Genomic DNA, 72,089 nt, shown 5'->3' with positions numbered 1-72,089 from the left:
CCATTTCTTTCAAAGTGGAGGAATTTTGTATAGAAGGACTCCTGACCTGGGATTACTGCGGTGTGTCGATGCTAAGGAAGCATCCAGATTGCTCGAAGAAATACATGCTGGAACCTGCGAACCCCACATGAATGATTTTGTTTTGGCCAAGAAGATACTAAGAGCAGGATATTTCTGGATGACTATGGAAACAGACTGTATCAAGTACGTTCAAAAGTGTCACCAATGCCAGATACATGCTGACATGATACGAGTACCACCCAATGAGCTTAATGCAACAAGTTCACCCTGGCCTTTCTCTGCTTGGGGTATAGATGTCATCGGACCAGTCGAACCCGCTGCTTCAAATGGACATAGGTTCATTCTGGTGGCCATAGACTACTTCACAAAATGGGTTGAAGCCGCATCTTATAAAGCGGTAACTAAGAAGGTTGTAACAGACTTTTTTTGGGACCGCATCGTTTGTCGATTTGGGGTACCGGAGTGAATTATTACTTACAATGCCGACAATCTCAACAGTGATTTGATGAAAGCCATGTGTGAGACATTCAAGATCAAACACCGGAACTCTACAACATACAGACCGCAAATGAACAGAGCCATAGAAGCCGCCAACAAGAACATCAAGAAGATATTGAGGAAAATGGTAGACAATTACAAACAATGGCACGAGAAGCTACCATTTGTTTTACTTAGGTATCGTACCACAGTTCGTACATCAACTGGGGCAACTCCGTATCTACTGGTTTACGGTACTAAAGCCGTTATTCCCGCCGAAGTGGAAATTCCTTCTTTAAAAATCATACAAGAAGCTGAGCTCAGCGATGCAGAATGGGTACGAAGCTGGCATGACCAACTAGCTCTCATTGATGGGAAAAGAATGAACACAATATGTCATGGTCAACTCCACCAGAATAGAATGGCAAGAGCTTTCAATAAAAAGGTCAGGAAGAGGCAATTCACGCCAGGGCAGTTAGTGCTAAAGCGAATCTTCCCACATCAAAATGAGGCAAAAGGGAAATTCTCATCCAACTGGCAAGGCCCTTACATGGTTCACCGGGTATTGACAGGAGAAGCACTTATACTTGCAAAGATGGATGGAGAGATTTGGCCAAAACCTATCAATTCAGACGCAAATAAGAGATACTATATTTAAGATTATGTTTGCACTCTTTCCATTTGAGGTAACTGAACTACGCTTGACTTGATTCCCGTTTAAGAGAGGATACGTAGGCAACCATGTGGGTTTGGTCATAAAATCTTCATTTCCCCAATAGTTAGAAACTGGGGCAAGATCTCGAGTTTGCCCGATCTCATCACGTTTGGAACCTCCAAGGAATGTGTTGCCGGAAGTAGGCATTTAAACTAGGACAGAATTTTGAGGAGGACCCTTAAAATTCTAAAGCAAGGAGGTTACAACATCTCAAAATGTGTCACAGTCACCAGTTCATCTAAATATTTTAAACAACTACATTTTTTAAAATAATTTGTCAAATACATGCATGTTTTTCGAAAATTTGTTTCTATGGAAGCCAGATGTTACCCAAGGTAACTCAAGCAGGGCCTCAAGGCAAAAGGCAAAGCAAGGAAATCGAGAGAATGAACCAACCATTCCCCCGCAAAACTCACGATTTTTCTTTAGATGCAGTACAATGAACATAACAGGAACGCCCACAAATATATACATACAATAAGATCACTATCTTCACAAACAACAAGAATTGCCAAATGCAAACACTTCAAGCTAAGAAATGTTTTATCCTCTCACACTTAGTCATTGCTTTCTCTCGCATATGCCTAAGCGTTGCTCTCATCATTGCATAAGGTTAAGCACTTCCTTCCTTTGCATGAGATTAAACACTGTCTTCATTCCTTGTATGTAGCTAAGCATTGCCTCCATTATTGCATAAGGCTAAGCATTGCCTTTCTTTGCATGAGACTAAACATTATCTCAATTCCTTGAATGAGGCTAAGCATTGCCTCCACATTGCATAAGGCTAAGCACTGCCTTTCTTTGCATGAGACTAAACACTGTCTCCATTCCTTGCATGAGGCTAAGCATTGCCTCCACATTGCATAAGGCTAAGCACTGCCTTTCTTTGCATGAGACTAAACACTATCTCCATTCCTTGCATGAGGCTAAGCATTTCCTCCACATGGCATAAAGCTAAGCACTGTCTTTCTTTGCATGAGACTAAACACTGTCTCCATTCCTTGCATGAGATTAAGCATTGCCTCTATATTGCATAAGTCTAAGCATTGCCTTTCCTTGCCAGACTAAGCATTGTCTCTTTTCTTCGCATAAGGGTTAAACACTGCCCTCATCTCATACAAGACTAAGCCTTGTCTTGTCTCATCCTCGCATATGACTAAGCATCACCTATTTTCTATATCAAACAATTGATATCGCCACATCTTTGCATTTCATGGGCAGAAACATCGTCGCATTGTCTGAAGGCATCATAGTCCAAAGGCACCATCCTCATAGTCTAAAGACACCATTTCATGGCCTAAGGATCTCTCAAAACTGCACATCATTATTCAAAGGCGTCATAGTCCAGAGGCATCATCCTCATAGCCCAAGGACACCGTTTCATGGCCTACGAATACCTTATTATATGCTTCATGGCCTAGGACGTCATGGTCTAAGGACATCATCCTCATGGTCCGAAGACAACCCTCATGGTTCGAAGGGAATTTGAATCATGTTTAAATTTTCGCAATAACATATATATATATATATATATATATATATATATATATATATTCTCGTGCATCATGTTTTACGTTTTGTAGGTAACTGTTCTGCAAACGAGAGCAATTTTTGCTCCGGTTTCCGTTCACATCCCTGACTATCTCAAATGTAACCGATGATCAACAATTGATTACCCTTTGTTCTATAACCGTTCAAATATTTGCCAGATACATTTGTAACGTCCAATTTCGCATTCATGACCCCCACCTAAAATACCCGTTACCTACGACACTATCCTACCCAAAAGAACATTCCCGAAACATACGACCACTCTTATAACAATTTCATCGGTTTCGTTCGCCGTTGGATCCAGACCTACACACGACTTGATTTCCATAACCTCAGGGATATGTAGGCAACTCAAGAACCAGGGTTCGGCCCCCATTGTTTTCAAAATACATCATTCCTCACTCAATTCGGACAAAATTTGTCATCATTTTCTTTACGCGATATCTCTTTTCCGGGTAAAGAGGGGCAGTTGTTGATACTCAATTTTGCCCTCATAATTTTTAAATAGTATATATACTTTCAAAATATCATTTTGCATCATTATTTAGTTTACAAGATTTATACAAGTATTTTTATAATTTTTCATAACTTTTAGAGCTTTAAAATTAATTTTCTTGCATTTAAATTACTTGAATATTTATTAATTACCCCTTTAAAAAATTGTGATGATTTAATCACCCAAAGTTATTATTTGCATCAACATATATGTTTCAGAATATTTTACTTCATTTTATGTAAGTATATTTGAATTTTTAAGCTATTTACATAATTTTACAATAATAGCATATATTCATGCATAATTATATTTTTATTACATTATTTGTTAAAAATAGCATTTTTTAATATATTTTTTAATGTTAAGCTATTATTTTCAATCATTTTACTGCGTAAGTAATATTTTTATTACTTATAAATTACTTTTTATAAATTATTTTAAATAACTTTTGCATATTTAATTTATAGCCCCAACATAAGGCTAATCTCAGACCAAATCTGGCCCAAATCATTAGCCCAACACCAAGATCCCAAGCCAAAGAACCCTCTAATTTGACCCAGTCGGTACCCATTTGAACGACCCACCCCGCTCCCCTTCCTATCTTGGCCGTTGATCCCAAATGATCAATGGCCCCTAATAAACTTACCCTTTTCCACATATCCCTCCCCTCTAACTCTAATCTCATTTTCATCACCCAGCCGCCCCTGCACTCTCTCATCTCCACTCTCATGTTAAACCCTAGCCGACCATGGAGATCTCTGCTTATCCCTTCCTTATACGCGTCCATACACGTGTTTACTTACGTGTTCTTGTTACTATTACTTGTTTTATGGTAACTTTCGTTACCATTTAACTTATGGAAAGCCAGATCCGGCTTTGATTCTATGATTCTGGATGCTATTGTGGCTCTATGCACTAGAGAAAAGAAAATCTCTCTTGTATATGATATATCCCTGTTGATTCCGCCATTATTGGGCTTGTGAATGATTTGCCTTAAGTTCGAATCAAACTAGGGTTTGGATTCCGATTTTTCTTTTACTAGTCCTATTACAGATTGCATGCAATATTTTCTTTCCTGATTTATGTTTAATTGATTATTTTTCTTGTTTGTTCATCCTAATTTATCACTATATAAATCCCTTCCCTAATCCCTTTTAACGGACCTCATTACTGCTATTACTCTCATTATTCTCTTCTTTCACTCGTTCCTTACTTTGTGCGAACCCGCAGAAGCGGTGCGTTGATCGCAGAAGCGGGCTGGAGCAGTGTGGGAAGAGGTCGCAAGTGCGAGGGAAGTTCCGCATCTGCGATCTGGAGGCAGCACAGAAGTAGAAGGGACCTGGCATGGGGGCTCCGCAGAAGCGACCTTCGTCTCGCAGAAGCGGATTTAGGACTGCAGAAACGGAAGTTCCACAGGTGTGGAAGAGTTGACCACATGAGCAAGCCGCAGATGCGGGTATGTTGACGCTTCTGCGACGTGCAGATGCGGCTAAGTATCCGCAAAAGCGGAAGTGCTGGGCAGAACACTTAAATACAAGGGTTCGCGATTTTGCCTCATTTTAAACATTTTGAGCTCGGGTTTTGGCGATTTTTGAGAGCAGTTTTGAGGGATTTCTTGAGGTAACTCTCTTGTACTCATTTTTGATCAATAATCTTGTTTCCCTATTAATTTTCCCACCTAGATTGTGTGTGTTTAAGGTAGAAATTGGTAGTTTGAGGCTAGAGATTTAGAGAGTTTAATTTGGGGATTTGAGTGGCGACTTGGTGTCGGATTTTGGTAGTTTTGGTATGTGTGAACTCGATATCGAATGGGTGTTCGTAATTTATGACTTTTACCCGATTCCGAGACATGGGCCCTGGTCGACTTTTTGGGGCGATTTTTTGATTCTTTGCTAAAGTCATAGATTTATGATTTAAATTAGTTTTTTGCAGTTGTATTCATGTTATGTAATTTATTTTGGCTAGATTTGCGCCATTCGGAGTCGAAAAATCGAGGAAAAGACATCCTTATCGATTGATTGAGCGAGATTTGAGGTAAGTGACTTGTCTAACCTTGTGGAGGGGAAACCCCCTTAAGATTTGGTACTGTTATAATAATTTGTTATATGTGAGCACCGTGTACGCGAGATGACGAGTGCGTACACGGGCTAATTGTGAAAATTCGGGTTTTTGATGAGTAGATTTCTTTTAAATTCCTTAACTGAGTTGCCTTAGCATGTGTAACTGTCATGTTTAGCCTAGTATCAAATGTCTACGTGTCTTAACCTTACTTGAAATTTGTGCAACATGCTTAGTTGAATTACCTATTTTCTTGATTATTGTATTCGGTCTTTAACTGTAGGATTCCTTGCCGTAAATTCGTGGTTCCATAATTTAAGAGTTGCATATTTACTTTGGGACTACGAGGCGATACCTCGGGAGATCCCCATGTCTTGCATATTTACTTTGGGACTACGAGGCGGTACCTCGGGAGATTCCCCTTCTCTTGTATATTTATTTTGGGACTACGAGGCGGTACCTCGGGAGATCCCCCTATCTTGCATATTTACTTTTGGGACTACGAGGCGGTACCTCGGGAGATCCCCCTGTTGAGCATTTATGTTTGGGTTACGAGACGATACCTCGGGAGCGCCCCTGTGTTTACCTCTATTTGTTGTGCTGTTATTTACTGAAACTTCTCGTTGTTAAAATCTCAGTCATTTCAAAATGCTGTTATTTTCTGAAACTTCTCGTTGTTAAAATCTCAGTCATTTCAAAATATTATTATATCTTCTGCCTTGCTTATCTTTTAAACCAGTAGGGCCCTGACCTGACCTCGTCACTACTCTACTGAGGTTAGGCTTGGCACTTATTGGGTACCGTTGTGGTGTACTCATACTACACTTCTGCACATCCTTTTCTGCAAATTCAGGTTCTTCCTACTAGACCAGATACTAGTGAGTTGGACCGCACGTAGAGACTTCAAGGTATATATGCCAGCGTCCGCACACCTCGGAGTCCCCCTCTATCCTTATTTTGTTATTTTCCTTATTCTCTTTAGACTTTGATTTATAGAGACACTTAGCATTTTCTCTTAGAAACTTGTGACTTATTTCTATCGGGTTTTGGGAGTTGTAATTATTAAATCGCAGCTTTTATTTATATATCATGTGTTAAGATTGAAGTTCAGTTTATTATTCAGTTATTCCGCAAATTGTTAGTCTTACCTAGTCTTAGAGACTAGGTATCTTTGCGACATCATACGAAGGAAAATTGGGGTCATGACAGTCGCCAAGGTACAAGCTGGAATATTGCAACAGGACATGCCATTCATGTGGCATGACCATTGGATTTCTCCACACACTTCCCTTCGCCAACTCATTCAAGGGCCTTTACCACACCATAAAACTTTTTCACCACTCACCCACATTATCAGAAACAATACATGGGATCGATCTTCTTTATCCTTCATCTTACCCCCACATGTAATCAACCTTATCACTAACACACCACTTCATGACTCCCCTCAAACTGTCGAGCAACCATTTTGGACTCATACTCCAACTGGATTCTTCTCAACCTCCTCTGCCTACCATCAAATCTTAAAAAAACACTTCTCCATCATTTAACCAATCCAAATATTCCTGGTTATGGAAACTGACCACCTTACCAAAAATTCAATACTTCCTATGGCTCATAGTTCATGCCAAACTACCCACACCCTCCATGCTCGCCAATAGGAATATACCTTTAGATACTACCTGTAAAATATGTCACCAACAATTTGAAGATATCCCGCATATCTTCCTCTTCTGTACAAATGCTAATGACAGCATTTAAATATACCAATCACCTCCCAAGATTTTTAACATGGTTGCACCTTCAGTGCATTTCCACTAAATTAATTCACCTCACCACTCACATCTCTCTACCCTCCTCCATACTCATACCTGTCATTCTATGGCAACTATGGCGAACACGAAATTGCAATGTCTACGACAACACTAACCTCCCAGTCCACATCTTCTCCCTCATCTCTATAGCAACCCAAATATACTACCTTAAATACATCCCCGCTATCAAAAGTGCTAAAAGTATTCAACGCATCGCTTGGGCACCCCCACCACCACAGAACTAAAAGCTCAATCTTGATGGTGCGTCCGATCCAACGACTAACACAGGCAGAGCTGGGGGGGGGGGGGGGGGGGTCTTTCGAGATCACACGATCATCTAGATCACTGGGTTTAGTAAACATCTCCACACCACTGATGTACTTCAAGCGGAGCTCCTTTCCCTCTACCATGGACTCACCATTGCACTCATTCAAAATTTACATCCCTTACTCGTCGAAACGGACTCACATGTGATAGGGACACTTCCAAACACTCACATTTACTTAATGCATGCAAGTCGATGCTACATGAGCTCCAGGTCCAACAGCTTGTCCACACGTATCAGGAGGGTAACGGCATGGCAGATGCTTTAGCAAAATACGGTAAATTCATTATTTAGGCTAATTTGTTTTTATTTGGCTAAAAATAATAAAATTTCAGCCAAGTATTTTATGAATTTTGCCCCAAAAGAAGAAGTACACTTAACAGAAATAATTATGTCACCTAAAAAATAAATACACAGTTGAAACTCTAATATTTTAGATAAAGATTTTTTTGGCTAGAATTAATGAAGCTCTAGCCATTTTTTCGTTTACACACAATGTATTCAAAGAAGAAAATAAAAAGTACACGATTGAAATTTTGGCTAAATTTTTTTATTTGGTTAAAGATATTGGAGCTCCAAATAGTTTTTTAATTATTTGGCCAACAAAAGAAGAAACAACTTGTTGGAACAAAAGATATTATATTTATAAAAATAAAATAAAAAATAATACAGTGTTAAAACTCCATTATTTGGCTACGACTTTATAATTTGGTTAAAAATATAGAGTACTAACAAATATTTTTTGCTTATTTGGCTGAAAAAGAAGAAACACAACGTTCAATCAAATAGTCATTGCATTTAGAGAGGGAAAAAAATAACATTGGAATAAAATATATAGTGTATTAAAAATAAGCAAGAAAAATACACAATTTAAATAAATATATTATTGTATAAAATTATGTGGCAATTATCGATTAGAAACTACCTACTTGAAAGTTGATTTTAATTTTTTTTTCACTCTCACACGAAAATAACTGCTATGTTAGCATCCACGAGAGGTTAAAGCTATCAAACTATTAAGTTCATAAGGTAATTAGAACGAAAACTATATAATGAATAGACGATCCCAAGTTTAGAAAAGGTCTCAACATGTATTAATATGCCTTAATTCATTTATGCGTTACTACAAAGTAAATTCAAATTCAGCTACCAGATAATTTATGCTGCCTAAATATAAACTTAATCCAAACGACCTTAAAAGAATGTTCTAAATATTGGGAAAATTGAGTCGAGTGGCGGCCAAGATTGTCGCAAGGTGGCAAATTCAGGCCTGATAAGTTTACCCATGTGAATAGCTATTGTGGCTTAAGGTGAAGGAATTCCTCTTTCGTCTCGTGTGTGGAAGGATATTTTTATTATTAGTAGCCGGCCAGATTTACCGTTTACTTTTTTTTTAGTCGGTATATATAGATTATATATTGTTATACACATATTATACATGAATTTTATATATACTAGTTTATATGTACGTGCTTTGCACGTAAATCTTCAGTCAATTATTTACATAGAGGAGCAAAAAATTAAACTTAAGGAAAATTATATACGAGAAATAAGTTTGTTTGAAGATATGATCTTTTTTTAATAAGTTTGAAGTATCTTCAGTCCATTATTTATTTTTTAAAATAAATTTTATTTTCTACTATATTTTTCAATTTTTAATCAAATTTTTTGAACCAAGGAAGCAATTTTTGAAGTTATGGTCGTAAGTCATTTAAACAATTCACCTCAATTTATACAATAAAAATTGAGTAATTACATATACGTATTATAACCTCTAGAATTGTCACGACCCCAAATTTCCTTCGTAGAAGGTCGTGATGGCACCTAATCTCTAAGATTAGGTAAGCCTATCAATGCAGAATAAAAATTTAAATCTGAATAAATAATTAAATAAACTACAATTCAAACAATTTCAACTCCCAAAATTCGGTAGAAATATGTCACAAGCTTCTAAGAATTTATTCTCTATGTCTCTATACATCAGAGTCTAAAGCAAATAAGGAAGACAACATAGTAAGATAGAAGGGGACTCCGGAGTCTGCAGACGCTGGTAGATATACCTCGAAGTCTCCTCGTACAGCTAGTTTACCGATGCATGGTCTGATAAGATATACCTGGATCTGCACAAAAAGATATGCAAAAGCGTAGTATGAGTACACCACAGCGGTACCCAGTAAGTGCTAAGCCTAACCTCGGTAGAGTAGTGACGAGGTCAGGTCAGGCCCTACTAAAGAATAAATAATGGCATGGTAAAATGTTTAAACAATATTATAAGATAAAATGACAATGAAAATGAATCAAGTAGTATGTCACATTTAATTACATCAAATATTGGCAAATAAATACCTCGTGGAAACAAAACAAAATTCTTTTCAACTTTAAGAAAATCACAACAATAATCAAAGGCAACTGCGGCCATAAATTAATATCATCAAGGGCACTCCCGAGGTACCGCCTCGTAGTCCCAAATCATAAACAAATTCACAATACCTCATTTTCTTATCTCACCGCGGGAGCCTTCACAATTTATTTTAAAGAAAATATTTTTTTCGAAATAGCATACCGTGTTTTAGCCATCCTTATCACACCGCATGACTTCTAGTAGTTCCCTCTACTAGCCACGTGTATCAAGCCACCCTTATCTCACCGCATGCGTATCAATATCACAATTTACACCTCAAGTGCTCAAATAATGTAACTTGCCAAAATAATTCAACAACAATATTTTTTCACAATAAAGAGCTCATGGCTCATGCCAAAATAAATCATCAATAATATTTTTTCACAATAAAGAGCTCACGGCTCATGCCAAAATAAATCATCAATAATATTTTTCCACAATAAAGAGCTCACAACTCATGTCAAAATAATTCAACAATAATATTTTTCCACAATATAGAGCTTACTGCTCCATCACAATGAGTACGAAAAACTTACAAAAATTTTGAGGAATAAATAATTCAGAAAAATAATATTTCAAAATCTTTAATACGTTGCTTCAATATCAAGTTTAAAAATACCAAATACTTCATATTAATAATATTTAATTTAAAGAAAGTCAACCTTCAAATAATACATAGAATAAAAAAAACCAAGTTCCAACTAAACAGATAAAAATATTAGCAGGAAAAAGGTCAAGCAAATTTAAAATATAAACATTAAATCAATAATGAAGAACATAACAAAATGAAACAATTTAATTAATGCGCAACAGTGATCTACACAATTTAAAATATAATCTTTCACATTTAGCCCGTGCACACACTCGTCACCTCGTATACACGACTTTTCACACATTACAATTATCAATCCTATGAAAAAATTTCCCCACATAACGTTAGACAAGTCACTTACCTCGACTTGCTCCAATTTAACCAGGTATTATATTTTTTCCTCGATTTTTCCTACTCCGATCGACTCGTATCTAGTCATAATTAATTCGATATAGTCAACAAAAATTATAGTAATCAATTTCATAAGAAAATATTATATTTTTTCAATAAAATTCGAAATTAGCTCAAAATTTGCTAGTGGAGCCCATATCTCGGAATCCGACGAAACTTACAAAATCCGATGACCCATTCAATTACGAGTCCACCTATACTAATTTTATCAAATTCCGATAACAATTCGACCTCCAAATCTTAAATTTTCGTTTTTGGAAGATTTTGCAAAAATCTTAATTTTTCTTTCATAAATTCACGGATTCATGATGTAAATGAGTATGGAATTATGAAATATAAATAATATAGGATAAATAACACTTACCCCAATGTTCCCGTGAAAATAGCCCAAACATCACCCAAGAACCGTGCTCCAAAAATCCAAAACGAAATGAAGGAAATGACAATTTTTGGTCCTTAAGTTTCTGCCCATCCGTCACTAAAAGTCTATTTTTCACATAAAAACTTTTCGTAAAATTTACGGACTGCGCACACAAGTCGATAAATGATAAATAGTACTTTTCGAGGTCTTAAAATACAAAATTAATTATTAAATTTAAAGATGACATTTTGGGTCATCACATTCTCCACCTCTAAAACAAACGTTCGTCCTCGAACGGAGTTAGAAAAAGTACCTGAGCTGGTGAATAAGTGTGGATAACAGCTGCGCATATCATGATCGGTCACCCAAGTCACCTCTTCGACCGGATGACCCCTCCACTGAACCTTCATGGAAGCAATGTTCTTTGACCTCAGCTTTCGAACCTGCCTATCCAAAATAGCCATTGGTTTCTCAACATAAGATAGATCCTTATCCAACTGAACCGAACTGAAGTCTAACACATGAGACAGATCACCGTGATATTTTCAAAGCATGGAAACATGGAATACCGAATGAACCGTAGAGAGACTAGGTGGTAGTGCAAGTTTGTAAGCCACCTCTCCAACTCTCTCAAAAATCTCAAAAGGCCCAATATACCTAGGGCTCAACTTGCCCTTCTTCCCGAACCTCATCACACCCTTCATAGGCGAAATTCGGAGCAATACCCGCTCACCAACCATGAATGCAACATCACGAACCTTCCGATTCGCATAACTCTTCTGTCTAGATTGGGCTGTACGAATTCAATCCTGAATTAACTTAACCTTTTCTAAGGCATCCTGAACCAAGTCTGTACCCAATAGCCTAACCTTGCCCGGTTCGAACCAACCCACTGGGGACCGGCACCGCCTACCATACAAGGCCTCATATGGAGCCATCTGAATGCTTGACTGGCAACTGTTGTTGTAAGCAAACTCCGCAAGTGGTAAGAACTGATCCCAAGCACCCCCAAAATCTATCACACACGCACGAAGCATATCCTCCAGTATCTGAATAGTGCATTCGGACTACCCGTCCGTCTGAGGGTGAAATATTGTACTCAACTCGACACGAGTACCCAACTCTCGATGTACGGCCCCCCAAAATCATGACGTAAACTGTGTACCCGGTCAGAGATGATAGATACCTGTACACCGTAAAGTCTGACAATATCGCGAATATATACCTGAGCCGGCTGCTCTGAAGAGTAAGTAGTAATCACAGGAATGAAATGATCTGACTTGGTCAATCTATCCACAATCACCCAAACTGCATCGAACTTCCTCCGAGTCCGTGGGAGCCCAGCAATGAAATCCATAGTGCCATTCTGGAATTTCCAACTTCTGAAGCAATCCACCCGGTCGTTGATGCTCATATTTCACCTGCTGACAATTTAGGCACCGAGCTACATATTCCACTATGCCTTTCTTCATCCGCCTCCACCAATAGTGATGTCTCAAGTCTTGATATATCTTTGCAGCACCCGGATGAATGAAGTACCGTGAACTGTGAGCCTCCTAGAAAATCAAGTTCGCAAACCATCTATATTTGGCACACATAGCCTGCCCTGCATCCGTAATACATCTCCATCTCCAATAGTCTCTTCCTTGGCATTATCGTTCTGAACTGTATCCTTAAGGACAAGCATATGGGGGTCATCATACTGACGTTCCCTGATACGGTCATAAACAGAAGACTGATAAATCACACAAGCCAAAACTCGGTTCGACTCGGAAATATCCAGTCTAACAAACTGGTTGGCCAAGGCCTGAACATCCAAGGCTAAAAGCCTCTCTGCTACCGGTAAATATGCCAAGTTTTCCAAACTCTCTGCCTTACGACTCAAGGCATCGTCCACTACATTGGCCTTCCCAGGATGATAGAGAATAGTGATATCATAATCTTTAAGCAACTCCAACCATCTCCGCTGCCACAAATTAAGATCCTTATATTCAAACAGATGTTGTAGACTTCAGTGATCGGTGTAGACTTCGCAATGGACACTTACAAATAATGCCGCCAAATCTTTAAGGCGTGAAGAATAGCTGCTAACTCAAGGTTGTGTACAGGATAATTCTTCTCATGCACCTTTAACTGTCTGGACATATAGGCAATCACCCTACCGTCTTGAATCAATACTACGCCGAGGTCAATACACGAATCACAATACACAATATAAGACCATGAACCTGAAGATAATACCAATATTGGGGTTGTAGTCAAAGTTGTCGTGAGCTTTTGGAAGTTCTCCTCACATTCCTCGGCCCATATGAACGGAGCACCCTGCTGGGTCAATCTGGTCTTAATAGTTGTTCATAATCAATTACAAAATCGTCAATTAACTTCATGTTAACAAAAATCTCATTTTAAACCTTCACAATACTAATAACGAGATACGAGGCATGAAGACCTCATAATTATTTACCCGAATTAATGAGTCACATTTAACGTCACCTGGGCGGGAACCTACCTCGTAGGTTAAAACTCAATAAATACAACACAAAATTGGCAAGTATGCACAGAGAATTTCATATAGAATTTTCAAATAAGCCTAACAGGCATGACTCACTATTAGTACTATAGTACAAATTAAAATTCACAAGGGAGAACTTAAACACAAAAATTTTCCTCACAAGGATCTCGTCCTTATATAACTTTCACCGCAGCTCGTAGCCCGGTTTAAACATATCAGTTTATATTAAAATGCGAGGATCTCGTCCTCGGTTCTAAATCACAAGTAATATGCACATCGTGCCAATCGAAACTTTTCATTTGCTCCTTCTAAATAATTTCTGTTAAAAAAAAAACCACAACACATAATGAACCCTACACCGGTAGGGCATATAATTCATAATTTGTAATTAATTATCCGTAAATTACATCAAAACGTACCGAAATGAGTAACAGAAAACCACATTTAGCCTCACAAGTCTTATTAATGACCAACATGGAATGATAGGCATAGTTATCTCCATGGAATCTCCCAACAGGAGTAAACACATAAGTAGATTATAGAATTATGAAACTCACTCATAAGTGGAGCACAATAGGAGGACTCATCTCGATACTCAGAACCGAATCAAGTTAAGGAAATTATTCCTTTATATTATATCAAGATCGTACCTGTAACGACACCAACTGATGTAGCGACCTCCGCCATACCATAAAACAAATATATCAATGACTCGGTCTCCACCACTAGGACGCCTTCTACCCGTCTATCCTCCACCCCTAACTGGTCGTGTGGGTGGTGTAATAACTGCAATGGGGCACGTATCCTGAGTGCTTTGATGAAATAAGTCTCTCCCAAGTTTGGGACAATTTTCTCATGATGTGCCTAGTATCACCGTATTCATAACAACCCCTTTGCGGGTTAGACTGCTCATATTGAGTCTGTGTGAGATAACTGGAATAACCATTATAGGAACTCATATCGGTGGTGAATTAAAAGAACTTACTGGAGCACCCCGAGTAATTCGATGTGCGGACTGGGTTGGTCGACTTCCCGAGCCCCTTCCATAATGATTTATACTTGCAGAGTAGAATCCACTGAATCCCTCAAAACCTTGAGACGTCTTGGTCTCCTTAGTTTCCTTTTTTTCCTCACCTCGAACACATTCTAATATCTTGGCAATTTGTACAACTAGCAGAAATGAAGTATCAGCTTGTAGCTCCCAAGTCGTACAAAATTTTATGATCATAATTGAGTCCTTTAATGAGTCTGTGGACTCGCCCTCTGGCTGTAAGAAGCAAAATAGGAGTATGACGGGCTAACTTATTGAACTTGATGGCATATTCTGATACCGTCAGTGGGGACCTTACGCAACCGTTCAAACCCTATGCGCCACGCATTACGGAGAGTGTGGGAAACAAACTCTTTCAAAAGCGTTTCTAAGAATTGAGTCAAGTAGGCGGTGTTGTGTTGGATGATTTGCCCTCTTCATAGGCTTTCCACGAACACCGGTGGAGAATTATCTCTCCCAAGGCGAATTTCTTCTTTTGTTATGCTGACTCAACACTGTTGAGCTGACCCATTTCTTAACATACTCTTTGATTCTTCTTTGGGGTAACCCTTACCCCTATTTATACATAACGATCACAAAATTAGAGCTCCATACAGACAAATCTTGTCACGAACCATATAGTCCAGACTCTCGTCAACAAGTGTACTTCCTCTGAAGCACCCCAAAATCTGCAACAGTGACGTCCACGCTGAGTAGACCTTCTACAAATTTAGAGTTGTTTCTATAACTCCTTTGGTATTGAAGTATAGGATTATTAAGGAGGCGAACATACCATAAGTCCCAACCTTATCCTCTACAAAATCTCAGGTCTTAAACATGTGTAAATTTTAGGGAACCTTTCAGTACCACATATATACATTTGAGGCAAAAACTGATATAACACATGACCCCACAATCCACCCATTGATAGTGGACTCCCCCACTCGGCGCGAAGTCATAGGTCACAACGTCTGATGATCCACAATAATAACCTTCACATCTTGTATAAATTAACCAGACGCCAATGTCCGTTTCACCCCTACATGATTTACTAGGTGATCTCTCAATACGCCCGCAGCTTCAGTCGGAACCACACTTTGAGGCAATGTTTGAGCATCTCTGGCTCCCTCATAGTCCATCTACGGTATCACGAACCGTCGACGCACAACTGATACCGAGTGCGCAATTTCATACACGAGTGGATACAAAGGACTAAATCAATGTCGCACGATAAAGAGTCAAAGAAGTGAATATTTCCTAACAATTCCATAGCCTCTCGAAGCTAAGTACAGGCGTCTCCGTACTGATCCGCAAGAATCTACTAAACCTGCTTGTGACTCATGATACCTATGAACCTAGAACTCTGATACCAACTTGTCACGACCCCAAATTCCTTCCGTAGGAGGTCGTGATGGTACCTAGTCTCTAAGACTAGGTAAGCCTATCAATGTAGAATAAAAATTTAAATCTGAATAAATAATTAAATAAACTACAATTCAAACAATTTCATCTCCCAAAACCCGGTAGAAATAAGTCACAAGCTTCTAAGAATTTATTCTATATGTCTCTATACATCATTGTCTAAAGCAAATAAGGAAGACAACATAGTAAGATAGAAGGGGACTCCGGAGTCTGCGGACTCTGGCAGATATACCTCGAAGTCTCCTCGTACAGCTAGTTTACCGATGTGTGGTCTGATAAGATGTACCTGGATCTGCACAAAAAGATGTGCAGAAGCGTAGTATGAGTACACCACAGCGGTACCCAGTAAGTGCCAAGTCTAACCTCGGTAGAGTAGTGACGAGGTCAGGTCAGGCCCTACTGAAGAATAAATAATGGCATGATAAAATATTTAAACAATATTATAAGACAAAATGACAATGAAAATGAATCAAGTAGTATGTCACATTTAATTACATCAAATATTGGCAAATAAATACCTCGTGGAAACAAAAAAGAATTCTTTTCAACTTTAAAAAAATCACAACAATAATCAAAGGCAACTGCGGCCATAAATCAATATCAACAAAGGCACTCCCGAGGTACCGCCTCGTAGTCCCAGATCATAAATAAATTCACAATATCTCATTTCCTTATCTCACTGCGGGAGCTTTCACAATTTATTTTAAAGAAAATATTTTTTTCGAAATAGCATCCCGCATTTTAGCCATCCTTATCACACCGCATGACTTCTAGTAGTTTCCCCTACTAGCCACGCGTATTAAGCCACCTTTATCTCACCGCATGCGTTTCAATACCCAGACCTTATATCACTGCATGCGTATCAATATCACATTTTGCACCTCAAGTGCTCAAATAATGTAACTTGCCAAAATAATTCAACAACAATATTTTTTCACAATAAAGAGCTCACGGCTCATGCCAAAATAAATTATCAATAATATTTTTCTACAAAAAAGAGCTCACGGCTCATGTCAAAATAATTCAACAATAATATTTTTCCACAATAAAGAGTTCACTGCTCCATCACAATGAGTACGAAAATCTTACAAAAATATTCAAGAGTAAATAATTCAGAAAAATAATATTTCAAAATCTTTAATACGTTGCTTCAATATCAAGTTTAAAAATGTCAAATACTTCATATTAATAATATTTAATTTAAAGAAAATCAACCTTCAAATAATGCACAAAATAAAAGAAACCAAATTCCAACTAAACAGATAAAACAATTAGCAGGAAAAAGGTCAAGTAAATTTAAAATATAAATATTAAATCAATAATAAAGAATATAACAAAATAAAATAATTTAATTAATGTGCAACAGTGATCTACACAATTTAAAATATAATCTTTCACATTTAGCCTGTGTACACACTCGTCACCTCGTGTACACGACTTTCCACACATTGCAATTATCAATCCTATAGAAAATTTCCCTCACATAAGGTTAGACAAGTCACTTACCTCGACTTGCTCAAATTTAACCAAGTATTATGCTTTTTCCTCGATTTTTCCGACTCTGATTGACTCGTATCTAGTCATAATTAATTCGATACAATCAACAAAAATTATAGTAATCAATTTCATAAAAACATATTATATTTTTTTAATAAAATCTGAAATTAGCTCAAAATTTGCCAGTGGGACCCATACGTCGGAATCCAGCAAAACTTATAAAATCCGATAACCCATTCAATTACGAGTCCACTCATACCAATTTTATCAAATTCCGATAACAACTCGACCTCCAAATCTTAAATTTTTATTTTTGGAAAATTTTGCAAAAATCTTGAATTTTATTCCATAAATTCACGGATTCATGATATAAATGAGTATGGAATCATGAAATATAAATAATATAGGATAAGGAATACTTACCCCAATGTTTTTTCGTGAAAATCGCCCAAGAACCGTGCTCCAAAAATCCAAAACGAAATGAAGAAAATAACCATTTTTGGTCCTTAAGTTTCTGCCCCATCCGTCACTAAAAGTCCATTTTTCACATAAAAATTTTTTGAAAAATTTACAGACTGCGCACGTAAGTCGAGGAATGATAAATAGTATTTTTCGAGGTCTTAGAATACAAAATTAATTATTAAATTTAAAGATGACATTTTGGATCATCACAAGAATTTTCATAGAGCAATTTAAAAACAATAAGATTAAGATAAACTCAATCGTAATAAATAACATCACATTATCAATAAAACTCAAAAATATTAGAAGAGAAAAAAATAATAATAATAATATTCTATGTATAAAAGCCTATCAATATTTTTGCAACGATTCAAAAGAATTAAAAATTAAACACAAAATTTACACTTCATAGACAAATTAAAAAGCTATACTTTTGTTATATTAATATGTCTATGTGTTATCATTTGACAAATAATTATCTCTTATAGAACTCTGTACGTAAAACATACACAACCCAACATTCATTCAATAAAGAAGGAAGTACTTAGAAGTAAAAACATCATCAAAGGTGCTTATTTAAATAATTCTTTGTCCTTAGCATGACACCTATATTGGTTTCTTCTACAAATCTAGGTCCTTTTTTTTCCTTCTGAATTTCTTGTTTACTTTTAAATATAACAAATCTGTTTTTCTTACCATTTTGGACTGTATTCGATGTTGATCTCTATGTCTTGCTTGAAGAGACTCGAGCACTATGATTTATCCAGGAATATAATTTTTTTTACCATTATGCTCGTCTAGACCTATGAATCATGCGGTCACTATCTTTTCCATGCTAACCCCATAATTAATAGGAGTACTTTGATTTTCTTTAACTATGATAGGAGCACTAGATAAGACTTCTACTCATAAGAATAGGAGCCCGGAACTAAAATATTGTAAATTTTGACTCAAGAAACAAAAATAGGTGAAAAAAAGTGTTGAAAATCATATTATGTATAACATATCTAAAATATGCATTATACCTTAACGGCCAATTACCCCGTCAAAATATAGCGCATGCAATATATGCACTATACTCAATATTTGTAGCCATAATGATTGACGGCATAACGCATATAATCCGCATCAATTATATGCGCTATGTATATCGAGGCTAAACTTAAGGGTTGTTTTTTGTTGAACATTGAAACTATCATTTTGTGTTTGATCTCTAATGCAGTAATAGTCGAATTGAGTGACTTGAAAACCTTTTTGTATTGAGCAATTAAAAATGATGACTTTTCCAAATAACAAATGATGACCTTCGTATTAGCCTAACTTTTTATACCATAGACAAGTATGTTCCGAAGAAGATAAAGCAGACTATGGCATTGAAAACTACATACCTACCTCAATCAATTTATACTTAAATAGAGAGTAAAATAAGTCAAAAATTCACAAATACATGAATATACAAAAATTCACAGAGTTACATGGGCTAATTTTCAAGTTAAATTATTAATTAACTAGAAAAGAAAACTCATAGACCACGTTTTATGTGATTTTCTTGAAATAAAGAACATACTAGAGAAGATAAAGTAGACTATGACATTGAAAACTACATACCTACCTCAATCAATTTACATTTAAATATGTGTACTAATTCCTAATACAAATTCTGTCAGAGAGTAAAATAAGTCAAAAATTCACAAATACATGAATATATCACAAATACATGAATATACAAAAATTCACAGAGTTACATGGGATAATTTCCAAGTTAAATTGTTAATTATACTGAAAATATAACTCATAAACCATGTTTTATGTGATTTTCTTGAAAGAAAGAACATACGAGAGGATTGAGATGAGTATGCATAGCGCATATAATTGATGCGCTATGCAGTCAATTATTATGGCTGCAAATATAGAGTATAGCGCATGTTTTAGATGCGTTATATATAATATGGTCTTAAACACGTTTTTCACCTATTTTTATCTCTTGAGTTAAAATTTACAATATTTTTCCGAACTCTAAGAATAGAGGTAAGAGTTGTTAAAATCGCTTTTGTACTTAGTAGAGTTGGTATGCTTTTAGAATTTCCAATTATAGGTAAGACATGATATCCCAAATAGCTAAATTATTGGAATTCGATAAAGATTAGAAATCCATGTAATTAAATTTATTTAGGTAAAGTTTTACATATTATAATTTTATCCAACAAGAAATTATTTTGTGAAGAAATAATTTATCTTTTGAAGGATATAAAACTTAATTAAATTTTGAGGATATTTTTGCCGATCAAGCGTTTTTAATGTTGTGCTTTTATAATAACAAGAAAAATTGTACATTAAAATGCTAAATTTTTAACCCAATTATGTAGAACATAAATAAAGTATACAAAAAATTACCACATAATTATTATTAAAATTTAACAGTCGAAGAAAGAAAAGTGGAGAAATAAGAGTGGAAACAATTGCAACTTGAATTGGGAACGATTTCAAATTCATAGGAGATTGACCAAAATTCAAGTAGGAAGAAGTTTAGTTGAATTCAGAGTTGAAAATATTTGGTAAATTTAAATTTACAATTCTATCCAATATGGATCATCTCTTAGAATGAATTTAGCCTTGTAAGGGCATAATAGACGATCAATATTTTAGGGATATTTTATCATTCAACATTTAGCGTGAAACATTCTTGCTTTTATAATAATATATAGATATAGATAGATATTAGGTGGACTGTTATTTGAGATAATTGGCTAAATATTTAGACAGCCCCTTAAATTTGGCACGTTACCAAATTATATTATATTATAAGTGAGAAGCCCCTAAGTCAAAAGTTAAATTACGAAAAAGTCTATCAAAAGTTAATTGACCATTTTGCCCTACACCATAAAGAGAAATTATTTTGTTTAAATAATAATAGATAAAATTAAGCGCATTCATAATGTGTTAATTTTGTATGATATACTTATTTACTTGCTTTTAATGATTTGATCTCCTTGAACCTAGATCTTGGGATCTCCAGTCTTCTAGGTAGAGTTACCGCCACAATGACTTGTTCTCGGCCATAGCCCCATTCCCCTTGATGATTTCTCAACTACCTCTCTAGTTAGGCCTTTTGTAAGTGGATCCGACACATTATCACTTGACTTTACATAGTCAATTGTGATAATTCCTCTAGAGAGTAATTGCCTAACGGTTTTATGTCTTCGTCGTATATGACGAGATTTACCGTTATACATGACGCTCCCAGCCCTTCCAATTGCCGCTTGACTATCACAATGTATGCATATTGGTGCCAACGGTTTGGGCCAAAATGGAATGTCTTCCAAGAAATTCCGGAGCCATTCAGCTTCTTCACCGGCTTTATCTAAGGCTATGAATTCAGCCTCCATTGTAGAGCGGGCAATACATGTTTGTTTGGACGACTTCCAAGATACCGCTCCTCCACCAATAGTGAATACATATCCACTCGTGGACTTAGAATCAGTTGAACCGGTGATCCAATTTGCATCACAGTATCCCTCAATCACCGCAGGGAAATTACTGTAGTGCAATTCAAAGTTCTGGGTATGTTCTAAATATCCCAAAACTCGTTTCATTGCCATCCAATGAGATTGGCCTGGATTGCTCGTATAAAGATTGTTGTTTCCCGTCAATATAGCTGTATTTGTAAATAATAATTCTAATTCTGCAAAATATAAATTTACGTAATAAAACAGTAAATAATTCGAGCCCACTGAATTCACAGTGTTTCCTTAAGGAATTTAATCCCCTCCTAGTACCCAAGGTAATGGATTATTTCCTCCCAGGATAGAACGAATAACACACTGGTGTAGCGGTACTTCAAACCCCAGTGTTTCAGCGAACACAAAGTTCGGTAGCAAATCACACTTACAGTTGCTTTGTTTGAAGTTAAAAACAATGCAGAACGAAGGAGTATAAACTCAGAAAATCGTATGGAAATGCTGAGAGGAAGGAGTGCAAATGTATAGCCAATTTGTTGAGCGAATTGTATGTTGTGTGTTGAGTGTCTTTCTTCAACATCTGCTGCACATATATATAGCAGCAAAATGTTGAAGAAAACCAAACGTCCACCCTTCATGGTGGAGCAAGCATTACATGTTTGTGGAGCAAGCACTTCATGTTTGTGGAGCAAGCACCTTCATGGTGGGAAGAGCATTAGGCGGCTGCCAAATAGTCAATACACGGATTGGAAAATATCCGTTACAAATGCGAATAATCTTACGTTAATATTTACTATTAACAAATAAATTTGGTCCAAAAAATTAATCAATCAATCGATCATTTGACCAAATTCAAATCCAAATCCAAATCCGAAGTCGAAGCCGAAGCCGTAGCCGTAGCCGAAGCCGAGCCGAGGGAGCGACGACGACGACGGCGCGAGGCTTGCTTTCTTCTTAACTCTTTAAGAGCTACAAGAAGAGCAATTATATATATACCCACCAAAAATGTCTTCCTCTTCCAATATGGGACAATGTCTCATTGTCAAGAGGGAAAAACTTAAAATTTTACTCAAAATTTCATTTTTCCTCCATTTCCATTCACCCTCATTTTAAGAATATTTCATCTTAAAAACAAAACCTCAACAATCCCCCACATGAATGGGGAATGGCTATATCACGGAAGTATGCATGGAAAAACTATGTGATTTACAAGTAAGGATTAATCGCATCTGGATAAGTAGGTTTCCCTTTGAACTTTCCGTAATAAACTTATGTCGGATATACTCGGTCAATCGGTAGATTTGATATCTTTGAACCGTCGATCTTTGGTGTATACCTAGACAACCATAAGTAACACAATCAACCCTTAACCGTCTTTGGTTCTCATTGTTGTGTTCGTTTCAGCCATGAACACCGCCTGGTTTCATAAGTACGTAGAGAACTGGTCTTACAAAGTTCTCCTTGAAGTGGCTAACACTTTACACTTACATAGGTGATTCCTAAACGTGTCATCCTGTAGATACACTATTTGATATACCCCGTATCAAATTTAGAAATCATTAAAAAGCCTTAATGCTTTATCCTTGGTACTGAACATTGTCTCATCACGAGAACGGACTAAAATTTTATTTGACAATGTTGAACCGTCATTAATGACTTTGTTTGATCTCCTTGAACCTAGATCTTGGGATCTCCAGTCTTCTAGGTAGAGTTACCGCCACAATGACTTGTTCTCGGCCATAGCCCCATTCCCCTTGATGATTTCTCAACTACCTCTCTAGTTAGGCCTTTTGTAAGTGGATCCGACACATTATCACTTGACTTTACATAGTCAATCATGATAATTCCTCTAGAGAGTAATTGCCTAACGATTTTATGTCTTCGTCGTATATGACGAGATTTACCGTTATACATAACGCTCTCAGCCCTTCCAATTGCCGCTTGACTATCACAATGTATGCATATTGGTGCCAACGGTTTGGGCCAAAATGGAATGTCTTCCAAGAAATTCCGGAACCATTCAGCTTCTTCACCGGCTTTATCTAAGGCTATGAATTCAGCCTCCATTGTAGAGCGGGCAATACAGGTTTGTTTGGACGACTTCCAAGATACCGCTCCTCCATCAATAGTGAATACATATCCACTCGTGGACTTAGAATCAGTTGAGCCGGTGATACAATTTGCATCACAGTATCCCTCAATCACCGTAGGAAAATTACTGTAGTGCAATTCAAAGTTCTGGGTATGTTCTAAATATCCCAAAACTCGTTTCATTGCCATCCAATGAGATTGGCCTGGATTGCTCGTGTATCGACTCAGTTTACTTATAGCACAAGCTATATCTGGTCGTGTACAATTCATGATATACATTAAGCATCCCAACACACGAGCATAATCCAATTGTGATATACTTTGGCCTTTGTTCTTTGCTAATGCAAGATTCACGTCAATTGGAGTCTTTGCAACTTTAAAGCCTAAGTGCTTAAATTTTTCAAGTACTGTCTTAATATAATGAGATTGTGACAATGCCAGACCTTGAGGAGTCTTATGGATCTTAATTCCCAGAATTAAATCAGCAACTCCCAAGTCTTTCATAATAAACTTGCTATTGAGCATACGCTTAGTATCATTTATGTTGGCAATGTCATTACTCATTATCAGCATATCATCCACATATAGGCAAACAATGACTATGTGATTTGGAACATTTTTAATGTACACACATTTATCATATTCATTTATCTTAAAACCATTTGACAACATTGTTTGGTCAAATTTCGCATGCCATTGTTTGGGTACTTGTTTTAGTCCGTAAAGAGACTTAACAAGTCTACATACCTTCTTTTCTTTACCTGGAACCACAAACCCTTCAGGTTGTTCCATGTAAATTTCTTTCTCCAACTCTCCATTCAAGAAGGCAGTCTTAACATCCATTTGATGAATTTCAAGACCATACACTACAGCTAATGCTACCAACATTCGTATGAACATAATTCTTGTAACTGGAGAGTATGTATCAAAGTAGTCTAGACCTTCTCGTTGTCTATACCCTTTGACTACGAGCCTTGCCTTGAATTTATCAATAGTGCCATCATCTTTGATTTTTCTCTTAAAAATCTATTTAGAACCCAAAGGTTTATTTCCAGGAGGAAGATCAACCAATTCTCATGTATGGTTGTTCAATATGGATTCTATTTCACTATTGACTGCCTCTTTCCAAAACAATAATTCCGAAGAAGTCATAGCTTCTTTAAATGTTTGAGGCTCATTCTCCAATAAGAAAGTCACAAAATCTGGTCCAAATGAAGTAGACGTTCTTTGACGTTTACTACGTCTTGGATTCTCCTGATTACATGTACTTTCTTTTGTTTCTTCCCGAAGTCGTTTAGATCCTTCATCAAACGACTCACATTCCTTTTTATATGGATATATATTTTCAAAGAACTCAGCATTATCTGATTCTATAACCGTATTATTATGAATGTCGGGATTTTCTGATTTATGAACCAGAAATCTATATGCTTTACTATTTGTCGCATATCCTATGAAAACACAACCAATGGTTTTCGGTCCTATCTTTACCCTTTTGGGTTTAGGAACTTGCACTTTTGCCAAACACCCCCACACTTTAAAATAATTCAAGTTGGGCTTCCTTCCTTTCCATTTTTCATATGGAATGGATTGTGTTTTGCTATGGGGCACTCGATTTAATATTCGATTAGCCGTAAGAATGGCTTCCCCCCACAAGTTCTGTGGCAAACCAGAACTTATCAACAACGCATTCATCATCTCCTTTAATGTGCGATTCTTTCTTTCCGCAATCCCATTAGATTGGGGCGTGTAAGGGGCTGTTGTTTGATGAATAATTTCATATTCTAAACATATTTCTTCAAAAGGAGATTCATATTCACCACCCCTATCACTTCTTATCATTTTTACTTTCTTGTTAAGTTGCGTTTCAACTTCATTTTTGTATTGCCTGAATGCGTCTATTGCTTCATCTTTACTATTCAGTAAGTAAACATAGCAATATCGAGTACCATCGTCAATAAAAGTTATGAAATACTTCTTTCCACCGCGAGATGGTATTGACTTCATGTCACAAATATCTGTGTGAATTAAGTCTAAAGGATTTGAATTCCTTTCAACTGACTTATAAGGATGTTTAACATACTTAGATTCCACACATGTTTGACATTTTGATTTTTCGCATTCAAACTTGGGCAGTACTTCCAAGTTAATCATTTTCCGCAAGGTTTTATAATTGACATGACCCAAACGTACATGCCATAAATCATTTGACTCAAGTAAGTAAGAAGAAGCTGAAATATTATTATTATTTTCCACAACCATTACATTTAGGTTGAAAAGGCCCTCGGTGAGGTAACCTTTTCCTGCAAATATTTCATTCTTACTAATTACAACCTTGTTTGACACAAAAATGCACTTAAAACCGTGCTTAACAAGAAGTCCAGTAGAGACTAAATTCTTTCTCATTTCGGGAACATGAAGGACATTGTTCAAAGTCATGACCTTGCCAGAAGTCATTTTCAGAAATATCTTTCCATATCCTTCAACTTTTGCTGTTGAAGCATTTCCCATATAAACTCTCTCCGGGTTCAGCAAGAGCATAAGTAGCAAAAGCTTCTCTAACTGCACAAACATGGCGAGTGGCTCCTGAATCAAACCACCACAGTTTAGGATTTCCCACCAAGTTACATTCAGAAAGCATGGCACACAAGTTATCAACATCATCATGGTTTACTACCATGTTTGCTTGACCTCTTTTCTTGTCTTTCTTCGGAGCACGACACTCCGTAGATTTGTGTTCGGTTTTCCCACAGTTGTAGCAGTTTCCACTGAACCGCTTCTTGCTTGGGTTGTATTTCGGACCAGAAGCCTTCTTCCTCTTTTTGTTAGCTTCAACAATATTTGCTCCCATTATTGTTGAATTTCCACGGCCTCTCCTTTCAGCAGCTTTATTGTCCTCTTCGATTCTCAACCGAACAATGAGATCTTCAAGGGACATTTCCTTTCGTTTGTGTTTCAAATAATTTTTGAAGTCCTTCCACAACGGAGGCAACTTCTCAATCATTGCTGCTACTTGGAATGCTTCGTTGATGACAAGACCTTCAGCAAGTAGATCATGAATAATCACTTGCAATTCCTGGACTTGGGTAATAACAGACTTGCTATCTACCATTTTGTAGTCCAAAAATTTTGCGGCAACGAATTTCTTCATCCCGGCATCTTCAGTTTTATATTTCTTTTCAAGCGCATTCCACAATTCTTTTGACGTCTCCACGCTACTGTATACATTATACAGATTATCATCCAGTCCGCTAAGAATATAATTCTTGCATAAAAAATCAGAATGCTTCCACGCTTCAATCACGAGAAAGCGTTCATTATCTGGAGTTTTATCTGGCAGATCAGGAACATCTTCCTTGATGAACTTCTGTAGACATAACGTAGTTAAGTAGAAGAACATCTTCTGCTGCCAGCGCTTGAAATCAATCCCGAAAAATTTTTCGGGTTTTTCTGCCGGTGCCAACGCCGGTGTTCGGCTTGTCGATGCGTTGGCAGTTACCATCGGAACAGCTTGATTTTCGCTTTCAGTCATCATTTTTTATGTAAAAGAATGACACAAACAAACGTTTAATACACGTTTTCAAACTGGAGTAAAAATCACGTAGATTTTAATATCCAACAAAATGCCACGAAGGCTTAACTCTCCAAAACGGGAGTACACAAACCACAAAGGTTTTAGTTTGCAGAATAATAAGAATAACACAAATACAAATAAATATTAAATTTCTTAAGATTGTTATTCCCGCCAATATTGCTGTATTTGTAAATAATAATTCTGCAAAATATAAGTTAGCGTAATGAAACAATAATTAATTCGAGCCCACTGAATTCACAGTATTTCCTTAAGGAATTTAATCCCCTCCTAGTACCCAAGGTAATGGATTATTTTCTCCCAGGATAGAACGAATAACACACTGGTGTAGCGGTACTTCAAACCCCAGTGTTTCAGCGAACACAAAGTTCGGTAGCAAATCACACTTACAGTTGCTTTGTTTGAAGTTAAAAAATAATGCAGAACGAAGGAGTATAAACTCAGAAAATCGTATGAAAATGCTGAGAGGAAGGAGTGCAAATGTATAGCCAATTTGTTGAGCGAATTGTATGTTGTGTGTTGAGTGTCTTTCTTCAACATCTGCTGCACATATATATAGCAGCAAAATGTTGAAGAAGACCAAACGTCCACCCTCCATGGTGGAGCAAGCATTACATGTTTGTGGAGCAAGCACTTCATGTTTGTGGAGCAAGCACCTTCATGGTGGGAAGAGCATTAGGCGGCTGCCAAATGGTCAATACACGGATTGGAAAATATCCGTTACAAATGCGAATAATCTTACGTTAATATTTACTATTAACAAATAAATTTGGTCCAAAAAATTAATCAATCGATCGATCATTTGACCAAATCCGAATCCGAATCCGAATCCGAATCCGAATCCGAATCCGAATCCGAATCCGAAGCCGAAGCCGAAGCCGTAGCCGTAGCCGTAGCCGTAGCCAAAGCCGAGCCGAGCGAGCGACGACGACGGCGGCGCGAGGCTTGCTTTCTTCTTAACTCTTTAAGAGCTACAAGAAGAGCAATTATATATATACCCACCAAAAATGTCTTCCTCTTCCAATATGGGACAATGTCTCAATGTCAAGAGGGGAAAACTTAAAATTTTACTCAAAATTTCATTTTCCCTCCATTTCCCATTCACCCTCATTTTAAGAATATTTTATCTTAAAAACAAAACCTCAACAGCTTTATCCTAAATATTCCACAATCAAACTTTTCTTGGAGTATTTTTCTCCTTTCTTAAGTTGCTTAGCAACTTGTTAGAAGATCATTTCAATTTTCAGCAAATTAAATAAAAGGTCCTCCTAACTCAACATCAATTTTTTTAAAGTTCTGATTCATCTCTAAACACAAGGTACAAATATTCCAGATGCAGGAAATCGTTGGAATCGTTTTGAGCTCTTTATGCGACTAAGAGTGACAGAACCGGCTGATTCTTGGGCGAAAGAGGTGGGTTTTTGTCCGTTAGTTTTCGAGCGGAAGTGAGTATTTTCTGTTACTTAGACTAAATATGCTCATATTTTGCAAACATAGAGGACAAATAGTACTTATAGTCATATTTAAGGGACAAAGTTGAACCTACCCTTAAACATAAGGGATAATTTTGGCTAAAAAGTCTTGAAGATTGGTACATTGAAGGTTTTTCAAGTTCTTTAAATTAGGTTTGAAGTAGGTTTTGGTCATATCGAGGTCCGTTTAGGATTTCGAGCCTTGGAATAGCTCCGTATGATGATTTAAGACTTGCACGCAAAAATTTTGTATCATTCCGAGTAGTTTAAGTATGATTTGGTGCGTTCAGAGTGAGTTGGAAGAACTTGAAGTTCATAAGTTGATTTGATTTGATTTGTAGTGTAATCCTTAGTTTTGATGTTATTTCACGTATTCCGAGAGTTCGAGCTAGTCCGTTTTATGATTTTGAACTTGTTGGTATGTTTGGACGAGGTCTTAGGGGCCTCGGATATCATTCGAGCGATGCACGGAACTCATTTGGACTTGGAAGAGAGGCGGAAGCAGCAGGGTTTTGGTGCAATCACACCTGCGAAGAACCTGCCGCAGGTGCGAGCACGTAGAAGCGTGCTAATTTTCTCAGAAACGGTCAGGCGTGGGCTGGCCAGTGATCGGAGAAGCGGAACAGGAGCCGCACCTACGAACGCACAGGTACGAAGAAATTGATCGCAAAAGCGAGGTTGGGTGTCTTCCGCAGAAGCGGAACAGGAGTCACACCTGTGAACGCGCAGGTGCGAAGAAATTGATCGCAGAAGTAAGGTTGGGTGTCTTCCGCAGAAGCGGGGTCGTAGGTGCGACCCAAGGTCCGCAAAAGCGAAATCGCTGGAGGCAGTGAGGTCCTTTTATGTCGGAACTTAGGCAATTTTAGCTCATTTGTTACATCACTTGGGCAATTTTGGAGCTCTTTGAAGAGGGGTTTTCACCTAGCACTTTGAGATAAGTAATTTCTATATGAGATGAGTTTAATACATGTATTTTGGGTAGATTCTTAGCATATAAAGTGTAAAAAATTATGGGTTTAGTTGAAAAACCTAGGTTATGATAAAAATAGAATTTAACCACGAAAATGGTTATAGAATTGGGTAAAAACTATATATTTGAGTTGTTCGGTACCAACTTGGGTCTTTAGAGTGAAATTGTGGCCGGAAAGTGAGCTTTGAGACGAGGTAAGTCTCTTTCCTAACCTTGTAAGAGGAAATTTACCCCATATGTGATTTAAATTACTATTTGATTATAATTGTGGGGGCTACGTACGCACGAGGTGATGAGAGTCCATGTGTAGCTACTAATTATGCTTAAGTCTGGGTAGTTTAGGACCCAAATCATGAAATACTTTTGATGTTTGCACCCTATTTTTTAATTAAAGCGCTTAAATTATATTGAAACTTGTTAAGGATTTGTAAAGACTAAATTTCACTTATTTGAGTTTTGGCGGGTTACTTGACCGTTAATACAGATTGTGCTTCTTTGTGTATTAGCCTTATAATAACTTTAAATAGATGTTCATAAAGTAATCTATGTTCTTGTGGAGCGGGCCGAACGCCTCAGCAGTATAATAGATGTATATATGGTTCGTGTCGCTTTACCCTCGGTAATGTACACATTATTCTGGATCGGGCCGTACGACCTAGGCATAAATCGTGCGTGTTAATGTTTGAAGCCTGAACATACTTGTTATTATTTTCATGAAGTGGGAAATTATAATTTATTTATTGGTTCGTAACTTACTTGGAATTAGTATGTGCCAATAGAAGACTCTTGGAATTTACTATTTGTTGAAGAATCATTTAATCATTGTTGTCATTGTGTCAATATTATTGTTCACATACTCTATGTTTGTTTAGCATTCCTATATTTTATTGTTAGCTCATAGTAAGTGTCGATATCGACCCCTCGTCACTACTTCTTCGATGTTAGACTGGATACTTACTGGGTATATATTGTTTATGTACTCACGCTACCCTTCTGCACTAATCGTGCAGGATTTGAGGCAGGTGCATCTGGTAGTCTAACCGACATGCACCCCCGATACCCCGAGGCCTAGTGGTGAGATGCTCTTCTGAATCCGTTCGGAAGCACCCAGAGTCTCTCTTTTGCATTGCTTTCTGTCTACTCTATTTCAGACAGTAGTTTAGAATTTTTGTATATTCAACTAGTAGCTCATACATTTGTGATACCAGGTCCTAGAATTATGCTAGTAGACATTTGATGGCTTTTGAGTATTTACTTCATCACACTTTTTATTATATTAGTTTACACTTTATTTTTATTAAATTTCCACCTCTAACTTACTTAACAAATAAAAATCCACTATTTCAAAATTGTTAAAAAGAATAAAGACATGGATAGTTTACCGTCGGCTTGCCTAGTGGTGACATTGGGCTCCATCACGGACTATAGGTAAAATTAAGCCGTGACAACATGGTATCAGAGCACTAGGTTCACGTAGGTCTCACAAGTTATGAGCATGCCTAATAGAGTTTTGCGGATCGGTGCGGAGACGTTCGTACTTATCTTCGAGATGTATGGCCTAATAGGTTCACGTACTACTCTTTTCTTCATTTTCTATTGTGCAGTTGGTGTTGTGCTAAGTATATTTCCTTTATTCTCTCACAGATGGTGAGAACGCCCACGGCAGATTTACCCGATCGTGAAGGAGTTGCTGCCCCTGTTGCTAGAGGCTGAGGCAAAGGCCGGGGGAGGGCTCCAACTCATGGTAGAGGACGAGAGCGTCCTAGAGTTGCTTCACTTATTCCACCAGTGGATCCAGTAAAGGATCCTATTATTGAGGAGTAGGGCGAGGTGCCTACAGCGGAGCCAGCCCCGGTGGATTTCATATCCGCACCGGGATTCCAGGAGGTCGTGGGTCGTATGTTGCTGTTCATGGATTCTATGACTCAGGTTGATTTATTTCCAGCGGACCCAACCACATCTCAAGCGGGAAGGGGATCACAGACCCCTACCGCTCAGGCTCCAGGGCATGCAACTGTCGTATATAAAACCCCGGGCGCACTACCCATAGGCGGAGCTTAGCTAGTTGCAGTAGCTATACCTGAGCCCAGACCAGCTGCGGCCGACGATCCACATTAACTATTGGACAGATGGACCATGCTACATCCTCATATCTTTGGAGGTGAGCGACATGAGGACCCACAGGACGTTATTTATCGTTCCAGGGACAGACTGCACAACATGAGGATATTGGAGTCCCACGGGGTGGACTTTACTACCTTTCAGCTGGAGGGCAGGGCCCGTAGATAGTGGTAGTCCTATCTTCTTGGCAGACCAGCAGGTTCTCCTCCCATGACTTGGAACTAGTTCACACGCCTATTCCTGGACAGATATATTCCACCCTCTCAGAGGGAAGAGTTGCGATTTTAGTTCGAGCAGCTCCAGTAGGGCCATATGTTGGTGACCGACTATGAGGTGAGATTCTCTGAGTTGTCTCGCCATGCACTTATGATACTTCATACCAATGCAGAGAGAGTGCAAAGGTTTGTTGCAGGTTTGCACTCTAGTATTCAGGACACTATGGCCCGAGAGGTTGAGATGGGGACTTTGTACGAGCTAGTTATGGAGATAGCTCGGAGGATCGAGGGTGTACGTCATTAGAGCCGAGAGCAGGCGACGAGGGATAAGTAGTCTCGATATTCTAGAGAGTTCTGTTGTGCCTCGGCTGGGGGCAGGGGTCAGTTTGTGAGGGGTCAGTCTACTAGGCCCACATATCTAGCATCGCCGCCTCCTCAGGGTGCTCCAGTGCGGCCTCATTTTGGCGCCATTCTAGAGATCTCCTATTGTCCCCCAGCTATTCAAGGTTCCTCTAGTGGGTCTTCAGGCCATCAAGATCAGACTCTAGGTCAGCAGTCCACTGCACCGAGGGGTTGTTTCGAGTGCAGAGATCTTGGTCATGTGAGGAGGTTCTGCCCCAGGCTTCGAAGCAAGGCAGTGCAACAGGATCAGCAACCTATGATTACAGCACCAGCTGCCACACCAGAGGCGGAGGGAAGGTGGGTAGCATCTGTCCTAGAGGTGGAGGCTAGCCATGTGGTGCTCCAGCTATGTTATATGCCTTTCCAGCCAGACCAAATGCAGTAGCCTCAGATGTCGTGATCACAAGTATTATTTCTGTCTGCGGTAGGGATGATTCGGTACTATTTGATCCAGGGTCTACGTATTCATATGTTTCATCTCTGTTTGCTCATTTCCTGGTTGTTCCTCGCGAGTCCTTGGGTACTCATGTTTATGTGTCCACTCCAGTAGGCGATTCTGTTGTTATGGACCGGATCTATCGGTCTTGTATCGTGACTTTTTGTAGTTATGAGACTAGAGCGGATCTTCGGTTGCTTGATATGACCGACTTTGAGGTCATCCTGGGCATGGATTGGTTGTCCCCATATCACGCCATCCTTGATTACCATGCTAAGACAGTTACCTTGGCGATGCCAGAACTTTCTAAATTGGAGTGGATGGGTTCTTCTGTCAGTGCATCTAGCCAGGTTATCTCTTTTCTAGAGGCTCTACACATGGTCGAGAAGGGTTGTTTGACTTATCTAGCTTATGTTCGGGATACTACTACAGAGACTCCGGCGATTGATTCAGTACCCGTGGTCCAGGAGTTCTCTGATGAATTTCCTTTTGATCTTCCACGCATGCCACCAGATCGCAATATCGATTTTAGTATTAATTTGGATGCAGGTACCCATCCTATCTCTATTCCACCGTACTGCATGGCTTCGAAAGAGTTGAAAGAACAACTTGAGGAGTTGCTAGCAAAGGGGTTTGTCAAACCGAGTGTGTCGCCTTGGGTGCACCAGTGTTATTAGTGAAGAAGAAAGATGGGACTATGCGGATGTGCATTGATTACCGCAAGATGAACAAAGTTACCATTAAGAACAAGTACACGTTGCCGCATATTGATGATTTGTTTGACCAGTTGCAGGGTGCCAGGGTGTTCTCTAAGATTGACTTGAGATCGGGGTACCATCAGTTGAAGATTCGTGATTCAAATGTTCCGAAGACGGCTTTCCGGACTAGATATGGCCAATATGAGTTTCTAGTGATGTCCTTCAGTTTGACTAACGCCCCGACGACGTTTATGGATTTGATGAACCGGGTGTTCAGGCCATATATTGACTCATTTGTTATTGTATTCATTGATGACATTTTGATCTACTCGCGTAGCATGGAGGAGCACGATCAACATTTGAGAGTGGTGCTTCAGACCTTGCGGGAACAGAATCTATATGCTAAGTTCTCCAACTGTGAGTTTTGGTTAGATTTTGTACCATTCTTGGGGTATGTTGTATCAGGCGAGGGTATTAAGGTAGATCCCAAGAAGATCGAGGTAGTTCAGAGTTGGCCTCGCCCTACCACAACGACCGAGATCAGGAGCTTCTTGGGGTTAGCAGGTTATTATCGTCGGTTTGTGGAGGACTTCTCATCTATTACAGCACCTTTGACTAGATTGACCCAGAAGGGTGCTCCGTTTTGTTGGTCCGATGATTGTGAGGCGAGCTTTCAAAAGCTCAAGACCGCATTGACTTTAGCACCGATGTTAGTGTTGCCTTTCGGTTCATGGATGTATACTGTATACTGTGACGCTTCATGCGTTGGCATGGGTTGTGTATTGATGCATGAGGGGCGAGTTATTGCATATGCTTAACGTCAGAGAAGCCCCACGAGAAAAATTACCCCGTATATGATTTAGAGTTGGCCGCGATTGTTCATGCTCTCAAGATCTGGAGGCATTATCTTTATGGGATATCATGTGAAGTTTACACTGATCATCACAGCTTGCAGCATTTGTTCAAGCAGCGGGATCTTAATTTGAGGCAGCGCAGGTGGCTTGAGTTACTACAATATTATGATATTAGCATCCTTTATCATTCGGGCAATGCGAATGTAGTTGCGGATGCCTTGAGCAGAAAGGCGGAGAGTATGGGTAGTTCGGCATTCATTTCAGCAGAAGAGAGGTCTTTAGCTTTGGTCATTAAGTCCTTAGCTAACAGACTTGTGAGGTTGGATATTTCAAAGCCCAGCGGAGTTCTTGCATGTGTCGTCACCCAGTCTTCACTATTCGAGAAGATCAAGGCTCGCCAGTACGACGATCCGCACTTATTGGTTCTCAGAGAGACGGTACTACAGGGTGGTTCCAAGGAGGTTACTATCAGTGGATATGGTGTTCTACGACTCCAGGGTCGTCTGTGTGTTCCTAATGTGGATGGATTGAGGGAAAAGATTCTAAAGAAGGCACACAGTTCTCGGTATTCTATTCATCCAGGTGCTACGAAGATGTATCGCGACCTGAGGAAGCATTATTGGTGGCGGCGGATGAAGAAGGGCATAATTGAGTATGTAGCGAGGTGCCAAAATTGCCAGCAGGTTAAGTATGAGCATCAGAGGCCAGGTGGCCTACTCCAGCAGATGGTTATACCTGATTGGAAATGGGAGCTCATCACTATGGACTTCGTAGTTGGGTTGCCTCAGACCTTGAGGAAGTTTGATGCAGTGTGGGTCATTGTTGACAGGTTGACCAAGTCAGCACACTACATTCCGGTTGTGACCACGTATTCTTTAGAGAGATTGGCCCAGATTTACATTCGGGAGATTTTTTGGTTGCATGGTGTGCTTGTTTCCATCATATCAGATAGAGGCCCTCAGTTTACTTTGCATTTCTGGAGGGCAGTACAAAGTGAGTTGGGGACTCGGGTAGAGCTCAACACATCCTTTCATCTGCAAACCGCCGGGCAGTTGGAATGGACGGTTCAGATCTTGGAGGATAAGCTCAGAGCATTTATGATTGACTTTGCAGGGCAGTGGGATTGATTCTTGCCTTTGGCCGAGTTTGCTTACAACAACAGTTATCAGTCCAGCATCGAGATGGCTCCATTTGAGGATTTATATGGTCGGTGCTGTCGTTCGCCCATTAGATGGTTTTAGCCCGGCGAGGCTAAGTTTTATGGTACCGATTTGGTAAAAGATGCCTTGAAAAAGGTAAAGTTGATTCAGGACACACATCACAGTCCAGACAGAAGAGTTACGCGAATCAGAAGGCGGATGATTTATCATTTATGGTGGATGAGAAGGTTATCTTGAAAGTCTCGCCTATGAAGTAAATCATGAGGTTCGGGAAGAAGGGTAAGTTGAGCCCAAGGTTTATAGGTCCATTTGAGGTGTTGAGGCGCGTTGGGGAGGTTTCTTATGAGCTTGCTTTGCCTCCCCATCTATCGGGAGTTCATCCGGTCTTCCACATGTCTATGCTCCAGAAGTATCATGCCAACAGGTCGCATGTGTTAGACTACAACACAATTCAGCTAGATGAGAGCCTGGGTTACGAGGAGGAGTCAGTTGCCATTGTTGACAGGTAGGTTCGCCAGTTGTGATCCAAGAGGATTTCTGCGGTAAAGGTTCATTGGAGGGGTCAACCAGTCGAGGAGGCGACTTGGGAGACCGAGGAGGACATACGAAGCAGATATCAACACTTATTCAGCACTCTATGAAATATTCTAGACCGGTTTGAGGACAAACGTTTGTTTAAGAGGTAGAGAATGTAACGACTCGACCAGTTATTTTTCCTTCTAGAACCCTGTTCCCCTAAATAAGACTCCCCATATGTGTTTTTACTATTTTATGACTTGCGGGGATGGTTAGTTCGGGTTTGGAAGAGTTCGGGTTAAAATCAGAACACTTAGTTCCTTATTATTGGCTTAAAAGAGTTAAGTTTGGCTTGGGTCAATATTTTTAGTAAACGACCTCGTAACTGGGATTTAACGGTCCCAATAGGTTCGTATGATGGTTTTGGACTTGGGCGTATGTTAGGATCGGGTTTTGGATGACCCGGGAATGTTTCGGCGCTTAATATTAAAGATTGGCACATTGAAGGTTTTTCAAGTTCTTTAAATTTGGTTTGAAGTAGGTTTTGGTGATATCGAGGTCTATTTGGGATTTTGAGCCTTATAATAGCTTAGTATGGTGATTTAAAACTTGCACACAAAATTATGTGTCATTCTGAGTAGTTTAAGTATGGTTCGGCGCATTCGGAGTGAGTTGGAAGAACTTGAAGTTCATAAGTTGATTTGATTTGATTTGGAGTGTAATCCTTAGTTTTGATGTTATTTCACGTGTTCCGAGGGTTCGAGCGAGTCTGATTTATAATTTAGAACTTGTTGGTATGTTTGGACGAGGCCTCGGGGGCCTCGGATGCCATTCAGGCGATGCGCGAAACTCGTTTGGACTTGGAAGAGAGGCTGAAGCAACAGGGTTCTGGTGCAATCGCACATGCGAAGAACCTGTCGTAGGTGCAAGCACGCAGAAGCGTGATAATTTCCGCAGAAGCGGCCAGGCGTGGGCTGGCTAGTGATCACATAAGCGAAATAGGATCCGCACCTGCGAATGTGAAGGTGCGAAGAAATTGATCGCAAAAGCGGGGAAGGCTGCAGGTGCGAGGGGCGAGCCGCAAAAGAGGGCTCACAGGTGTGGTGCCCTTTCCGTAGGTGCACCCAAACCTGGGTTGGGTGTCTTCCGCAGAAGCGGTGTCACAGGTGTGACCCAAGATCCGCAAAAGCGGAATCGCTGAAGGCAGTGAGGTCCTTTTATGTTGGGACTTAGGCAATTTTAGCTCATTTCTTACACCCCTTAGGTGATTTTGGAGCTCTTAGAAGAGTGGTTTTCACCCAGCCCTTTGAGGTAAGTAATTTCTATATGAGATGAGTTTAATACATGTATTTTAGGTATATTCTTAGCATATAAAGTGTAGAAAATTGTGGGTTTAGTTGAAAAATCTAGGTTATGATAAAAATGGGATTTAACCACGAAAATGGTTATGGAATTGGGTGAAAACTATATATTTGAGTTCGTGAGGTTATGGGTAATAATTTTCTTCAAATATTTCTAGAATCCGGGCCCGTGGGTGAATTTTAAGAATCTTCCAATTTGGGTTGGGTAATTACTCTAATAGCTAAATTATTAACTTTTGAGCGTATATTGATTATTTTATATAATATTGGGCTAGCTTCGGATTGTTCGACACCAATTTGGGTCTTTATAGTGAATTTGTGGCCGGAAAGTGATCTTTGAGATGAGGTAAGTCTCTTGCCTAATCTTGTAAGAGAAAATTTACACCATAGGTGATTTAAATTTCTATTTGATTCTAATTGTGGGGGCTACGTACGTACGAGGTGACGTGAGTCCGTGCGTAGCTACTAATTATGCTTAAGTCCGGGTAGTTTATGACCCAAATCATAAAATATGTTTTCACCCTATTTGTTAATTAAAGTGCTTAAATTATATTGAAACTTGTTAAGGATTTGTAAAGACCGAATTTCACTTATCTGAGTTTTGGCGAGTTACTTGATCGTTAATAGAGATTGTGCTTCTTTGTGTATTAGCCTTATAATATCTTTAAACCGGATGTTCATAAAATAATCTCTCTTATTGTGGAGCGGGCCAAACGTCTCTGCAGTATAATAGATGCATCTATGGTTCGTGCCGCTCGAGCCTCGGCAGTGTACACATTATTATGGATCAGGCCGTACGACCTCAGCATAAATAGTGCATGTGAATGTTTGAAGACTGAACATACTTGATATTATTTTCATGAAGTGGGAAATTATAATTTATTTATTTGTTCGGAACTTACTTGGAATTAGTATGTGCCAATAGAGGACTCTTGAAATTTACTATTTGTTAAAGAATCATTTAATCATTATTGTCATTGTGCCAATATTAGTATTCATATACTCTATGTCTGTTTAGCATTCCTGTATTTTATTGTTAGCCCATAGTAAGTGTCGATGTCGACCCCTCGTCACTACTTCTTCGAGGTTAGACTGGATACTTACTGGGTACATGTTGTTTAAGTACTCACGCTACACTTCTGCACTAATCGTGCAGGATCTGAGGCAGGTGCATCTAGCACTCTTACCGGCGCGCACCCCCGATACCCCGAGGCCTAGTGGTGAGCTACTCTTCTGAGTCCGTTCGGCAGCCCCGAAGTCTCTATTTTGCATTACTTTCTGTCTACTCTATTTCAGATAGTAGTTTAGAATTTTTGTATATTCTACTAGTAGCTCATATACTTGTGACACTAGGTCCTGAAATTGTGCTAGTTGACATTTGATGGCTTGTGAGTATTTACTTCATCACACTTGTTCTTATATTAGTTTACACTTTATTTATATTAAATTTTCACCTCTTACTTAATTAACAAATAAGAATCCACTATTTCGAAATTGTTAAAAAGAATAAACACATGGCTAGTTTACTGTCGACTTGCCTAACGGCGATGTTGAGATCCATCACGGCCTATAGGTGAAATTGGGCCGTGACAATATTTATTTATAGTCTATATGTTATATATTTATCTTTTTCTAATGTTCTTGTATTTGTTTCTCTATTTTTGTATAATAAAATATAAGTTAGTACTAGCTAACCTTCCATATTCTTAATTGTAAAAGCTCACATTCATGAACTTATCATTCCATTCGTACTCCTCACTAGCACCTCCATATTACTAAAGACCAATTATAACGTACGTTTAACTACTATTATTAGATGACCTCTAATTTTTAAGTGCAACCATGACTACCATTACCATCTATCATTGCGCTTCAGTTAACCATAATCTTCCAATCTATCCTTTCTTCTTCAATTCTTCAAGGTTGCTGCCAGAAAATATGGGAGTCACCTCACGACAAACAAATATAAAAGGGAAAGGGTAAGCTAAACTTCCTTATTGTTTTTTAAGTTTGTATTATTTGATTTAATCTTCGTCTTTTTTCTCCCACTTGTCGAGATAAATTTCCTTATTCAATTTTTGAGATTTGTCCATTCTTTATCTTTTTTAGTTTTGTGATTCCTATAATTTTTATGCTGGTACATTTTTTTTCTTATGCATTATTTTTACTTATTCTGCACTATTTCGTTTTTCATAAACTAGCACCTCAAGATTGGTTGAATACCCCATGATATGGCACAAAAAATTTTGGCATAGGAATTTTAGATGGTTTACCAAGTAATTTTTATTTGCAGAAGACTCAAAAACTGAAAGAAGAAGACAAGATGAAGCAGAGAGGAAAGGTGAAGATCGACTTTGGTCAGACCTTGAAGTGTCTGAAAGATTCAAGATATATAAATCAAGCATCATGACCGTTCATCTATTAATTGATTGATTCAATCCTAGCCATTGATATTAGAAGAGATTACACAGTTGTCAATCATCTTATTTTGCATCTTCTACATAGATTTTTCATACGTGTATTGTAATTAGATAAAAGAAAATTTTATTGTTGTATAGCAGGGAATGGTGGTTACATATTAGCTAGTAGAAAATAGACAAGTGTACAAATAGGATTTCATTATTTTCTTTATTCTCTTGTATTTATACATGTACAAACAATCATTGGAATACACAGAAAATTCACACCAACATATTCTTATCAGTAGATTTCTTTTAACGTCTAACATGGTATCAGAGCCCTAGAGGCACGATCCATCTCTCAAATTTTCACTCTACATCTTTGTTCTTCATTTTTCTTTAGCTTCTCTTTTCTGCTCAAAACTAATTTACAATGGGAGAACCTACTGATGTTCAATCTGCCACTCCTAAGGTAACAGATGTTGTTGCATCTGGTGTGTCTGGGAGCTTGATCCCAGACTCTTCTCACCTCTTTTAGCTCCATGCCTCAGACTCGCCGGATATGCTCTTGGTGGACTCAGTTTTCGATGGCAAGGGATATGGAGGATGGCGCAGAGGAATACTCATAGCCTTATCTGCTAAGAACAAGGTGGGATTTATAGATGGATCCTTTGCTCAGCCTAAGATCTCTTCAGATACCTTCAAATCTTGGTCTAAGTACAAAGAAATGGTGATTTCTTGGTTATTGAATACTCTTTCTAGGGACATCGCAGAAAGTGTTCTCTATTCCACAACAACTAGGCAGATCTGGATTGAGTTGGAAGAAAGATTTGGATAGACCAACGGGCCACAACTCTATCATCTGTAAAAGGAAATCAGTCAAACAGTGCAAGGCAACATGGACATTCCTACTTACTACACCAAACTCAAAAGACTTTGGGATGAGCTCGATAGCTTGGATACTTGTCAACACTGCACTTGTGAATGCAGTTGTGGAGGAAAGACTAAGAGTTTCAAATCTCAACAATATGGAAGACTAATTCAGTTCCTTATGGGACTGAATTATGCCTATTCAGCTGCCAGAAGCAGCCTGGTCATGCTTTCTCCTTTGCCTTCAATCAACCATGCTTACTCTTTGCTCATCAGGGATGAAAAACAAAGAGAGGTTCACATAACTCAGCATCCTGGAGAAGGAGCTTTCCTGGCAGCAAAACAGTTTGGAGTTCAAAGATTCAGCTCAGAGAAAAGAAACTATTCAGATGAAAAGAAGTCTGCCCAGTTTTGCAATTACTGCAAAAAGCAAAATCATACCATTGAGACTTGCTATAGGCTGAAAGGTTTTTCGGCAGACTTCAAATTCACCAAGCCAAGGAAGTTCAGTCTAGGTGCTAAGAGCAATGTTGTTTTGCCTGCAGAAGAGAACGGATTTCAGTCAGAAAATTCAGGGGAAAAACCTATGACTCAAGATCAGTACCATAGTCTTTATCAATTACTCCAATATGTGAAGATTGGAAATCAGGGTGAACAGGTTCCAGAGGACACAGTTTCTGCCAACTATGCTGGTATATATCCTTCTGCTTACCCCTCTAAATCCTACATCAGTGTTTTTGTTAATTCTATTTCTTGGATATTAGACTCAGGCGCCTCTGAGCACATGACATCAAATCTATGTCTCCTCTTTAATGTGAAAGACATGCCTAAACCCATTTATGTTGGTTTGCCTAACTCTCATAGAGTCTTAGTTTTTCAGTCAGGTTGTGTTACCTTATTACCTAATTTCATTCTTCAGAATGTCCTGTTTGTCCTTTGTTTCAATTACAATTTATTGTCAGTTCATAAATTGTGTGTTCAATTTCGCTCTATCCTAATGTTTTCTTCCCTTGGTGCTACATTGCATGCCCCTTCAATGAAGAGGCCAGTGGTGCTTGGTAAAGTAAGACAAGGGCTTTACCTTTTCAATCTAAATCAAGTCAAGTCTAGAAGGGGAGTTATTAGTAAAATCAAGGCATTTTGCCATTTTTTTAATGTAATCAGCACACTAGCACTAGGTTTACAAATTATGTTTTCTCTTCCAGTTATGCTCCTTCTAATGTAGCCTTATGGCATTACAGATTGGGTCATTTACCCTTATCTAATATGAAGAATATTTCATCTATATTGAGTTTTGATTTACCTCTTGATATCCCACATTGTGATATTTGTGCTAAAGCTAGGCAAACCAAGTTGCCTTTTCATTCTAGTTCAATTACAAGCAAACATATTTTTGACCTTATTCATGTTGACACTTGGGGACCTTATAAAACTCCTACCCATGATAGTTTTAAATACTTCCTCACTATAGTTGATGACTTTAGTAGAGAGACTTGGACTTTTCTTCTAAGCACTAAGTCTAATGCTTTCCTTGTACTCAAACATTTCTTGGCAATGACTGATAGACAATTTCATACTAAAGTAAAAGCAATCAGGACTGATAATGCTTTAGAACTTGGTTCCACTCCTCAACATTCTGAATTTTTTGCATCACAAGGGATAGAACATCAGACCGGTTGTGTTTATTCACCCCAACAAAATGGTGTTGTTGAGAGAAAACACAGACATTTGCTAGAAACTTGTAGAGCACTACTCTTTCAATCCAATTTAGCTACTATCTATTGGGGATAATGCATGTTAACAACCACCTACCTAATCAATAGATTTCCCACCAAAATTTTGAAAAACAGAACACCCTATGAGGTTTTATTTGGACAAGCACCTTCCTATCAAATTTTGAAACCATTTGGATGCCTTTGTTATGCATCTACTCTGGTAGTTCATAGAACCAAATTAGATCCAAGGTTAGTCAAATATGTTTTTCTGGGGTACCCTTTTGGGAAGAAAGGGTACAAATTACTTAATTTACAAACCAAGAACATCTTTATTTCTAAAGATGTCATTTTCCATGAAACCATTTTTCCTTTTATGCACCAAGAACACTCTTCCATTTTTTCTGTTACCTCTCCCCTACCTACTCAGGATCTCTCTTCTTCCTCTATTCCTATTTCTGTTCCTCTCAAGTCCAGTTCCATTTCATCTCCCTCTTCCCCACAATATTCTCATATCACTCTTATTCCCTCACATTTCTTTTCAAGTCCACATGCAGTCACGTCCTCTCCTATACCCTTTCCTGATTACTCCACTTCACCAGATTGCATGTTACCTCACCCTTCCCCTTCTGTTTCTCCTCTTTCTCCCTCTCCTGCTCAGCCAACTCTTAGAAGATCTCTTAGAGATCATCATGTGCCAAGTTATCTTAATGATTATGTGTGTAACCTTGTTCACTTAACTAATGTCTCATCTAGTTGTTTTTCTTCTTCAGTTTCTCCAACTGTTTTATCCTTCTCAGCTTTATCTCATTCAAATCAGTCTCTCTTAAATTCAGTATCTCATATTTCTGAGCCTACTACCTATTTTCAAGCTTCCTTGCACTCGGGTTGGCAAGAGGCCATGTCCAAGGAACTTCAAGCCCTGGAATCTAATAACACATGGGAAGTAGTCTAATTACCTACAGACAGAAAAGTCCTACCTTGCAAATGGGTTTACAAAGTAAAATACAAGCAAGATGGGACATTGGGGAGGTTTAAGGCTCGTTTGGTTATCAGGAGTGACATACAAAGAGAGGGTATAGACTTCACTGAGACTTATTCTCCAGTAGTGAAGATGACTACCATTCGATGCTTTCTCACAGTGGCAGTCAAGAAGGGTTGGGACATCTCACAGTTAGATGTCAACAATGCATTTTTGCATAGTGATTTACAAGAGGAAGTATACATGAAGTTCCCTCCCAGCATGTCTTCTCCCTCTCCTAACCATGTTTGCAAACTAAGAAAATCCCTATATGGGTTGCGGCAAGCCTCTAGGCAATGGTATGCCCGGATCACAGCAGCCCTCAACTTTAAATGCTACTCTCACTGGCTCAATGACTACTCTCTTTTCTTCAAATCCTCAGAAGGTCACATTTCTATTATTGTTGTATACGTTGACGACATACTGTTAACATGGAATGATCCTTTTGAGATAACTTCGATCAAGGTTTTCCTTGATTCTGAATTCAAAATTAAAGACTTGGGTAAGGCGCATTATTTTCTTGGAATGGAAATCATAAGAGAGCCACATGGAATAATTTAAGCCAAAGAAAGTTTACCTTGGATTTGTTGTCTGAGGTTTGGTTGTTTAGATTCCAAGCCTGCTGCTTCTCCTCCTGATCCATCCACGTCTCTTCGAGCAGACACTGGTGAACTATTTCTTGACCCCACTCTTTACCACAAACTTGTTGGGAAGCTTAATTATCTCACCCATACATGCCCAGACCTTTCTTTTGTTGTTCAGCTTTTGAGCCAATACATGCAGGCTCCCCACGTTTCCCATTTTGAAGCTGCTTTGCGTTGTTTACGATATTTGCTCGCATATCCAAGTATGGGCTTGTTCTTGCCTTCAAGTTCCTCTTTTGAACTATTGGATTTCTGCGATTCTGATTGGGGATGATGACCCAATTCTCGACGCTCTATCAGCGGGTATGTCATCACTCTGGGAGGATCTCCAGTTTCATGGAAGACAAAGAAACAGTCTTTGGTTTCTTTATCATCGGCTGAAGCTGAATACCGGTCCATGCGCCGTGTGGTGGCTGAAATCATATCTCCGCCGCTTCCGGTGCCGCTTCACTCCGATAGTCAAGCGGCGATTCATATCGCCAAAAATTTTGTCTTCCATGAGTGTACCAAACATATTGACCTTGATTGCCACTTTATGCAGCAACAATACCTGGCTGGCTTGATTTCTCTGTCGTTCGTTCCGTCAAATTCTCAACTCGCTGATATTTTCACAAAACCCCTTTCTGGCCCTACTCACATATCTGTTTTGGGCAAGTTGGGGGTGATTTCTCCACCCTCCAACTTGAGGGGGATGTTGGCATAGGAAGTTTAGATGGTTTGCCAGGTGATTTTGATTTGCAGAAGACTCAAAAATTGAAAGAAGAAGACAAGATGAAGCAGAGAGGAAAGGTGAAGATCGACTTTGGTCAGACTTTGAAGACCTTGAAGTGTCTGAGAGATTCAAGATATATAAATCAAGCATCATGACCGTTCATCTATTAAGTGAATGATTCAATCCTAGCCATTGATATTAGAAGAGATTACACAGCTGTCAAGCATCTTATTTTGCATCTTCTAAATAGATCTTTCATACGTGTATTGTAATTAGATAAAAGAAAATTTTATTGTTGTATAGTAGGGAATGGTAGTTACACATTAGCTAGTAGAAAATAGACAAGTGTACAAATAGAATTTTATTATTTTCTTTATTCTCTTGTATTTATACCTGTACAAACAATCATTAGAATGCACAGAAAATTCACACCAACATATTCTTATCAGTAGAATTCTTTTAACTTCTTTTAACGTCTAACAAAATTCACTTTGTTTAGAGAATTGCCTAACCTAGGATTGTTGGACAAGTACAGCAAGAGGTGAGCTTCAAGGCTGCGAAATTAACAAATTATTTCCACAAATTTTAATAGTCGGTATTACAGGAGAAAAAAGAGTTAGGCGAAGCTGTGTACATACTTTCTTTTCTTGCTTTCTAGCTATCTGAGTATTTTCGCATAAGGAGAAAGCTCTAACTCTTTCTATGACTCGGTGAAGCAAATAATCAGATATAACTCTTGATGTCAATATTAAGCTGCACTTTTATAAAGGGTTTCAATGTCTAGCACCAACAGAGGCGGATGTAGTATATTATGTACGGGTTCATCTGAACCCATAACTTTCGACGCAGACTAAAAATTTGTATGTAAAAATTCATTAAAATTGCAAAAATAGTAGATCTGAACCCATAACTTTAAAATATAATAGGTTCAATATTAAAAATTTTAAAATTGAACCCATAAGAATTAAATCCTGAATTCGCCTCTGAGCTCCAAGAGTTATTGGCATCACAGAATAATGAGAACGACACACTGGAACATACACCAATAATATCATCTATAAACTATAGGTATGATATTAATATATTATGTATTTACCCCTAATAACATCAAAATTTAACTCATTATAAATTTTACCTACCTTACTAAATTTAATTGTTCAATTGCAGGTTCATATGCTATGCAATCTAATCATTTGTAATTTGACAATCAAGCCATTCGAATAGGTTAACCTTCATCAATTTCAACTTGTATATTTTCCTTTAAATTTACTTTTACTCATTACCCTATTATTTTAATATAATTTATATTGTCTATACTACTTTTACTATGTACACTTGAACTTGGCAGTAAAAACCTCTCTCGTGAAAGGTACTTGTTGCTGGTGTGTCCAAGTAACAAATCAATTAGTGACACTTGGCAAGAAAAATTGACACCTATGATTATTTTTAACAAAAAAGAAAAAAACAAAACACACCATAATTAACCTTACCCAATATTCTTTTACTGTAACCTTCCGACCTTCTTCTCCGGAAACCGCCCCTCGCCGATCTTCAGTAATCTCTCTCCCGATTATCCTCCAGTAAAAGATTCATCCCACCATACACCCAGCTCCCGTCTCTCGAAACTTAAAGTTGAAATACCCATTTGTTGAGTATAAGATTTGATTTTTTTTTACAGTATGCACATTAAATATCTCTTCGGAAAATTAATTTGTGTAATCATGTTTCATTGGGTGTTTTCTTCGATAATTTTTCTTTTTAATTTACTTGTTTCTTTTAATGTTTGTATGTTTACTGGTCTTCGGTACGCGCTTTTGCGCGTCTACCTATATTAATGAATACATAAATTTTAAAAATTACATACATATTATTAGATAATTTGTTTGAGTTATAAAATATAATTTAAGATTTTTTTAGAATAATAAGTATTATTCTCATTTAGTTAGCTTAACAAACGAAGAAATTTTATTTAGATGTCTTATCGTTATTTTTTCCGGACTTATATCGAAACTTATGAAAATTGTTAATATTTACAATTCTTTAAAGACTTATCAAATAACACAAATTAAAAGGGCTCCAAAAGCGGATGCGATCGGCCTCAGAGGAGAGGGGCTCCAAAAGTGGATGCGATCAGGCAATAATAGCTTTGAAGGGAGAGTTGAGCGGAACCAGGCATAAGGAGAAACAATCGCTATTGATAGTTCCCACACAAAAATTGGGGGGAAGGGCAAAGGAAAGAGCAATGGAAAACCTATCTTTCTACTTTTTCTTTCTCGTCTGAAGGCCTCTTTTTTGCTTCGGCCAAACACTTTTTCTCTGACCCAAATTCTCCATTTTGGTACACGCCAAAGCATTTCATTTCGGCGGATTGAAAGAGCCACCAATCACTATGATAGATCTCTTGGTCTTTTAAAAATTTGCGAATGAAAAATAATTGGCATTATACCTTCTAAAAATTTGATAGTGACAATGTAAAGTTTGAAGAATGACTAATATTGAACTAATATTTTACAAGAAAAAACTTAGTATAAAAATTATAGCGAGACGTTCATTTATTGGGCTGAATACAAGAAAGAAACAAATGACAACTCATTTATAATCTAGTTGCCTTCTATAATTCTACCTTATTGCTTAAAATTTATTTTTTCGCCGATTTGAATCTTCATTTTTTATTATAATTAATTTTGCTAAATTTTATGATTTGTTTCACTGTCGATACTCTTATTACAAAAATAAAATTTATGTACTTTAAATGTTTGGTCAATTTAACAAATAATATTTCTTATATGATAAATTTGTAAAATAATTGAATTGGATTCGTTTGCTAATTAGTTAATTCAACGACTTAATTATTTGTTCTCAATATTAAAATAAATAACTTAATTTTTATTAATTCAAATTCTGAATATTTTGCTCATTCTAATTTTTAAATATTTGAGAATAATTATAATTTTCCAATAAGAATTCGATTTTCAAATAGTAAGAAAAATCATATGTTTTGAATCTTTAATGTTTTCAGAATTCGTTGTGTGTTTAACTCCTACAGAAGTTTGCTAACTCACGTTTTAAATAATAAAGAATCTTATAGGAATAGTTCAATACAACTCTAGTATTAATGGGCTTTAAATAAAGAAAATTTTAATAATAAAATTTTAGTTGATTTTAAAGTTCTAAAATTAGAAAAATAATTAAATGACTATTTTATGCAGTATAAAATCTATTTTTAAAGGGCAAAATAGGCGAATGATATTTCGCTAAGGGCTTTTATACTTTTAATATACTACAAATAGATAGATAGATATAAATTTTAATGCTCTAATGAGATATATGATAGTAGGCTATATTCATGCAATTTAGACACTACTTACACTCTAATTTAGCCGTACTTTATTGATATTCGAATGCTAAAAGATAACAAAATGCTCTAATTAAGAATTTGATGCTTTGCAGGAGCTACTCCGAGCTAGGAGGGAGCTAACGAGTGTTTTGGAGTCAACATGGAATGTGGAAGGGAAATTGAAGGTTAGTCTGGTCGAAAAGGAACGAGAAAAGCAAGTGAAACGACCCCTCCAGGTGTGCGGTCGTGGAGTAGGCCGCGAACTCCTCCGCGAACTCAAGGCAGTGAAGCAGTCCAAATCCGCGACCGGATCCGCGGACGAAAGCCAAACACGCAGGGTTAATTATGTAATTTCCTAGACGACTAACCTAAACCTATATGAAACCTAAACTCGCCCAAAAGTGAAAGAGAGCTGTTTTTAGAAAATTTTAGAGATAAGAACGAGGGAGAGAAGACGGATAGAATTCCTAAGAGTTTTCATCTTCTTCTTGATACTTCTATTTGTTGATTATGAATTATTTTAATGATTTGTTTTCCATTAGCATGAGTAGCAAAATCTGTTATATAGGGCTGATGGAACCAATTGTTGGATGAAGTCTTGACTTTATTTTGTTATAATTGAGTCGTGTTTGTTCTATGATTGTTCAATTATGTATTGTATTGTGGTTAATTAAAAGGGCCCTCGATTAACCGTATCTATTTACCTTGTGTTGCTTGAGAAAGAACACTTGGTTAGATTGTTGTTGAACAACACCACTTTGGGGGAAGTTAAGAGATTAATTACTTGAATTTAAAAGTGGGGTTAGAAATAACGAAGCTTTGGTGGGAGGATTCTGAGTTGCATAAATTGTTAACTAGAGTAATTCGAGAGAATGCTTCTAGTAAATTATCGTAATTGATCGAAAGGTAATTACGGTAGCCCGGAACTCATAATCCTCATAGAGCATTACGGCGAGATTATAGCTAAAGAGTTGAGAATTAATCCGGCAATTGGGAAAATCAATAGCCCTAGATTCTTTTACCCTTCAATTCAATTTTAGTCTTGATTATTGCTAATTTTATTGTCATTTTTCCTTGGCTAAATAAATTCCACTGATTATTCATAAAACTATTGCATCTGAAAGTTGTCTGAGTTTATCATTAGCATTATTTAAGGTTGTAGTAAATAGGTTAGTTCCCTGTGGCATTCGACTCCAGACTTGAACCGGGTTGTATTTACAGCGACCGCTTAGTCCTTCTTACAAGGCATAGTTAAACGTGATCAAATTTTGGCACCGTTGTCGGGAAAACTAACAGTGTTATTTATTACAACTTAGAAGAATTGCTAGGATTCTTAGTTTGGATCAATTTCTTACGGTGTTTAAATTTATTTGTTTTTATTGAAATTCTCACGTTTGAATTCTCCTGTGACTCAGATGTATGCCTAGAAGCTCTTCAAGGGATGGTGAACGTTTTGGAGGACTTTCAGACCTCGAGAAAGCATTCAGGGCATTAAATCGAGCCAACAAGAAGAACAAACAGTTACAACAAAAAAATACATTCGAAATTGAAATGGACAACGTGGACGATGTCAACGAAAATAATCGGAATAATCGGGTTGACCCAAACAATGGAGTGGTGGCACCTCTTGTGCCAGAAGATGCTCTATATGATTGGGCACAACCAACTGCTGATAATTTAGCCACCACCATTGTTGTACTTCAGAAACAAGCGGAGACATTTCAGATCACTAACAGCATGCTGCATCTATTGCAAAATAATAGACTGTTCTCTGGGTCATACATTGAAGAACCACAACACCATCTGAAGAACTTCCTATCAATATGTGTGACCCAAAGACAGCCGAATGTGACTCCTGAAGCCATCAAGCTATTACTGTTTCCATTTTCTGTGACTGGAGAGGCTCAATCTTGGCTGAATTCACTCCCAATAAACTCCATTGCCACTTGGAAAGAATTAGTCAAACAGTTCTTAAACAAGTTTTATCCTCCCAACAAGACTGCAAGGCAGATTGATGAGATATAGCAGTTCAGACAAAAATCAACTGAGTCCTTGCAAGAAACCTGGGGGAGGTTCAAGGGTATGCTAGTGAAGTTTTCACACCATGGCATTCCAGATCAGATGCTGGGACAGAGATTCTACATGGGTTTAGCAGATATTTTGAAGGCCAATGTAGATGCTTCAGCTGGGGGTACATCTTTTAGCAAGACATTCACAGAGTGCAAGATTCTTCTTGACAAGATGGCTCAAAATTCAGGCTGGATGGCTAGAGGTACGACACTTACACCAATAGTGCATTCTGTTGCTCTTGACCCAAACAATTCCCATGCAGAGAACATAGCCACTCTCATGACTCAGATGAGTATACTGACAAAAAAAATTGATGAGATGGGTACAAAGCAAGTGCACATTGTTGATACAACGAATGAAGGATTGTGCACTCCTTGCATAAACCAGTCATATGTGTGCTCGTGGAGTGGAGAGAATGACAATCAGGGCTTCAGAGAAGCCATGAATTATGTCAATAATTTTGGAGGTCAGAGGCAAGGTGGGAAACAATGGGGACCAGCACCAAACCAGCAGTACAGACCCAACCTGCCACAACACAACCCCAATTCTGGAGGCGCACGACCACAAGGTCAAGTTGTGCCTTATCAAAGATAGCAGGGCTATAATCAGCAGCACCAGCAGCAGTTGGCCTACCAACCACCTCATCAACAACAGGACAATAATATGGTAGACGTCAGGGGTATGCTACAATAACTCATTGGAACAAATGGTAAGATGCAAGAAAAGTTAGCAGCACATGATTCAGCAATCAAAGGCATTAAAACTCAACTGGGGCAGCTGTCTATGGCCTTGAACAATCTCCCCCAAGGAACATTGCCTGCAGATACAAATATTAACCCAAAGGAACAGAACCCAAATCAGCTAATGGCAGTGAGTCTCAGGAATGGAAGAGATTTAGACAGAGAGCAAAAAGTTGCTCAATTTAGGAGAGAGACTACGCCAACTACTCCAGTTACATTAGAGGCAGATGAGTTAGCAGAGCTCACCAAGGTTGTAATTAAACAAGCATAGTTTGGCAAGGGTAAGGAGAAGGACGGTGAACAAGTCCTAGAACAGGTGGCACCTCTTGTGCCAGAAGCTTCCAACAAAGAAAAGACATCAAGTAATGGACAGAGATTGATTCATGCACTATTCCCTCAGAGATTGGCAAAACAAAATAAAGATGATCAATACAGGAAATTCATGGAAATGCTTCGACAGATTCAATTGAATATTCTACTGATGGATGCTTTGAGGGAAATGCCAGGGTATGCAAAAATAATGAAGGACCTGATGTCGCGAAAATTTAACTTCAACGACCTGTCCACTGTAACTCTAACACAGACCTGTAGCGCGGTAGTGGCAAGACCTATGGCCCAAAAGGTGTCTGATCCAGGTAGCTTCACTATCCTATGCACTATTGGGAGTTATGTTGTTGCTAAAGCATTGTGTGACTTAGGAGCCAACATAAACTTGATGCCCTTGGCAATCTATACGAAACTGGGCATTGACAGAGCTAGACCGACCTTAATGTTGCTGCAACTGGCTGATCGCACCGTCAAAAGACCGACATGAATTCTTGATGATGTGCTTGTGCAAGTGGGAAAATTTGTATTTCCTGCAGACTTTGTTATTCTTGATTGTCAGGTGGATGAAGAGATACCCATAATTCTGGGAAGGCCATCCTTAGCCATTGGGAGAGCATTAATTGATTGTGAGACTGGAGAGTTGAAAATGAGGTTGAACAATGAAGAAATAATATTCAACGTTCAACAATCCATGAGGAGACCCAGTGAATTTGCAAACTGCTCACTAGTGGAGGCCGTAGATGTTTGTCCGTTCAACACAGAAGAGGTATGGGTTCTTTTTCCCCTCTCTGATCACTAGATTATGCCGGGCAGCAATGGTGCCTGAGAACCCAAATGCGGATGGCATGGTAAAGAAAGAAGCAAAGTTCCGGGCAGACCAAATGACTATCGGGAAAGACCCGTTGGCACCAGGAGCAACTCATAGTGACGATTCTAATACGTCGGAAGAGGGCGACGAAGGGCAGGAGGAGGTTAAACCTGCCTCACCCCCACAAGAACAAGCTGCAGTGGCTGAAGGACCATCCCAGGTCAGACGGAGCACGCGAATGACAGCCCTAGAACAAGACATGGCAGGACTGCGCACTTCCATCACGTAATTGGGGACCAGAGTTGATGCTTTGGCAATCCAAAATGCGAAGTCAGAAAAGAAAATCATGGGCTGGTTGCGTGCGCTGGGGAGAGCATGTCATCTCGACCCTGGCACTGTCTCTGATCAAGACTAATCCACCAGGGAAGTTCCTTTATCTCACATTACTTTACTTTGTATGACATGGGGACATGCCATCTTTTTAAGTGTGGGGTGGGGGATACTTTGTTGTATGTAGATAGTTTCGTAGTTTAGTTGTATAAATCAATTTCGACTTGGCCCAACGATGGATATCATTTGTCGGGTTTCTTGAGGGACTAAAGTCGGGAAAAAAAATATTTTCTTTTGTAGTAGTGTATCAATTCCTCCTTGGTTTTTCTTCAAACCACGGTTCTTTTTCAAGGGTTTTGTTTGAACCGGATATAGTTAGCTTTTTATTCTTTTTAGTTAGGAACTTATGGGCTATGGGCAGAATTAAAATAGGAAGTCTTGTTTGATTTCATAATGCCTTGAATATAGTGGTTACTTTAGTGTGACGCTTAGGCTCATTTGTTGACTCTTATAAGAAGGCATTAAAATGTATGTTCTTAATTTGGCTGAAATACCCTGGTCTGAGTGTTTGAAGATCTAATCTGGAATGAGTCATGTGTCATGTGTGTGGGAGGCTTGTTATATTCTGTGCACGGCATTTAACGCCTAGAACTTGCCCTGTGTGTCTGCAAAGCGAAATGGTAGTGTTGTTTAGTCTGGAAAGTGATATAGGCCTTTCTTTGTTGAACCATATATATACATACTCCACCCACCTATTTGCTATGTACCATAGTTAACTTCGTTGAGCCTGTAATCCTGTTTCCTTGGCAACCACATTACAAGTCCTGTCCCTTGTTTGAATTGACCATTTTTTTGAATCCTTGACCTCTCATAAGCACTGAAAATACTATGAATTTACAAAGGATAAAGTGTGGGGTAGTTGATGGAGCTTTTGAGTGGAACTAGAAAATAAAGAGAAAGGTAAATCTTGTTGGAAAAGGCCACAAAAAAAGAACATTGTTAATAGTGTATCATGTTGATTGGTAATAAATCTTTGGTGGCTTTTAAGGTGATTGTGCTCAAATAAGAAGTGTGGGGTGGTATATGTGGTGTAAAAAAAATGAAAATATTGGTTTAACTTAGGTGTGAACTTGATTGTAAAATAAATGTATTAAAGTGCTTAGGGAGGTATAGTCACTATTATATATCCAAATATATCCTACCCAACCTACAACCTACATTACATCCAAATAAAGTCCTACTTGATCCTAGATTAAGTGAGCTCAATTAATAGAGTCGTATACTACGGGCAAGCCTATAGTGCATTTTCTGTGGCACAAGAATATCATTTCTAAGGGTGAGTGAATTATGTTCCTTTTAAAGTTCCTCAGTGTGTGTGAATTTTAATGATTGTGAAATGAGTCTCTTTTGTTGTGAGCAGGCACTTGATTCATGAAGGAGAGGTAAGTCTAGACCTTTGATATAGAGTAAGTAAGCCAGTTAGGAATATTGCGTGGCTAGAGTGAGTCAACTCTTGAGGTGTAAATATTGCACTAATGTACTCAACTTATGTGAAATATTCTTGGTATGACGAGTAGGGAAGTCGCTCAGTGAAATTAAGCCTCTTAGAGTGTGGTTTGATTGCTCGGGGACGAGCAATGGTTTAAATGTGGGGTTTTGATAGTAGGCTATATTCATGCAATTTAGACACTACTTACACTCTAATTTAGCCGCACTTTATTGATATTTGAATGCTAAAAGATAACAAAATGCTCTAATTAAGAATTTGATGCTTTGTAGGAGCTACTCCGAGCTAAGAGGGAGCTAATGAGTGTTTTGGAGTCAACATGGAATGTGGAAGGGCAATCGAAGGTTAGTCCGGTCGAAAAGGAGCGAGAAAAGCAAGCGAAACGACCCCTCCAGGTGCGCGGCCGCGGAGTGGGCCACGAACTCAAGACAGTGAGGCAGTCCAAATCCGCAGCAGGATCCACGGGCGAATCCGCGGCCGCGGACGGGCGGACGAAAGCCAAACACGCAGGGTTAATTATGTAATTTTTTAGGCAATTAACCTAAACCTATATGAAACCTAAACTCGCCCAGAAGTGAAAGAGAGTTGTTTTTAGAAGATTTTAGAGGCAAGAACGAGGGAGAGAAGACGGATAAAATTTCTAAGAGTTTTCATCTTCTTCTTGATACTTTTATTTGTTGATTATGAATTATTTTAGTGATTTGTTTTCCATTAGCATGAGTAGCTAAATCTGTTATATAGGGTTGATGGAACCAATTGTTGGATGAAGTCTTGACTCTATTTTGTTATAATTGAGCCGTGTTTGTTCTATGATTGTTCAATTACGTATTGTGTTGTGGTTAATTGAAAGGGCCATCGATTAATCGTGTCTATTCACCTTGTGTTACTTGAGAAAGAACACTTGGTTAGATTGTTGTTGAACACCACCACTTTTGGGGAAGTTAAGAGATTAATTACTTGAATTTAAAAGTGGGGTTAGAAATAACGAAACTTTGGTGGGAGGATTCTGAGTTGCATAAATTGTTAACTAGAGTAGTTCGAGAGAATGCTTCTAGTAAATTATCGTAATTGATCGAAAGGTAATTACGGTAGCCCGGAACTCATAATCCTCATAGAATATTATGGCAAGATTATAGCTAAAGAGTTGAGAATTAATCCGGCAATTGGAGAAATCAATAGCCCTAGATTCTTTTACCCTTGAATTCAATTTTAGTCTTGATTATTGCTAATTTTATTGTCATTTTTTCTTGGCTAAATAAATTTCACTGATTATTCATAAAACTATTGCATCTGGAAGTTGTCTGAGCTTATCATTAACAATATTTAAGGTTGTAATAAATAGGTTAGTTCCCTGTGGGATTCGACTCCGGAATTGAACCGGATTATATTTGCAGCGACCGCTTAGTCCTTCTTACAAGGCATAGTTAGGCGTGATCAATATACAATTGCTCCAACTACACCAAATATGGTTATGATATTTTGGGACGGTTCTAATTAAATATGTCAAAATGTTATCGTAACATTTCAATAAACGGAGAAAGAAAAAACCAAAATTCAAAAGAACAATTTGTTAAAAAACTTATTTTGCCTGTTTTTTCGCTTTTGGTTACCAAATTAGCCGATAAGTCTAACAGAAATAGACTAAAAAGGTGTAAAACTTATGTATAATTTGGATTTGGCCAACGATGAAATTTTATTATATTTAACTATTTAAGTTCAAGCATAATTTATATTATTTATAACAAAACAAAAAGGGTAAAGACTTGAAAAATAAATATGCCTGACGGGAATTTGGACAAAGATAGAATTTTATTATATTTAACTATCTAAGTTTGATACTAAATATGATTAAATTATATTTTATCAAAATGAAAAGGCCAAAGACTTGGGAAAAAATTGACTAACGGTTCTGACATGGTTTAAAAAACAACTTGGAAACTTAGAAGGATTTAAGAAGAATCCTAATATTTAGGATCTTGTACATAGTTAAGATGGAAAAGGGTCAAAACTGCCCCCTGAAGTATTGAAATTGGTATAAATTTGCCCGGCCTCCATCTATTTGAATAATAATGCCCCTACCGTTATTTTTTTGGCTCAACATTACTCTTATTACTAACAGAAAATTCATAAAAAAGAAAATTTAATTAATATCCACATGTCACCGTCCTATTGGCCTAACATAAACCCTAACCCATAACCCGCCCAGATATTAACCCACCCCAATTTTAAAACATAACTCTCTTTCTCTCTCTCTCTTTTCGCTATTTAATTTTAGTGAGCATTTACTTACACGTGTATGTTTACTATTATTCATGAAGCAAACTCAAAATTGAGTTCTCTATTAGAATTATTTTTATGGAAGATGAAAGGAATTGTCATATTCTTCTTAATGCAAAATGTTTAGATTCTTTTTGTTTATGCAATGGGTCTTCTTTATTATATAATTTTTCTTTATTTGAAATTTGTGGGGGGATTTTTTTACTATTTTTTTTCGTTCCTCCGTGAAAATTTGAGGATGTTTTTTCAATTTTTTTTATTGTTTATGTGATGTGTATTTCTATTTTTTATTTATTTCACTATTTATTCAATTAATATGTAAGCTTTTCTACTCCGTGTAACGGGTATTGTGCAATTGTCACATTTCATACACATTGGATTCATATGATGTACTAATAATAGTTAACAATTTTTATAGATAATTTCTTCACTAGTATTTGTTTTCTTATTTTGATTGTTACCATAGATTCAATTTTCTCGATTAGATTATTGTGTTAAGTCTAGTAAAATAAAAGAATTTTCTACTCATAATTTGTAAATGAGATAGGCTACTGTGTACGTTGTTATTTCCGACGGATCCGTCGGTGAATTCCGCCCAAGTAGCAACAAGGCAGAGAGAGAGAGAGTTGTGTTTTAAAATCGGAGCGGGTCAATATTCAGACGGGTTACGGGTGAGTATAGTTATATTTTAGTTGAAGTTTAAGTTAGGCCAATGAAACGGTGACACGTGAATATTAATTAAATTTTTTTTTCCACAAAGTTTTCCGTTAGTAATAAGGGTAATGTTGAGCCAAAAAAATAACGGTAGGGACATTTTTATTCAAATGGATGGACGGAGGGTAATTTTATACCAATTTCAATACTTAAGGGGAAGTTTTAGCCCTTTTCCGTAGTTAAAATAAGGAAGTATTTAATAAATAAATTTTTAGTTGATTTCAAAGTCCAAAATTTTAGGAAAATAATTAAATGACTATTTTGTCTCATATAAACTCTATCTTTAGAGTGTAAAAAAATCAAATTACATTTCGCTAAAGTCATTTGTGCTTTTAATACAACATAGATTGTGATATAGTATTGACCTAGTTGGTCTTGCAAAAATGAAGAAAAGGCACCATAGATGAAGGCGGAGATGAAAGAATCTGAGGAAAGTAGTGAAGGAGGGTGAAATTATGGGGCCCATATGCTGAAATGTAAAACATAGATACGTTGAAAAATTTTAGGGGAAAAAAGATAAGAAAAAGCTTAATTTAAGCTATTCACGCGCCAATATGGAGTGCAAAACACACAAAACGTGCCAAGTTTAAGGGCGATCTAAGTGTTTAGGAACAGAGTTTAGACAGTGGCGTTGAAAGTGGTTATTTGTGCACTTCGCCCCACAAAAGGGAGTAAGTGCAAAGCCATAGTAGACTTGTTGAAAAGAGGGGTCATCAAGCTAATGCGCGATTCCCCCAAATCCATTAACTATCTTTTATAGAATTTTTCACCTGCTGGGGTAACTCCTGCGCTCAAAGACCTTGTCAAAGGCCATTTTCCGGTCAGGTAAGTAGCTTCTTGCCACAGTTATTATCGATCACCTTTTTCCTTCGGGAATTTTTTGGGTTAAAGTTTGAATTGTGTGAGTCTGGGTTATATTTTGAAAGACCAAGGTGATTTGACTGTTCATTTCCCTGTAAACCATATGTTGATTTTACAGGTTTAGGAGCCCAGTTCCCCTCTCTTTCATATTTAATATCTACTAGTTTTTTCCAGGTTACTTCTTTGCCATCATTAAACTACCATAACCATTTGTAAAGCAAGCTTTTGTTGTGAAGCTTGAGGTTCCTCACTCCTAACCCCCTTCCTTCCTTAGTGTGCTCCACTTTACAAGAGGGAGCTTCTTCTTTTTTGCACTCCCCGTCCATGAAAAACTCCCTACTGATTCTATCAATTTGCTCCTCCACTTTAGTAGGAATTGGGAGTAAAGACATCAAGCATGTCGGGATCCCATCCAGCACACTATTCACCAAAGTCAACCTTCCCCGGAAAATATTGTTGTTTCAGGGTGCTAGCTTTCTCTCTTATTTCTCAGTGACTCCTTGCCATACATGTTATCTTTTGGTTCTGCACCCAGTAGTAGCCCCAAGAAAGTAGTTGGAAACTTCTTAATTTTACAACCCATTAAATCTGCCAGGGATCCAATTTCATTATCAGCATTAACAGAGAAGATTGAACTTTTGCATATATTAATATTCAGGACTTTGCAAAGAAGCCAGCAACACAACTCTTGAATGCAATATTTGTTCCTTATCAGCTCTGCACAACAATAGGGTGTCATCCGCATACAAAGTATGTGATATATCCAGTGTCCTACTTATCCATCCCTTTTCAGTACATTATTAAGCATAATGTTTAAGATTTATGTAAATGCTTCAAATGCATCAGTGCCTTTTCGATCCTTTCATCTTCCTTCAAAATGCATCTATGGAACCTAGGACTCTGAACTCTTAAATAGGAGAAAGAAAGGAAGATGAAAGGGTAGAGTAAGTCGAAAAGGCACCAGGTGCATTTGAAGCATTCGCACAAACTCACGCGTTTATTGCCAAATCAACTTGGTGCTGACATCTCATCGAAGAATAGTTGTTTTATATACATATAGATGTCTAAGTGTTAGTTGGAGCAAGTAATATAAAGTTAAAAGTCAAGATAGTTCTATGGAGAATGACTTCCGCTCATAAGTGATGAAAGTCATTTTCTCCATTTTGATGGAAAGTGTTTTCATTACCAAACACCAGAAAATGATTTCGTCATAGAAAGTATTTTCACGAAAAATGACCTTCCTCATACCAAACACACCCAAAGGTATTCATGTAAAAGGTAATCCCTTTATTATTATCAAGCATCTAAAAGGCAGTGATACCCTATCAATATTCATAATATAGCTTTTATGACCTTTCAGCTATGATACTCGGGATTTTACTTAGGTGATTTTGTTACTCTGATATAGTGGTGTTTTCTTATTATTTGTCAATTTTGTTTTTGATCCCTCCCAGAATCTGTCGTCTTGAATTAATTGCAGTATTCTTGATCAATAAAGGGAAAAAGAAAAAGAAGAATTGATTTCTGTATAAAGTAGCTATTCTAATCATTGATAAGAAAAAGAAAAAAATTTGAACATAGATTGGGTTGGACTAGTTTAATTTTGAAAAATCTTATTCTACTTGTTCTTTGATATGCTTTTTCTTAAAGTATGCTAGCAGATGTGAGTCACCATTTGTTGGTTGTGGTTATGCTTTTTTTTTTTTCTTCCCGTTTTTTGGTGCTAACTGATTTATTTGAATTCATAGGTATGACTGATATTGCTTTACCATGGGATAAGCTGTCTTTAGATTTAATAAAACAAGAGGAGGGGCAATCAAGTCCGGAAAGGAAGTAAGTTTATTATATGATCTTTGACTAACTCAACACTAATTTTTAGTTTCTGATTTAATATCTAGTAGATTATCACATCAAGCTTCAATGTTGACTGACTTGTTTTATAGTTGCCTATTTACTTCTCACTCTTCCATTGCAGCTGCCAATTGTCATGAAATGTGCTTGTTTATGATAGAGTCTGACATCATTTTCAGAAATCAAATGTAATTTATGTTTGAAAGGGGCATGGGTCAATCACCATGAAATGGACAAGCTTTATAATGGAAGTAAAATTGAGTAGTTTCCAAGTCCACTTTCCAATGTGGCAGCTCTCACAACTGCAGTAGTGTTGAAAAACTTCAGTGGTGACTTAATGCATAAAAGCAAAAAGAGCAAGATGTTAATATACCTACTTGCCAGCATACCTGGATTTGATTTACTTTATTTTACTATTTCTTCTTCACCCTACTTCCTCAGTATATTCTACAGGAACATGCTAACCAGAGGCGGATGCATCCTTCGTGTTGCGGGTTCAATCGAACCCAGTATTTTCGACACAGTTTAAATTTTATATGTGAAGTATCACTAAAATTCCAACAAGTTTTTTATCTGAACTCATAATATCAAAAGTAGACTGGGTTTTTTGTTGATTTTGTTGTTGTTGTTGTTATAATATCAAAAGTACAACGATTTTCAGTGCAAACTCTTTAAAACTAAATTTTGGATCCGCCTTGTTGCTAACTCTCTCTTTTGCTTCTAGGAAAAGGACATATGTAGTTCTTGTATCCACAGGAAGTTTCAATCCTCCTACTTACATGCACTTGCGCTGTTTTGGTACGTACTATCTAACCTCTACAGTGTTTCTCTTGCTGACTTACACGCACTTCCTTTTTTCCCATCACTCATCGGTATCTACTTCTTCCAGACCCCAACGTTTTATTATTCTTCCCTCAAAATCACAATTCGTGATATATTTCGACACAAAAAATATAGCTCCAGCACCCAAAATCCAAAATCAACGGCAATGAAATAAACTGTGATGACATTTGGTCCAGAAACTAAAAACGGCCAGTTGTGCGAAATCCATTTTTTCTGGCAAACGCCATACTTTCTCCATATACTGCGGCTGGCAATGGCAGAAATGACGGCGTTTGGGGCAGAGAGCGATGGCTCTGAACACTTTGCGAGCTATATTAGCGCAACTAGAACATACATAGGAAAGAAATTTTCAGAACTTTTATAAGACTTAGATGATCAGATTTGGATAGAAAGGTCTCTGGTGGAAGACACTAGAACTGCATACCAACTCTTCTTGCTATTTCTAGAAATATAAAAATTGCCCTGCAATATTCAAATTAGTGCTAATCTAGTAATTACTAATCTCGTATGGTTGAGGTCTATAATTGGCTGGCCTTTTACAGAGAAAAGTGGAGGTAAAAAATCAAAGAAGCAGCCGGAGGAAGAAAAGGATGAGCATTTTAGCTTTTGACTGGTGTTGCTCGGTCTGATTTCACCGGTGAAAAGAGATGATGGGTAAATGTTTGTGGGTGTGGTTTCATGTTGGCTTCTGGGAAGGAGAAGGCATTTTTTTTTGGGGCTCAAATTCTTTTTCTGTTTTTTGGATTATTTGGCTACTGAATCCACGTGTCTGTATTTGAATGACTTTTATTGTTGAGTCATCTACGCATGAACTACACACTCTCTCTTTTAATTGTCTCAGTACTTTGTGCCTAATAGGTACAAATTGAGCAAAGTTTGAGTGTTCAATAGGTCATGGGCTGAGTTTAGGTGTCTAGATGAAATTTCTCGACTAGTTTAAGTGTCTGTATGTATTTGGCCTTTTTCTATTCAGATGAATGTGAAAAAACCATGTAAGTAGTCATAAGTCCTCAAGAACATAAGCTGCTCAAAATGAATATGATGTTAGACTATGAAGTTCATTTAATCGATTTAGTGGGTTTTGCTGAACTTTTGGCAATATTGATTCAGAGTTGGCAAGAGATGCATTGACTTCAGAAGGGTTCTGCGTAATTGGAGGTTATATGTCACCAGTAAATGATGCATATAAGAAGAAGGTATGTAGCATATCTCCAGGCAGTGAAACTGCTTTAAAATGTGTAACTGGAAACGAGATAATAAAAAGGAATAATGTACAAGTAGCTTTGCTATATTATTACTTGCTTCTGATCTTCACGCTGTTGCATTATGAACTAGTGTATATTGTTCGTGGTCTGGGACCTGACACAATGTTATACTAACACGCACTGTTCTTAGTCATGAGGTGTAGTTTCTTGCTATGTTTAACATTTTTGCTGGTCTACTATATATAAAAGATTGAACATGCTCTGCTTCTGGTGTCAATGTTACTAATGCACGAAAAAGCGGTATTGTTAATGCATTGCCTCCCTATCTTTGCAGGGTCTTATATCTGCCGAGCATCGTGTTGCAATGTGCCAGTTAGCTTGTAAAAGCTCAGAATTCGTTATGACAGATCCCTGGGAGGTCTCTCTCTCACTCTCTCTCTTCCTCCTCCAGAAAAAGAAACCCAAAAACCTTCCTTTTTGATGTGAGTAATATTAGGATCCTACTTGGTATAATTGCTGCTGACACCTAGTTATTTGATGTATTTTACACCACTGCTTCAGTCTGATACAAACTTAATTACCTTCATCCTATCAATTAATTTTGCTTAAAATAATTGTACAGGCAAGCCAGGATAGCTATCAACGAACATTGACAGTTCTCTCCAGAATAAAGTCCGCTATCTGTGGTGGAAGTTTGTCATCCAGTGGTAAGGTCCATTATTGACATCAGTCAGTGTGTGTTGGCAGAGTTTCCATAGGAATTTAGTCTGATGGTCAATTGTTTACAGGAGAAACTTTCCAGTCCTGCCGAAAATAGCTTTTCGTTTTTATAAATAAAAAATCCTTTTCTTTACTACGACTTTGTACATACTTTTGAGACAGTGTAGATGTGTATTACAACAACAACTACAACTAAGCTTCAGTCCCAAACAAAGTTGGGGTCCAGGATATGAATCCTCACTTCTTTCTTTAGTGAAAGAATATTTATCTACTCCCTTCCCAACCTCCAACCCGACCCCAATAAAAGAAAAAGAAGAGAAAATATTACTTTATTCCTCTACTCAGAAAATTTTGGTTTATGAGGGCCATTTGTGTAAACTTACAGGAAGTGGTAGAAGTTAGAACTCATTGTTGACACCTCCATCTTATCCAGCATACAACATGGTAAATTTCCTGTATGTGGTGTCAAATCATCAAACTCTAACATTGGTTTTGCAATTTCTTAGCACTCTGGATTTACTTTGAAGAGGTTGCTTCAGTTGCATCTCATATAAGCAAATATTCCTTGTCCACCAACTGGCGGGCTTTCACCTCCATGTTCTTGCTCGCAATTCCCCTTGGATGATTTTGGTAGTTGGTTCAAGGGATGGAGTAAAGACTATTGTAGTAGTAGGTTAGCTGGCAATAATGCTCAGAACTTGGGGACAGCGGCATGCTTAGCATATATATTTTGTTTTACCAGGTTATAGTTGAGGAAAAGTCAGACGATACTATTTTCCCAACCAAACAAATATAAAAAAATGAAGAATGAAATTGAACCAAACTGGAACAAAAAGAATGTGCTTAAGGTATTGAAGCCTTGCTTTATCTTTGTTTGAGCATTTAGTTAATAGATCACTGTGCAGTACATTTCTCTGTGGAGGTAGCTTTGTTGTGAAAATATGTGTACTTTCTATGCTTCAAATCAAATGTCATATTCTCCATTCGGTTCTGCCAATTTGATGTTCACTTCGTAGAATTTATATTTCATCACTTATTGTACATAATGGCAAGTCCAGTTACTCCTACTTTTACAGATTAATTGAGCAACCATAGTCCATCACCTAACTTTTTGTCCCACATTCCCACTTATCGTAAATCAATGCACATGCTAGTTACTACCTAATAAACTATTACTTAGTCGCTATGCAACCATAAGAAGCCATGCAAAAAAGAACATGCCATTCTATCTGTAAGGCAGGGAATAATTAGCTAGTTCACATTGTAAACTTATATTATCTATCCAAGTGAAATTTTCGTTTAATTCTATTGTAGCTTACGAACTTCCATGCAAGTTCTAATAGTGGTTATTTTTCTTGCAGAAGACCTCATGGTCATGCTTACGAACTTCCATGCAAGTTCTAATAGTGGTTATTTTTCTTGCAGAAGACCTCATGGTCATGCTTGTGTGTGGTTCTGATCTGCTAGAATCTTTCAGCACGCCTGGAGTTTGGATACCTGAGCAGGTAAGTTCATCTAAAGGGGTTTATCAGAAGCGAAATACTTCCTCCTTCATGTTGGATTGAAGTTATGCACTTATAAGTGTTGTGTAGAAGAAATAGGATATGCTCATTTGTTGATTTTATAGGTCAGGACCATATGTAGAGACTTTGGCTTGGTTTGTGTCCGGAGAGGTGGTCAGGATGTTGAAAAGATCATTGCCGGTGATGATATTTTGAATGAATATAAGGTAACTTTATTAGGAACTCAAAATCGGTGTCCCTTTTTCTCTTTAAGCTCATTAACTGAGACGATTGGCTGTTGTATGGGGGTTGCCACTGGTGGTAGACATTATTGAGATGTTAAAATACCATAATTCAGAGACAGCTTCATCCCCTTCCCCTCCCTCCTTTCCCAAATAAAAGAGAACGTGAGGTTATGGTCGAGGAGGCATGTAATATATTGTGTTCTGTAACATTTAATTTTGCAGAAAAATATCAAAGTTGTGGATGAAGTAGTGCCTAATGGAATCAGTTCAACGGGATTAAGGTAAAAATTCTCAATATGACTAGCTAGGAGGATATGAATTGAATCAGGATAAATTGTTGGACAAACTTTCTTTTGATTCTCATGTCAGGGACTGCATCTCGAAAGGGTTCTCAGTGAAGTACTTGACAGCCGATGAAGTAATTGATTATATGAAACAACATAACCTTTATAGAGGGCAATGTTCTAACAACTGAATCAGAAGCTCCTCTTAGGAGCTTGTTTTCTTAAATAATTGTTGATACCTGTCCAAGAGTCGCTCATTTCTTTGAGCTGTGATCTTAGCAGCGAGGCTACTGTCCCTTCCTGCAAGAGCAGAAAGATGTATTCTTTGTACTTCCTTCAAGGACAAGAGATGAGGACGAACACTTGCTCATTCCAGTTGTGTCCTCTATCTATGTTCATTTGTGATGAAATCTATTTCTTTTCTGAAACAAGGGCTAGTTACAGATGCTCCAGCCAGTTGAGGGAGTAGATCTTGGCTTCATGTGATTATAACTTATAACACAAAAACCTCAAAATGTCTTTAAAAGTGCTATAATGTATTACTATTGTTTTTCTTGGATTACTTATTAAAAAAACATTATATGAGGCAGACAATTGTTATTGAATTTATATCTGAATATTCTCTGCTTTTCCCCATCCTTTTTATTTGAAACCATAATTCACTACTCATTTGTATGTATTCTTCCCCAAATGACATTCTTTTCACATAATTGTTTCCTGAGTTCTCTTATTACTGCAATTGTTATGGCCTAGTTCTCTTTTATTTTTATTTTTAATGGAACGATGACATAATATACAAACCTGGAGTTCATCGTCCAGGAGTAAAAGTTACTCAGAAAGAAAACAAGCTTGTAATGTGTGACAGATCTTTCCGGTTGATACTATAAATTTTGTTATGAGTTCAAAATAGCTATCCTTATACAATTGCGTTCTACAAGCGTATCTCCAGTGATCAGGGTTCAAAGTGTTGGCCGACTAAATATTAAAATTCCAATATTATCCAAAGCCTTTTAACTGAAACACATTTTAACCCAAGGAGAATGGAGGGTGATATTAAAACGTAGTCAACACTCAACAGTGGGGGGTATATTTAGCCCTAACACGTTTTATTTTTATTTTTTATTGTACATTATGTATCTCATTTTCAATGTTATGAATCAAACATTCGTAAAAGAAAGTATGTGCAATTAATCATCAACAAATTATTAATCCTAATATTACAATCCCTGCATTATAATTCCAGCATAACTTGTCTGTGAACCAAATGGCTCTTTAATATCTTGCTTTTTTATGGGAATGATATGGTATGTTAAAAGTAATATTTTAAAGGTATTTTTGGTATATTCTCTGTATATATTTAGCTAATGTGTAATCATTTTTGTAAACTCTATACTCAGTCGCCATCATATAAAAGTATACTGGGAGCAATATTTGACATCAATAATTTACGAATTTCCATGGTTAGATTTTTGTGGATCTTCTATGAATATTTTTGGATAAGTTACACAGTTGATCGGTCAACCAAAAATAATTATTTTTGCTAGCCAAATACAAAAAAATACATTAATTATGTACATAAAATATGCATATTATACATTAATATACACAAAATATATACATTTTATCGGCTAATAATGGATGATCTATTCTTTTTTCCCCCCACCATATCAAGAGTATCATTGAGCTGGTTAAGCCTAAAAATTATTATTAGAGTTTAGGTTCGGCGAGACGAGTATAGTGATAGCAGAGTCATGGCGTGGGGCTCGATTTACTTTCTCTTACGAGCTTAGAGACGGCCTGTACTAGCTTAGAGGCGCACACAGACATGAAGAAGCTAGTAACGGGCTTCAGTTGCCTTAAATAAATACTCTGACGATGTGAGTGACATACAATTAATCTCGAAAATTGACCCGTGGATCGTGGTAATGGACTATGTGAAACTTAGTTTGAAGGAAAATTTTCATGTTTAGGTATGGATTCATAAAAAAATTCAGAATTTACAACGTTTAAACTAATAACATATTCCACAATATAAACATAATAAATGTATAAAATATATACCCTAAAATACGGCAAAGAACCTATAAAAAAGGAATCTAATTTAGAAACGTATCCATAATTAGTCCCTTAAAATTCTCTTTTTTGTTAATTAAAGATGATTACTATAAATGCTTTAGGTTATCATGATAATATTATCTCACTACCACGAGGCATCCTCCATAAAAATATGTTGCATCCTCCATTAAACTAGGTTCTACATTTTGGGATTCGTTTGTTCTTTTAATTTCATTCCCCACTTTGATATACTTATCGTATGAATATTTTTCTATTGTAGGAATATTTTCCTGCAGTCAATTCATCACCATCAACATCATTTTAATTAGAGAAAATCATCTTTAAGAAACATGAGGAGTTATTTGTCACGACCCAATTCTTCCTCCGTAAGATGTCGTGACGGCACCTAATCTCTACGACTAGGTAAGCCTAACAAAGATGCGGAAATAACAAAAATAAAAATAAAACTTAACAACTAACTGTAACAGATAACTAAATAACTGATAACAATGCCGCTTGGCATTTACAATAACCAACACTCTAATAATACACAGTATTCCCAAAATCCGGAAAATTATAAGTTACAAGCTACAAGAGGAAACTAGTATCTCTATACACCAGAATCTAATAAAAGAAGTAAGGATGGTAAATGACATATGAGGGAATAGAGGGGGACTCCGAGGTCTGCGGACACGGCAGATATACCTTGAAGTCTCCGTACAGCAGCAAGCACTCTCAGCTAGTAGCGGGGCTGATAAGAAGTACCTGGATCAGCACACAAAACATGTGCAGAAGAGTAGCATGAGTATACCACAACGGTACCCAGTAAGTGCCAAGACTAACCTCGGTAGAATAGTGACGAGGTTAGGTCCGGGCCTTACTGGGATATAATAATAAGACAGATACTATAATAAAAATGAAGTAAAACGGAGAAGACCACAACAAGTATTCATAAAGCAATAACAACACCGCACAATGATATAACAACAGGGGCGCTTCTGAGATACCGTCTCGTAGTCCCAAAAGTAAATATACAGGGAGAACTCTCGAGGTACCGCCTCGTAGTATCAAAAGTAAATATGCAGGGAGAACTCCCGAGGGACCGCCTCGTAGTCTCAAAAGTAAATGTGTAGGGAGAACTCCCGAGGAACCGCCTAGAACTCTCAAAAGTAAATGTGAGGGGAGAACTCCCGAGGAACTACCTCGTAGTCTCAAAAGTAAATGTGCAAGGAGAACTCCCGAGGAACCGTCTCGTAGTCTCAAAAATAAATATGCAGGGAGAACTCCCGAGGAATTACTTCGTAGTCTCAAAAGTAAATACACAGCTCAAATCGATAAATACAACAGTTAACACCAAGAATTCTATAGTTAAGACTGATAAAATATCAAGGGAAAATAGGAAATCAATTAGGCATGCTGTACAGAGTTCAAATAAGCAGTTAAAGCATGTAGACATGGGATATTAGACTAAACAGGGTAATTACACATGCTGGCGTAACTCAATTAAAATGAAAAACAGATCACTACTCAGTGAAAAATCCAATTTTACAACAAATAGCCCGTGTACGCACCCGTCACCTCATGTACACGGCGCTCACATATCACAACAGTACCAAATCCTAAGGGGATTTCTCCCACACAAGGTTAGGCAAGCCACTTACCTCGAACCAAGCTCAATCAATCGGAAACAATGCCTTTCCCATGAATATCAGACTCCGAATTGCCCAAATCCAGCCACAAATAATTACATATCATAAATACAACTATAATAGACTAATCTAATTAATAAAATCAAGACTTTAACAAAAAATCCGAAATCCATCCTAAAAGGTCGACCCGGGCCCACGTCTCGGAATCAGGTAAAAGTCACAAAATACGAACACTCACTTGATCACGAGTTCACCCATACCAAAATTACCAAAATCCGATACCAATTCGCTACTCAATTCCTCAAATCAACTCCAAATCCCTAACCTCCAACTCCCAATTTCCACCTTAAATACATACTAACTAGGTGAAAAAATAAATGGGGTAGCAAGATTATTGATAAAAAATAAACACAAGGGACTTACCACAAGAAATCCCTCGAAAATGCTCTAAACAATCGCCCTAAACCGAGTTTGCAAAGTCCAAAATGACAAAAATCACGAAGCCCTTCGGTTTTAAAAACTGCCCAGGCTTCTCGCTTCTGCGATCACATTAACCGCTTATGCGGCACCGCTTTTGCGGTACGCCCCTTGCATTTGTGGAGGCCACTAAGCTGCACAACCGCTTCTGCGGTCATAACCCCGCTTATGCGCAACAAAACCTGCTTCTGCGGACCAACTTCAAACTCCCGCGTCCGCTTCTGCGACCCTCCAAGCGCAGGTGCGAGTTCGCACATGCGGAACACCCTTCACATCTACTCTCCACAGCTCAAGCTTGACCAAACCGCACCTGCGCTCCTCCTTCCGCACGTGCGAGTCTCCGCAGGCGTGAAAACACCAGAAACCAGAAACTTCAGCAATTTGCATAAGTCCAAATTCAATCCGTTAAGCATCCGAAACACCTCAACCAAACATACCAACAAGTCCTAAAATACCATATGAACTTAGTCGAGCCCTCAAATCACATCAAACAACGCTACAAATACGAATCACCCTCCGATTCAAACTTAATGAACTTGAAACTTCCAATTTCTACAACCGATGTTGAAACCTACCAAACCATGTCCGATTGATCCCAAATTTTGCACACAAGTCATGTTCAACATTACCGACCTGCTCCAACTTCCGAAATCAGATTCCAACCCCGATATCAAAAAGTTCACTACCGGTCAAAATCTCCAAAAATTTGACTTTCGCCATTTCAAACCTAAATGAGCTACAGACCTCCAAAACACAATCCGGACACGCCCCTGAGTCCAAAATCACCCAACGCAGCTAACGGAACCGACAAAACTCCATTCCAGAGTCGTCTTCATACAGTTCCGTCTACGGTAAAAATTCTAAGGCTTAAGCTTCCGTTTTAGGGACTAAGTGTCCCAAAACACTCCAAAACCACAAACAAAACCTCTCGGCAAGTCACATGAGCAGAAAAAATATACGGAAAATATAGTAAATAGGGAATCGGGGCTATTACTCTCAAAACTACCGGTCGGGTCGTTATATCCCCCCTCTTAAAATAATTGTTCGTCCTCGAACGAGCATAGAGACATACCTAAAGTGGTAAAAATATGAGGATAACGGCTGCGCATATTATGCTCGGTCTCCCAAGTCACCTCCTCGATCGGCTAAACCCTCCACTAAACCTTCAAGGAAGCAATGTTCTTTGACCTCAGCTTTTGAACCTGCCTGTCCAAAATAGCCACTGGCTTCTCAAGATAAGATATATCTTTATCCAACTGGACTGAGCTGAAATCCAACACATGAGCTGGATCACCGTGATACCTCCGGAGCATAGAAACATGGAATACCGGATGAAAACCTGCTAGACAGGGAGGTAAGGCAAGCTCATAAACAACCTCTCCAACTCACCGCAACAACTCAAATGGACCAATTGTAACAACTCGGCAGGTCGTTTTGAGCGAATTAGCCCCGATCCCTATATTTATTGCATTCCCCATATCTGTTTTTGCTTATGTGACTTGCCGGGAGGTCTTGTTTTGGTTTTGGAGTGTTTTGGGACTCTAAGTCCCTAAAACAGAAGCTTAAGTCTTAGGATTTTTGACCGTAGTCGGAATGGTATGAAGATGACTCTCAAATGGAGTTCTGTTAGCTCAGTTGGGTGATTTTGGACATAAGAGCATGTCCGAACTGTGAATTCGAGGTCTGTAGCTGATTTAGGTTTGAAATGGCGAAAGTTGAATTTTTAGAAGTATGATCGAGCGGTTGACTTTTTGATATCGGGGTCGGATTCCGATTCCGAAAGTTGAAGTATGTCCATAATGTTGAATATGACTTGTGTAAAAAATTTGAGGTCAATCGGGCATGGTTTGGTATGATTCGGTATCTTTGTAGAATTCAGAAGTTTAGAAGTTCTATAGGCTTGAATCCGGGTGTAATCAGTGTTTTGGTGTTATTTTGAGTGATTCGAAGGTTTGACTAAGTTCGTATTGGGTTATATGACTTTTTGGCATGTTTGGTTGAGGTCCCGGGGGCCTCGAGTAGATTTTGGGTGGTTAACGGACTTGAATTTTGAGTTGATGAAGCAGCTGAAGAGCTGCTGCTACTTGTGTAACAGCACTTGCAGAGTGGGCACCACAGGTGTGAGCACGCAGAAGCGTGGCATAAATCGCAGATGCGGGCAAGGCCATGAAGGACAGGGGTCACAGGTGCGAAGAATTTCCCGCACTTGCGGTAGCGCAGATGCGGACAAGTGGACGCAGGTGCGGGGGAAGCTAGGATAGAGTGACTCCGCAGAAGTGAGGCCAGGGCCGCAGATGCGCGTTCGCAGGTGCAGAACCTGGAGCGCAGGTGCAGGCCCTAGAGGTGCAAGTGACTTCTACAGAAGCGACATTTTTCACCGTAGATGCGGCGTCGCAGGTGCGACAATAGGTCCGCAGATGCGAAAAGTCTAGTCAGAAGGTTTAAAAGCAAGGGTTCGCGATTTTAGTCTTATTTCAACATTTTGGACTCGAACTTAGGCGATTTTGGAGAAGATTTTCGAGGTGATTATTGAGGTAAGCTTCTTGTACTCTTGGATCATAAAACTTATTTCACCACTGATTTCCCCACCTAGTTAGTGAGATTTTGAAGTGAAATTTGGGGTTTTAGGGCTTGAGAATTGGAGAGTGGATTTTGGGGATTTGGATGACCAAATGGTGTCGTATTTTGATAAATTTGGTATGGTTAGACTCGTGAGTGAATGGGATTTCAGGTTTTGTGACTTTGGTCAGATTTCGAGGCATGGGCCCGGGGGCCGGGTCGAGCCTATTTCGGATTTTGGCTTATAATTTTATATTTTTCTTGTAGAATTTATTCCTTTAGCCTATATTAATTATACCGTACTGCTTGTGGCTAGATTCGGGGCGTTTGGAGACTGATTCGAGGGGCAAAGGCATTTCGGAGTAGGATTTTCTCGGTTTGAGGTAAGTAACGCTTTCAAAATTGGTTCTGAGGGTTCGAAACCCCAAACTATGTGCTATAAGATTGGTATTGAGGTGACGCACATGCCAAGTGACGGGCGTGCGAGCGTGCACCATGAGAATGGTGGCCTTGTTGATTCCATGTCACTGTATAGTGACTCTAATTTGTTGATATCCGTGTTTTCATCTTGTGATAAAGTAATTGAGTTGTCAATCATGCTAGATATCATGTTTAGGCTTTATGCGAGTACTGTTGGGACCCATAGTGGTTGTTTCTTGCTGTCATCTCACTGATTTCATTGATATTATGTACTCAGTCATGTTCATGCATTTCATGTCATATCTCCATCTCAGTTGTTATTTATTGATACATCATGTCATTGTTTCGGGCTAGTTTTCATGATATTATGAGCCCTTGAGTGAGATTGATAACTGAGTGAGGCTGAGAGCATGATTATGAGTGACAGTTGTGGGATCGGGCTGCACGCCACATCGGTTA

At 38.0% G+C, this 72,089-nt stretch overlaps 3 protein-coding genes across 4 annotated transcripts; all 3 read left to right on the top strand.

Annotated features, from left to right (window-relative positions):
- Window positions 1-589: 589 nt before the first annotated feature.
- On the top strand, window positions 590-1,156 carry LOC138895602 (uncharacterized). The gene has a single exon (XM_070180310.1). It carries the CDS (start codon window positions 590-592, stop codon window positions 1,154-1,156), a length of 567 nt encoding a protein of 188 aa, XP_070036411.1.
- A 32,039-nt stretch (window positions 1,157-33,195) lies between these two features.
- On the top strand, window positions 33,196-43,427 carry LOC138895601 (uncharacterized). The gene is made up of 5 exons (XM_070180309.1): window positions 33,196-33,547; window positions 40,442-40,631; window positions 40,881-41,823; window positions 41,925-42,440; window positions 42,903-43,427. The coding sequence occupies exons 1-5, from the start codon at window positions 33,196-33,198 to the stop codon at window positions 43,425-43,427; spliced, it is 2,526 nt and encodes an 841-aa protein (XP_070036410.1).
- A 3,089-nt stretch (window positions 43,428-46,516) lies between these two features.
- Window positions 46,517-65,106, top strand: LOC104110663 (nicotinamide/nicotinic acid mononucleotide adenylyltransferase). 2 transcript variants are annotated; one of them, XM_009620199.4, is made up of 12 exons: window positions 46,517-46,634; window positions 57,306-57,784; window positions 58,479-58,570; window positions 59,569-59,653; window positions 60,396-60,469; window positions 61,625-61,710; window positions 62,054-62,137; window positions 62,342-62,426; window positions 63,865-63,944; window positions 64,067-64,168; window positions 64,409-64,467; window positions 64,556-65,106. In XM_009620199.4, exons 4-12 carry the CDS (start codon window positions 59,571-59,573, stop codon window positions 64,659-64,661), a joined length of 759 nt encoding a protein of 252 aa, XP_009618494.1. In that variant the 5' UTR covers window positions 46,517-46,634; window positions 57,306-57,784; window positions 58,479-58,570; window positions 59,569-59,570; the 3' UTR covers window positions 64,662-65,106. The 2 variants fall into 2 exon arrangements, with proteins under 2 accessions (XP_009618494.1, XP_070037632.1); XM_070181531.1 differs by lacking the exon at window positions 58,479-58,570.
- Window positions 65,107-72,089: the final 6,983 nt, after the last annotated feature.

The sequence above is a fragment of the Nicotiana tomentosiformis genome, chromosome 7, assembly GCF_000390325.3.
Source record: "Nicotiana tomentosiformis chromosome 7, ASM39032v3, whole genome shotgun sequence".
In the NCBI taxonomy this organism is placed as follows: domain Eukaryota; kingdom Viridiplantae; phylum Streptophyta; class Magnoliopsida; order Solanales; family Solanaceae; genus Nicotiana; species Nicotiana tomentosiformis.
Note: the sequence above shows the minus strand (reverse complement) of the source record. Positions and strands in the feature narration are given on the sequence as shown.

What these genes read in the sequence shown, in the direction of transcription:
- LOC138895601 (XM_070180309.1), top strand. Translation starts at nt 33,196, where the DNA reads ATGCCAGAACTTTCTAAATTGGAGTGGATGGGTTCTTCTGTCAGTGCA. An exon ending in AAAGGGGTTTGTCAAACCGA is followed by an intron (nt 33,548 to 40,441) that starts GTGTGTCGCCTT and finishes TCCATGCCTCAG; the next exon opens with ACTCGCCGGATATGCTCTTG. An exon ending in TAGAACATCAGACCGGTTGT is followed by an intron (nt 42,441 to 42,902) that starts GTTTATTCACCC and finishes CTACCTACTCAG; the next exon opens with GATCTCTCTTCTTCCTCTAT.
- LOC104110663 (XM_070181531.1), top strand. Translation starts at nt 59,571, where the DNA reads ATGACTGATATTGCTTTACCATGGGATAAGCTGTCTTTAGATTTAATA. An exon ending in CATGCACTTGCGCTGTTTTG is followed by an intron (nt 60,470 to 61,624) that starts GTACGTACTATC and finishes ATATTGATTCAG; the next exon opens with AGTTGGCAAGAGATGCATTG. An exon ending in GAGTTTGGATACCTGAGCAG is followed by an intron (nt 63,945 to 64,066) that starts GTAAGTTCATCT and finishes TTGATTTTATAG; the next exon opens with GTCAGGACCATATGTAGAGA.
- LOC138895602 (XM_070180310.1), top strand. Translation starts at nt 590, where the DNA reads ATGAACAGAGCCATAGAAGCCGCCAACAAGAACATCAAGAAGATATTG.